Raw genomic sequence first — 70,639 nt, forward strand, 5'->3', positions numbered from 1 at the left:
CTAAACAAATCCATGGTTCTTTTTTGGCAAAATGATCATGATAGCCTTTATATTTCACTTCTATGTGGTTCAGTCTAGTACGTTATATTGATTAGGCCTACTTTGCTATTCTATAAATATATAGGCCTAATAAGTTGTATTATAATATGCTATAATGTATGAAATATATTTATCTAAATGTATCAATTAGTTTCCTGAAGTCATCATTTCAGGGGTTATTTGTGGAGTGTTGTGGGGTGTTGTGTTGTGGAGTGTTGTGTTGTGGGGTGTTGTGTTGTGGAGTGTTGTGTTGTGGAGTGTTGTGGGGTGTTGTGTTGTGGAGTGTTGTGGGGTGTTGTGTTGTGGAGTGTTGTGGGGTGTTGTGTTGTGGGGTGTTGTGTTGTGGAGTGTTGTGGGGTGTTGTGTTGTGGAGTGTAGTGTGTTGTGGAGTGTGTGTTGTGGGGTGTTGTGTTGTGGGGTGTTGTGGAGTGTTGTGTTGTGGAGTGTTGTGGAGTGTAGTGTGTTGTGGAGTGTTGTGTTGTGGAGTGTTGTGGAGTGTAGTGTGTTGTGGAGTGTTGTGTTGTGGGGTGTTGTGTTGTGGGGTGTTGTGGAGTGTTGTGTTGTGGGGTGTTGTGTTGTGGAGTGTTGTGGGGTGTTGTGTTGTGGAGTGTTGTGTTGTGGAGGGTTGTGTTGTGTTGTGGAGTGTTGTGTTGTGGGGTGTTGTGGAGTGTTGTGTTGTGGGGTGTTGTGGAGTGTTGTGGGGTGTTGTGTTGTGGAGTGTTGTGTTGTCGAGTGGAGTGTTGTGTTGTGGAGTGTTGTGTTGTGGAGTGTTGTGGGGTGTTGTGGAGTGTTGTGTTGTGGAGTGTTGTGTTGTGTTGTGGAGTGGAGTGTTGTGGAGTGTGTGTGTTGTGGAGTGTTGTGTTGTGGGGTGTTGTGGAGTGGAGTGTTGTGTTGTGGAGTGTTGTGTTGTGTTGTGGAGTGTTGTGGAGTGTAGTATGTTGTGGAGTGTTGTGGAGTGGAGTGTTGTGGAGTGGAGTGTTTTGGAGTGGAGTGTTGTGTTGTGGAGTGTTTTGTTGTGGAGTGGAGTGTTGTGGAGTGGAGTGTTGTGGAGTGTTGTGGGGTGTTGTGTTGTGGAGTGTTGTGGAGTGGAGTGTTGTGTTGTGGAGTGTTGTGGGGTGTTGTGTTGTGGAGTGGAGTGTGTTGTGGAGTGTTGTGTTGTGGAGTGTTGTGGACTGTAGTGTGTTGTGGAGTGTTGTGTTGTGTTGTGGAGTGTTGTGGAGTGTGTGTGTGTGTTGTGGAGTGTTGTGTGTTGTGGAGTGTAGTGTGTTGTGGAGTGTTGTGTTGTGGAGTGGAGTGTTGTGGAGTGTTGTGTTGTGTTGTTGAGTGTTGTGTTGTGGAGTGTGTGTGTTGTGTTGTGGAGTGTGTGTGTTGTGGAGTGTTGTGTGTTGTGGAGTGTTGTGTTGTGGAGTGTTGTGATGTGTGTTGTGGAGTGTAGTGTGTTGTGGAGTGTGTTGTGGAGTGTGTTGTGGGGTGTTGTGTTGTGGAGTGTTGTGGGGTGTTGTGTTGTGGAGTGTAGTGTGTTGTGGAGTGTGTGTTGTGGGGTGTTGTGTTGTGGGGTGTTGTGAAGTGTTGTGTTGTGGAGTGTTGTGGAGTGTAGTGTGTTGTGGAGTGTTGTGGAGTGTAGTGTGTTGTGTTGTGGGGTGTTGTGTTGTGGGGTGTTGTGGAGTGTTGTGTTGTGGGGTGTTGTGTTGTGGAGTGTTGTGGGGTGTTGTGTTGTGGAGTGTTGTGTTGTGGAGTGTTGTGTTGTGGAGGGTTGTGTTGTGTTGTGGAGTGTTGTGTTGTGGGGTGTTGTGGAGTGTTGTGTTGTGGGGTGTTGTGGGGTGTTGTGTTGTGGAGTGTTGTGTTGTGGGGTGTTGTGTTGTGGAGTGTTGTGGGGTGTTGTGTTGTGGAGTGTTGTGTTGTGGGGTGTTGTGGAGTGTTGTGGGGTGTTGTGATGTGGAGTGGAGTGTTGTGTTGTGGAGTGTTGTGTTGTGGAGTGGAGTGTTGTGTTGTGGAGTGTTGTGTTGTGGGGTGTTGTGGAGTGTTGTGTTGTGTTGTGTTGTGTTGTGTTGTGTTGTGTTGTGTTGTGGAGTGTTGTGTTGTGGAGTGGAGTGGAGTGTTGTGGAGTGTGTGTGTTGTGGAGTGTTGTGTTGTGGGGTGTTGTGGAGTGGAGTGTTGTGTTGTGGAGTGTAGTATGTTGTGGAGTGTTGTGGAGTGGAGTGTTGTGGAGTGGAGTGTTGTGTTGTGGAGTGTTTTGTTGTGGAGTGTTGTGGAGTGGAGTGTTGTGTTGTGGAGTGGAGTGTTGTGGGGTGTTGTGTTGTGGAGTGTTGTGGGGTGTTGTGGAGTGGAGTGTTGTGTTGTGGAGTGTTGTGGGGTGTTGTGGAGTGTTGTGTTGTGGAGTGTTGTGGAGTGTAGTGTGTTGTGGAGTGTTGTGGAGTGTTGTGGACTGTAGTGTGTTGTGGAGTGTTGTGTTGTGGAGTGTTGTGGAGTGTGTGTGTGTTGTGGAGTGTTGTGTGTTGTGGAGTGTAGTGTGTTGTGGAGTGTTGTGTTGTGGAGTGGAGTGTTGTGGAGTGTTGTGTTGTTGAGTGTTGTGTTGTGGAGTGTGTGTGTTGTGTTGTGTTGTGGAGTGTGTGTGTTGTGGAGTGTTGTGTGTTGTGGAGTGTTGTGTTGTGGAGTGTTGTGTTGTGGAGTGTTGTGTGTTGTGGAGTGTAGTGTGTTGTGGAGTGTTGTGTTGTGGAGTGTGTGTGTTGTGTGTTGTGGAGTGTAGTGTGTTGTGGAGTGTTGTGTTGTGGAGTGTTGTGTGTTGTGGAGTGGAGTGTGTTGTGGAGTGTTGTGGAGTGTGTGTGTTGTGGAGTGTGTGTGTGTTGTGGAGTGTTGTGTTGTGGAGTGTTGTGTGTTGTGGAGTGTAGTGTGTTGTGGAGTGTTGTGTTGTGGAGTGTAGTGTGTTGTGGAGTGTAGTGTGTTGTGGAGTGTTGTGGAGTGTGTGTGTGTGTGTGTGTGTGTGTGTGTGTGTGTGTGTGTGTGTGTGTGTGTGTGTGTGTGTGTGTGTGTGTGTGTGTGTGTGTGTGTGTGTGTGTGTGTGTGTTGTGGAGTGTGTGTGTTGTGGAGTGTTGTGTTGTGGAGTGTGTGTGTGTTGTGGAGTGTGTGTGTTGTGGAGTGTTGTGGAGTGTGTGTGTTGTGGAGTGTTGTGGAGTGTAGTGTGTTGTGGAGTGTTGTGTTGTGTTGTTGAGTGTTGTGTTGTGGAGTGTTGTGTGTTGTGGAGTGTAGTGTGTTGTGGAGTGTGTGTGTTGTGGAGTGTGTGTGTTGTGGAGTGTTGTGTGTTGTGGAGTGTTGTGGAGTGTAGTGTGTTGTGGAGTGTTGTGTTGTGGAGTGTAGTGTGTTGTGGAGTGTTGTGGAGTGTGTGTGTTGTGGAGTGTTGTGTGTTGTGGAGTGTAGTGTGTTGTGGAGTGTTGTGTTGTGGAGTGTTGTGGAGTGTGTGTGTTGTGGAGTGTTGTGTTGTGTTGTGTGTTGTGGAGTGTAGTGTGTTGTGGAGTGTTGTGGAGTGTAGTGTGTTGTGGAGTGTTGTGTTGTGGAGTGTGTGTGTGTGTGTGTGTGTGTGTGTGTGTGTGTGTGTGTGTGTGTGTGTGTGTTGTGGAGTGTGTGTGTTGTGGAGTGTTGTGTTGTGGAGTGTGTGTGTGTTGTGGAGTGTTGTGGAGTGTGTGTGTTGTGGAGTGTTGTGGAGTGTAGTGTGTTGTGGAGTGTTGTGTTGTTGAGTGTTGTGTTGTGGAGTGTTGTGGAGTGTGTGTGTGTGTGTGTGTGTGTGTGTGTGTGTGTGTGTGTGTGTGTGTGTGTGTGTGTGTGTGTGTGTGTTGTGTTGTGGAGTGTGTGTGTGTTGTGGAGTGTTGTGTGTGTGTGTGTGTGTGTTGTGGAGTGTTGTGTGTTGTGGAGTGTTGTGTTGTGGAGTGTGTTCTGGAGTGTGTTGTGGAGTGAAGTGTAGTGTGTTGTGGAGTGTTGTGTGTAGTGGAGTGTTGTGGAGTGTGTGTTGTGGAGTGTGTGTGTTGTGGAGTGTTGTGGAGTGTGTGTGTTGTGGAGTGTGTGAGTGTGTGTGTGTGTGTGTGTGTGTGTGTGTGTGTGTGTGTGTGTGTGTGTGTGTGTGTGTGTGTGTGTGTATGTGTGTTGTGGAGTGTGTTGTGGAGTGTTGTGTTGTGGAGTGTGTGTGTGTTCTGAAGTGTGTTGTGGAGTGTTGTGTTGTGTGTGCTTTGTGGAGTGTTGTGGAGTGTTGTGTGTGTGTGTGTTGTGGAGTGTGTTGTGGAGTGTTGTGGAGTGTTGTGTGTTGTGGAGTGTTGTGTTGTGGAGTGTGTGTGTGTTCTGGAGTGTGTTGTGGAGTGTTGTGTTGTGTGTGTGTGTTGTGGAGTGTTGTGTGTTGTGGAGTGTGTTCTGGAGTGTTGTGTGTGTGTTGTGGAGTGTGTGTGTTGTGGAGTGTTGTGGAGTGTTGTGGAGTGTGTTGTGGAGTGTTGTGTTGTGGAGTGTGTGTGTGTGTGTTGTGGAGTGTGTTCTGGAGTGTGTTGTGGAGTGTTGTGTGTAGTGGAGTGTTGTGTGTTGTGGAGTGTGTGTGTTGTGGAGTGTTGTGGAGTGTGTGTGTTGTGGAGTGTGTGTGTGTGTGTGTGTGTGTGTGTGTGTGTGTGTGTGTGTGTGTGTGTGTGTGTGTGTGTGTGTGTGTGTGTTGTGGAGTGTTGTGTTGTGGAGTGTGTGTGTGTTCTGAAGTGTGTTGTGGAGTGTTGTGTTGTGTGTGCTTTGTGGAGTGTTGTGTGTGTGTTGTGGAGTGTTGTGTGTGTGTGTTGTGGAGTGTGTTGTGGAGTGTTGTGTGTTGTGGAGTGTTGTGTTGTGGAGTGTGTGTGTGTTCTGGAGTGTGTTGTGGAGTGTTGTGTTGTGTGTGTGTGTTGTGGAGTGTTGTGTGTTGTGGAGTGTGTTCTGGAGTGTTGTGTGTGTGTTGTGGAGTGTGTGTGTTGTGGAGTGTTGTGGAGTGTTGTGGAGTGTGTTGTGGAGTGTTGTGTTGTGGAGTGTGTGTGTGTGTGTGTGTGTTGTGGAGTGTGTTCTGGAGTGTGTTGTGGAGTGTAGTGTGTTGTGGAGTGTTGTGTGTAGTGGAGTGTTGTGTGTTGTGGAGTGTGTGTGTTGTGGAGTGTTGTGGAGTGTGTGTGTTGTGGAGTGTGTGTGTGTGTGTGTGTGTGTGTGTGTGTGTGTGTGTGTTGTGGAGTGTTGTGTTGTGGAGTGTGTGTGTGTTCTGAAGTGTGTTGTGGAGTGTTGTGTTGTGTGTGCTTTGTGGAGTGTTGTGTGTGTGTGTGTGTGTGTGTGTGTGTGTGTGTGTGTGTGTGTGTGTGTGTGTTGTGGAGTGTTGTGTTGTGGAGTGTGTGTGTGTTGTGGAGTGTTGTGTTGTGGAGTGTGTGTGTGTGTTCTGGAGTGTGTTGTGGAGTGTTGTGTTGTGTGTGTTGTGGAGTGTTGTGTGTTGTGGAGTGTGTTCTGGAGTGTTGTGTGTGTGTTGTGGAGTGTGTGTGTTGTGGAGTGTTGTGTGTTGTGGAGTGTGTTCTGGAGTGTTGTGTGTGTGTTGTGGAGTGTTGTGGTGTGTGTGTGTTGTGGAGTGCGTGTGTTATGGAATGTTGTGTTGTAGAGTGTGTTGTGTTGTGGAGTGTGTGTGTTGTGGAATGTTGTGTTGTAGAGTGTGTGTGTTGTGGAGTGTGTGTGTTGTAGAGTGTGTGTGTTGTGGAGTGTAGTCTAAACTACAGTATTGTACTCTTGTAGAGAGTGTGTGTGTTGTGGAGTGTGTGTGTTCAGTATAAATATATGAAAACTAGTTAGTAATGTAATCTATTCCAACACATTTTAGGTAATATAATGAACATTATAGACATTCTGGGAACCAGAGACAGAAGTGGCAGATATTAAAATGATAAATTAAATTATTTAGTATATCTCTCGCTCACACACACACTCTCTAACAGACAGTGTGTGTAATATAATCAGACTACTTTTTGATTATGGATTCCTTTGACTACTTTTAGCAAACTTATATAGATTTGAACAGGATAATCTACTACTATAGAGACATAAGAATAAGAGAACATAACAATTGTGTTGGAGATGTGTCATCACCTAAATTAAGCGCATTAAACATTACAAGCCGGTGTTTGTGAAGGAACTGCAGGTTTGGAAGTTCATGAAAAGTTAATAAAGCATAAATGTGTACAATTTAAAAATGAAGATATACTGTGCGAGTGTGTGTGTGTTTGTAAGCGTGTGTGTGTGTTTGTAAGCGTGTTTGTAAGTGTGTGTGTGTTTGTAAGTGTGTGAGCGTGTTTGTGAGTAAGCGTGTGTTTTTAAGTGTGTGTTTGTGAGTGTGTTTGTAAGTGTGTGTGTTTGTAAGTGTGTGAGTGTGTTTGTGAGTAAGCGTGTGTTTGTAAGTGTGTGTGTTTGTGAGTGAGTGTGTTTGTGAGTAAGTGCGTGTGTTTGTAAGTGTTTGTAAGTGTGTGTGTGTTTGTGAGTGTTTGTAAGTGTGTGTGTGTGTTTGTGAGTGAGTGTGTTTGTAAGTGTGTGAGTGTGTGCGTGTTTGTGAGTAAGTGTGTGTGTTTGTAAGTGTGTGAGTGTTTGAGTAAGCGTGTGTTTGTAAGTGTGTTTGTGAGTGAGTGTGTTTGTAAGTGTGTGTGAGTGTGTTTGTAAGTGTGTTTGTGAGTAAGCGTGTGTTTGTAAGTGTGTGTGAGTGTTTGTAAGTGTGAGTGTGTTTGTAAGTGTGTTTGTGAGTAAGCGTGTGTGTTTAAGTGTGTTTGTGAGTGAGTTTGTGAGTGTGTTTGTGAGTGAGTGTGTGTGTTTGTGAGTAAGTGTAAGTGTGTTTGTAAGTGTGTTTGTGAGTAAGCGTGTGTGTTTAAGTGTGTGTGTTTGTGAGTGAGTGTTTGTGAGTGAGTGAGTTTGTGAGTAAGTGTGTGTTTGTGAGTAAGTGCGTTTGCTGTGGCCTCTTGTGTAATAAAAAAAAGAATATTTCAAAGAAAAAACTGAGAATGAATTATGAATATTTACTGCTATTTTGTGTACATTAAGTAATAATGTAACCAATAAAAAAGTAACTAGTCTCAATTATGACTATTATAAAATGTAATATTGAACTACAATATAATTTTTATAATCTGATTATGTAATCCAGCTGTTTAACACACATCTTATATGAATCTCACACTTATCGCACTGACGTCCTGTATCCTACAGTCACACTATAAACCCTCAAGATGTTTGAGGTAGAAGTGTAGGCAAACATGTTTCAGATACTGTAGAGCAGAGACTCCAACACTCAGTCGACAGAAGAGTTGTGTTTGATGCGTCTTTAATAGAAAACAGTGAAGCGCTTTTACAAGCTAACACACTTCCAGACAGAGCTAGCGTGTTTAGCTAGTTTTAAATAGCATATTTACAAGCAACAGATTCAGTGTAACAACAGAGAATGATGAGCCCTTGCTGGACGAGAACGGGAGGATGAATCAGTGAAAGAGTTTAACAGTGCAGACGATCTCCAGTGTTCCACACGCCGGATCAGAACCTACTCCTGGGCTTTAGCTTTGCTCCTGCGGTTCTTGGCGGATCGAACTTCCTCCATGAGATCTGTGAGATATTTGATTTCCCGACTGATGGATTCTGCCTTCTCCGCCAGCTCGCGGTTCCTCTTCTCCAGGTCGGCGCACTCGTGGGACAGAACCTCCTGCTCGACCCGCTTCTTCTGCCGGTACCGGGTCGCTGCCGTTTTGTTCTGCTCCATCTTCTTCAGCTTCTTCTCCACCACTTTAGGAGCGCCGGGACCGGCCTTCACTCGGCCTGTGACCACTGGATCCGGGTCGGTTCTGGAGTAGGGTTTGGTTCTGGAGGATCCTGGGGGTTTCGGATCTGGTTGGTGAGTCGGGGATTCGGACACTGAGATTCCACTATCGCTATCGGATGAATCGTCGGCGCTGCTCGCCTCCTCTTTCGGACTCAGAACCACTATGATGTGAGATGGACTCAGACTTAGCATGATCCCGGGAGTCGGAAGCACGGATACTTCACTTCCCAGATCTAACGTGTCGGCGGGATCAGGCTCGGATTTGATCTCGGCGGGTGTTTCCGATGGTTCTGGGATGGGGAGGTCGAGGGTCAGCGGCAGGTCCAGATCTGAGGAGCAGAACGGGAGGGAATCCAGGTCCAGATCCATATCAGTATCCAGACAGGCCAGCAGATCTTCAGGAGAACTGGGCGGCTCGTCTGAGTCACATGACCCGATCAGAGAATCCAGGTCAAAGTCACTCAGGTCTAATTTTTCTGTCATCCAATCCATGCCGGAAAACACATCGCCTGTTGGAGGGAGAGAGAGAAGGAAGAGGGAGAGCGAGAGAGAGAGATTATTTTAATATCATCAGGAGACTACTAGTTTTCAGTAATATTGTGAATTTATTTATATTTTAGTTTAAGTTAAAACTTTAAAAGTTTCTGCCATTTTTATTAGATTTAATAATATGTCTAGTTTTTATGAATTCATATTTCAGTCTTAGTCAAGATAAACTGCATGAAAATCACAAAATCAAATGAGGTGCTTTTTTGCATATTAATGTGATGCATTTTAAAGTTTCCAGTGTGTGTGCGCAGTGAAGTCACCCAGTGTGTTTGTGTGTGCATGTGTGTAGTGATCTTGTCTAGTGTGTGTGCAGTGAAGTCCTCCAGTGTTCATGTGTGTGCGAGGTGAAGTCGTCTACAGTGTGTGTGCAGGAAGCCGTTAGTGAAGCCATCCAATATATGTGTAGTGAAGTTACCCAGTGTGTATTTGTGCGTGCAGTTAAGTCATCCAGAGTGTGTGTGTGTGCGTGCAGTGAAGTCGCCCAGAGTGTGTGTGCGTGCAGTGAAGTCGCCCAGAGTGTGTGTGTGCGTGCGCAGTGAAGTCGCCCAGTGTGTGTGTGAAGTCACCCAGTGTGTGTGTGTGTGTGTGTGTGTGTGTAGTGAAGTCATCACCTTTACTCTGCTCTGGAGTCCAGGAGAGCGCCTGCAGATCTTTACACCCTACAGAAGCGTGAGGAGAGGGAGAGAGGGGCGAGAGACATGAGGAAGAGGAGAGGGGTGAGGAAGACCCCGCAGAGAGAGAGCGCTCCTCGTCTTCGTCCAGCAGGGGCCCGAAGTGGTCAGCCGTCAGAGATGAGGGCCCCAGGATCAGGGCCTCCACGCTCGTCTGAGACATGGCAGATGCTCAGAGTGTGATGATGATGGTGAAGCTGAAGGGGTTCGAGTGAGTGTGTGTGTGTGTACGCTGTGGTTATGCTGTCTACAGCAGCAGAGCTGAGGGTGGAGGACACGAGAGACCTGAAACACAGCAAACATCAGGGCATTAGAGACGCAACCACACACACACACATCTCACTGTAGAGGGAATGAGACACAGACTCCTTCAACATTTCTCACATTATCAGTTTATTCGCTATAGTTTAGAAAATGGTAATACAATATGACAATAACAATAAGGTTTTGTCCGTCCTTCTGTTAGACTGTCTCACACATGAATTATGTTGAATATCTGTCAGCTGTTAAATTTAACTACACAATTAGATAATACCAGTTTAGCTCAACCAATCACCAAGCAGTGCTTCATTTTGTTCACTCTGTGTGTGATGAACATGATCAGGTCAAAGTGTCAGAATCATTATTGCTGGTATTCATTGTATGAAGAATGTTTGGGTATAATATGTCAGTTTATTTTGATTCTTACAAGATGAACTAGTGTCCTCCACACACTAGTAAAAAAAAGATATAAAATATGAAATTTGGTGACTGAATTTTTGGTTTGACTGTATTTGATTTGAGTGTAAATTATGTTTTAAGCTTATAGGCCAAGAACCTTATGAGTATTATAGTGATTTTGAGAATGGACAATATCTGGAGGGAGAAGACCGCATTCACACTATTAATCGTTGTCACAAATAAAGTTCAATGGAAACAGGTTTCCACATGCATCAACTCATAAGAGTTCATTATTTTTTATTTAAACGTTGCATATTTTAATATAGTACTGTGAACTCAGTGGATGAACGCAGGCGTTTCTCAAAGATTAACACCCAAAGACCATGAAAGTTTTTTTTTTTTTAAGTAGAACTGGTTCTCAGTGCCCAACCCTTGCTGGAGGGAAGATTTAACGTGACAAAAACTGGCCATTTATTTCTTAAAGGAAATAAAATGTTCCTAATCTTAACCAGTTGTGATTACCAGCACCATAAACCAGTTTATCCAGTCTCTAAACCGCATGAACCAGTTTATCCAGTCTCTAAACTGCCTTAAGGGATTCAAGCTTAGCCCATTAAAAAACTCCCTACAGCCGACACACACATTTACTGCCAACACACACATCTACTTCCCTAATATTTACCAACCCTAAAATCCTCCTACTTAGAACTATATTTACCACAGTTAGTAAATCGCCTCTAGGCGGGAATTTCCCCGCCCTTCCCTACAACATTTCCTAATATGGTCATAAGAACGGTAAACCCCGCCCCCTGGTTCCTGCAAATGACGTGTCCCTGACGACCTCGCGCCATTTCCAGCACTCACTATGGGGCCGCGGTCACGCGGAAAGAGCGCGCGCGCGCCATTTTGTGGTGCCACGTTGCCGTTAAAAAAGTCCGATTGTTTATTTTATGGATTAGCGCGTGTCAGTCTGTCAAAACAAGACGGACGAATCAAAACAAACAAAGATCGCTCAAAAACAGACTATATAAAGATCGCTCGAAAACAGACTATACTCAGCAACACAGTGTTAAAATCGTCAAACTGGGTTAGTTTAACAAATTCAACAGATTTTCAAAAGTTGGACGAGTTTATGCAAATCCGTATTATTACACCACTACATCAAACGTCAAAAGATGAGATATACTTACGCCATTTTGCCAAAAAGAGCCAGTGCACTTGACCTCTGCACTGCCGGATTTGCCGCCGCGTATGTAGCCGCTGCACGCCGCTAAACTGCCATGATTCCCGCGGGAGAGAGAGCTGTGTGCGGAGAGACTGGAGCGCGAGAGAGAGAAAACGTGGAAGTGGCAGCGCTTCCGGTTATATACTCACACATCACACCCACACTGTGACCTTCCGCCGCACACAATCTCCTCGTGTCACTCCGCCTGTATCTGGATGCTGATTGGTTTATGAGCCTGTACATCTAGCAAACAAATAGTACCTAAATTTTAACGTTCTCTTTTTTTTTCTTTTTTTTTTTGTTAAATTACAGACAAGTACAATGCAACAAAAAACAAGACAAATACAAGGCATTGTAAATACAGTTCAGAATGTATAAAACAAAGAATAACAACAACGACTAAAGTATAAAATGAAAATGTATTATTAACGTTCTCATGGTAGATCATGTCCCTGGTGAAAATAAATAAATGCTAAGTATACTTGCAGCCAGACTAATTGTCAGTATACTTCAAGTGTGTTAATGATTAGTTAACTTGAAGTGTGCTATTTTGAAACAACTAATATTGTACTTATATTTTAGTTGTAATTGAATTGTAGTAAAGCATAACTTCAAGTGTATTTAGTGTACTTTTGTGTACTAAATTGGACCAACTTCAAGTATAGGCCTACTTAGTATAAGTATATGACTGTGAAGGGACTAATTAGCCTACACGCTTAATTAGTGATATTAAAGTGTACTTTATCTGTGTTACAATTACATTACAAATTCATTACGAGTGTCTTCGAAACATACAAGGAATATACCATAAGTGTATTTATATATATTTTTTGCGTTTTTGCCTTTTATGAGGACAGTAGCTAGACATGAAGTGAGAGAGAGAGAGAGAGAGAGTTGAGTGTGTGTCTGTAAATGTGTGTGTGTGTGTGTGTGTGTGTGTGTGTGTGTGTGTGTGTGTGTGTGTGTGTGTCGAAGCTCTCGATGCGCATGTCGGTGCACTTTCACGAGGCTGCCGTGGTGTGATATATAGGCTATTTGAGTAAAAGTTTAGGCTCAATATCTTTGGCTAATTCCAAATACTACAAAGTGCATACTTTGAACAAATTACTATTGTATACTATAATGTATTTTGAAAGTATACTTTCAATGCATTGTTACAATCATTTCCAGCACACAGTTAAAATAGCCTATACTTAAAATATATGTTTAATAAAGTGCAAATAAATACACTTTTAAAAATTAAACAGAATTTTCACTTCAACTATATTTTTCTAAAATATATCTTTAGAAAATATACTAAAGTACTATTTTTTGTTACTTAGTGTGTTAAAGGTTGTATTGTGAAAATAGTTAAAAGCATGATGCTAATATACTTTTAATATATTTAGAGAAAGTAAACATTTTGTTAGTATATTTGCAATGTAATATTGTAAAAAAAAAAAGGAATATATTTCAAATACAATAAAGTATACTTTTTTTCACTAGGGGTGTGATGAGCTCAGAGAGGAAGAAGAAAGGAATCGGGGTTCAATTAAATAGATAATACAAATAAATAACTGATTTTAAAAGTGATTATATATATATATATATATAGCCAAGAGAGGTTGGCAAATAGGTCATTCATACTTTAAATGATTATTCCTGCTCGTATGATCAGATTATTTACTATGAATTGGGGAAAGAATGCATTAAAATACACATGAAATTAAATCAAACAGCAATTCAACTTCAGGAAAAAGTTTGTATTAATATTTGACATATACAGCATAAGAATACACGGCTACACGAGAGTATACATGAGAAAGTGCACGAGACTGCCCTCTAGCCACCATTAATGAAGCAACAATTCGTTCACCATTATACAATATGCAAGATATATATATTTAACACCACACCCATCACTCCTCATATCCCTTCTGACTGTAGTTTATCTCTCATGCCCAACAGCTCTGTCAGACCGGCCTGAATCTGTCCTGCCACCTCACAGATCTGCTGTGCGAATTTGGTCTTTGCCTCTTTCTTGAACTTTTGGGAATCTTTATCAGTGAAGAACAAATCCATGCCGAGTGCGAACCCCTGAATAACACCGGAGGATCTGTTCATCACGCTGAGAGCACCCGACGTCCCGCCTGCGATCTCGACTAGCCTCACGATCTTTGCAGATTTCACCCTCACACCTTTCAGCTTCTCCATCTCTGAGTTGATATTATTCAAGTAAACCTCAATGTCGCACATCTCTTTTTGGTACTCTTTCAAGATGGACTCCACCTTTTTCCGGACCTGATTTGTTTTGACTTTCTTGGTGATGGCGGCCGATGCGCCGGTGACCCCGCCGGCGGCCGCGACCCCGACCCCGAGCGCAGCGACCGCCAGAGACGCGCCCATAGTCGCGGGAGCTAGCAGGACTCCGGCTACGACCGCCGCTCCGCCAACCGCTCCGGTCGTTCCTCCGGTGATCCTGGCGATCTTCACCCCTTTGTGTGTTTTGTCCAGGCTTGCAGCCACGGCCTCCAGCTCAGAGATCTGTCTTTGCAGAGAGCTTGCACAAAACGGCAGACGAGAAACATAGCGCTTAAGAGCCTCTTTAAACCGTTCCTCTCGGTCCATGTCGGCCCTGCAAAGACAAAAGTGCATGAATGAAGCAGGTTCTCGTGCTACTGTTGGATTTAGGGATGCACCGATATGAAAACTTTTTGAACATAAAAGGCTAAACGTTTTTGAAATGTCCAGTGCATGTGTGTGTGAGGTAAAAGGATGCAAGCTGTTGAAGCTCCGCCCCCTGTGCCGGGAGCAGCAGCTCATTTGCATTTAAAGGGACAGACAAAAAAAACGGTGTGTTTTTGCTCACCCTCAAAAAGTGACAATTGTAACATGCTATATAAAAATATCTGTGGGGTATTTTGAGATAAAACTTCACACACACACTCTGGGGACATCAGAGAATTATACCACCCCTTTAATATAACGATAACGGTTACAGTAAAAATGAACATACAGTATATCGGCCGATCGACCGATATGGTGGCTGATATATAGTGCATCCGTAGTTGAAATACATATATATAAAGACTCTAATGATTTACTTTACCTTGAGTCTGAATCTGAAGCCCCTGGTCGATCTGTAGATCCTCCTGACATAAAGAAACACAATTTTCTGTTTCAGTGCCTCATTGACAGAAAGTGTGTTTAACCACAAAATAATTTAGCTTTAACCTTTATAATGTCTGCCGGATAATTAGATTGTAAAATTTTTGAGTTTATTTTACTACAAATTTGATTTATAAAGCACCTTTCCAAACAAATCAATGCAGTTCAAAGTGCTTTACAGGCAAAGAAGAAACAACAGATACAATAGACAAAAAAAAAATTAGACCCATTAAAATACAGGAATAAGAATAAAGTTTATTAGGATTAGCTAAGGCATAAAATAACTAAAAATTAAGAAAAACATTAAAAATATATTTTAAAAATGCATTATAAGATATTACAGGAATATGTTTTATGTTTTATATTGTGCATTAACAAATATTTATTTTTAATTTATGATTTTTAACTTAAACCCATTAATATTTTCAGCACATCTTACTTCCTATTAAAAGTTATTAGGTTATTGGCTAAAAGAAGGCTAAAAAGCATAGTTTTCTATCATAAAGCTCCTACTTAAACAATAAACATTAATACAATTTCAATAAAGGCATTCAAATGTTGCATGAAATATTTTGTGTAGTTTGTCTCTTACTGAAACCGTTCCCCGAGCTTTTGCTGTCCTGATGGAAAGAGAGCAAAGCTTCAGTCAAATCTGAATATCTTTACATGATTCAATACAAAATATAAAATCAAGTGTTGTGTATTATAAAGAAAGCTGCACTAACACACTTTACAGCAAGCTTGAGATGCTAACCCCATAGATTGAAGATTAAGACAGTCAGTATTGTGTGTGTTTGTGGTTATTGGTGGATGATAGATGTTATTCTCTACATTCTTGAGCTGAACTTCAGACGTCGACTTTAAAATCGCCAAAACACATCAGTGACACTTGATCTGATGAATGACGATCAGACAAATACTTTATAATGTATATTTTTATGTCCTTTTATTGAGGTAGAATCATGAAAGTAAATGACCTGCGAGTCCTGAACTCCTGCATATTCCAGCAGAGCGGCCATGAGAAGGACATCGCTCTGTGTTTTGACCTGGAAACACACAATAATGTCATGATTTAACACTGTTTATTTCAAACATCTCAAAGCAGATCCTTTCATTAAAGCTGCTCTGAGCGATGTTGGGTGAAGTCACTTCTTGTTGACGTTCAAAGTATTGTCAAACAAAACGGAGGCTAGCTCGACCCTCCCTCCTCCTCCTCCTCCTCCTCCTCCTCCTCCTCCTCATCCCGGCCCCTCCCCCTCCCTCCCGTGCTTCCTGAAACAGTCATGAACCATTTAGAAAAACCAGACTGGATTTACCCGGTCCGGCAGAAACAGGAGCCTCCTGAGTGTCGGATCGGAAGCCCTTCTGCCGGTGAAGTTCTCGCCACCTTTTGAATGCTTTTCCGATGTAAATCGGGACTTCGCGTGTTCCTTCTCCTTTTCTCTCTTCTTTGTTATTTGTTCATTGGAACGTCGTCTCTTTGGTCGTGTGTCGGCCATATCAACATTTTCAAGAATATACATTTTTAATGTTAGTCGTTGTCGTTGTCTAGGACATCTCTCCTCTAGCTAACTTCCCTCTTCATGCTTCTCTCTCATCCACCCCCCCCCCCCCCCCCCCCCTTGCATGTGCACGCGCACTAACCCCCCCCACCGCCACCCCCAAATCATTCTTGTCGGTGATTGGCTGGAACAGTGTTTGATATGTTTCGTGGTCCAGGCTGGGCCAGTTTGTTTTTCTTGCCGTTTGTGGAGCCTGGGCTGTCTACAGAGATCGCGTTTTTTTACAGTGTGTTCAGAAGACAGGCAGCTAGCGGATAGTGAGGAGATGTTTGTTCTGTTATAGCTGTCGTGGAACTTAAGTTTTCTTTCCATTTTCTACAGAGTTTAGTAGCTTGCATTACCCTGTGTTCACTGAAGTAGTTCTGAGCAGCCAGTGGGTGGCGCCCTCCGCTCTGAAGAGACTCATCCATCCCCATCAACTGCAATGAGAATAATGAACATGTTTACGGCTCTGTCCCAGATGGCACCCTATAAGCACTCGCGGTCTTTCTACGAGTCCGCACTTTTGGGATGTTACGTGGTCCAGGCTGGGCCAGTTTGTTTTTCTTGCCGTTTGTGGAGCCTGGGCTGTCTACAGACACCGCGTTTCATTACAGTGTGTTCAGAGGACAGGCAGCTAGCGGATAGTGAGGAGATGTTTGATGTATGTGACAAAAATGTTTTGGCCTAAAACACGCGTGACATCGCTTAGAGCACCTTTAATGACGCAGGCAACTAATTTAGCTACAGGGTTCGTATACTGTAAAATGAAATTCCAGGACTTTCAAGGAGTTTTCAAGCAATACTTTTTTGGTTTTCAAGGACTTCAATCAGAGATCAAACAATATCTTTATTATCTTTCAAATTCAAAAAGGTTCAAAAAGGTAAATGGACCAAAATAAACCAATAAAAGGTACAAATAAAGTGCAGCGGATGCAATGACTGTGGAAACTTTAACCATTGAAAGGATTCTATGACAAAGATCTCGCTTTCTTTTTTCAAACTGATTTTTCCCCCATGAATATATGATTGATCTGAAGAACAAAAGCTGTATCATATACTTGGATATTTATGAGCAATATCACACTCATAGCCATGCGAAATGGCTCTATATCTATATCAGATGGCCTGCAGCTTCATTATGTGTGAAAAGATCAATAATTTCACATATTGTCTTTCAATAATTCAAGCGCTTTTCAAGAACCTTTTCATTATTATGGCTGTTTTCAAGGGTTTTCCAGGACATACATTTCAAAAAGTCAAATTCAAGCACCTTGTAGGAACCCTGTCGCTATTTGTTCTGTTATAGCTGTCGTGGAATTTAAGTTTTCTTTCCATTTTCTACAGAGTTTAGTAGCTTGCATTACCCTGTGTTCACTGTAGTAGTTCTGAGCAGCCAGTGGGTGGCGCCCTCCGCTCTGAAGAGACTCATCCATCCCCACCAACTGCAATGAGAATAATGAACATGTTTACGGCTCTGTCCCAGATGGCACCCTATAAGCACTCGCGGTCTTCCTACGAGTCCGCACTTTTGGGATGTTACGTGTAATTTAAATGTCCCAATTATCCGTAATTTCGTGATGACGTGTGTTCTACTCGAAGCTGTTCACGCTTGTACTCGAAGCAACCCCGTGATCATGAATGAACTGTATGCACGTACACCATATCAAACACACATATATTGTCGCAGCATTAACACAGTCTGTTTACTGACACCGATATCATGCATACTCTGACTTGTGCAATGTTTGTGAATGTTTGAAGGTATTGTGTATAATGTGTTTAAGATATGTGAGGGTACGATGTGTATTTGCTTGTTATGTGTAGGGGATATGTACAATGTGTTTGGGTGTCATTAGCCGCTAACATTGTTCATTCATCCACAATACACATTTGTTTGATTTGAAATCTTTATTGAACATTGGGTTACACAGTATAACATATATAACTTACCTGCTTGTGAAACACCAGTGACCAAACCTGTATCTTCTTCTTCTTCTTCTTCTGTATTTTTTATTGGCAGTTTGCAGACAATGTGCATTACCGCCATCTACTGGGCTGAGGTGTGATGACCAAACCTGTATCGTTTTAAACATAGACATGTATAGGGATCTCCCAGTCACGTGACCCCTAGCCGCATGTCAGCCATTTTGACGGAATACTATTGCACAAGCGCACATACATGAGAATGCGGATTATCACGTTTTATGGCTGCGAATTGATTAAAATAATGAATAATGGTCACTGTATTAATTATCTTGAGCCTGCTGAAATGTTCCTATAAATATATTTTCTTTCCAACTGTGCAATCTTAATAAATAGGCTAAATATATTTATCCACTAAGCTACAGCAGTCCTATGCTCGTCTTCCCATTAAGTTTTTTTTCTCTTTCTGACATTTCATACCTGTTGTTACATTTTTTTTTATTAAATTGACTATAAAAAGATTGCTTGTGTGTGCTGGTGTTCATTCCAGTCTTTTAAAATAGTTGAATGAATGAATGCTCGCGAGGTGCCTGTAACGATTTTAAATAGGCTAACGTTAGGCTATTTAATCAATAATGTACACAGGGTAGAGGAGAACGACAGTCAACTACTTTGAATATTATAGCATTTTGGACATAAACATGTAAATAGTGAAAAGACTGACACTGAAAAATGACACAGAATGATTAAAATTTAATATTTAAATATTTAATCCAAATAAATAAATGTTCGTGGTTTGCACTGATGTTATTTGTTCTCACACACTTCAGCGTCGCGGTCACTGGCCACTATCTATTATTAGCGCAGGTGTCGTCAGCTAACTCTTCACGTCATGTCATCATAAAAAGAAATATACAAGAGGAAGATAAAATAATTAGGAATCATAGATCCATATGAAGCACCACAAGTTCTTTTTACAGGCATTAAATGTGTAGAAAAACTTCCTGACATTGAGTTCGGTGACATTTACAGCTACCTTATTCACTTCCCATCACGCTACACCGGAGCTTCATTAAAAGCATACAAAAGCTTAGCAGGCTATCGGTATCACGAGTCCGGATGGTTCAGCAACTCTTTGATTTGGACGCCAGCGGGGAAGGATTTTTCAATCATCACCGCAAAGGTTGGTAAATAGATGAATATTTGGCGACGAGCTGTATTATCACCAGCGGTTTAGCATTTTCTATTCCGTCAAGATGGCTGCTCCAAATGGCGTGACGTCACGCGGGACGTCCCTATAGAAAGGCTAGATGGCTCAAGGCGGAGTCAGCTGTGTCGTCACTTGGCGGCCATCTTAGGTCAGGAGACTGCGCTGCTGCTCCCTGCTGCTGTGGACGGAAGGTGAGTGACATACGCCAACTAAAATGCTCGTAACTTGCTGAATTCTTGACGGATTTACAAACGGTTTGGTTTATTACAAACCTTATTAACGTGGCTATGATTTGTGCTGATGCCGTTTGTGGCTATAATTTTTCACAAGTATCCAGTTAAATAGCCGCATCCCTGACGTTTATGACACACCAAGCCGTTTGAAAATCGGTTGAAAATTGAGCAAAATATAGTTATTTCAGCACTACATGCAGAATAGACTTTAATGTTATAACTGGACGAGCGGTCCTGTCCTAAGATGGCCGCCGTGTGACGTCGTCGGGTCCCATTGGCTCTCAGCGCCGGTAAGCTATCTAGCCTTTCTATACATGTCTATGGTTTTAAAAGCAGAGTATTTAAACATGGTGGACATGCTGTTTGATTGGGAGAAACCATGTTGGTGACGTAACTGGGGGTTTCCAATATTCCTGTAAAACAAGGTTTATATTTGTTCATTCATTATTTGTATTGTTTTATTGTGTCATTGTGTAATTTAACCATGGATAGATGTTGTTTTATATGCATAAGGTGATAAGAAGTGCATATGTAAGAAAGTAAAACTTACCTGTTGAATGGTACACTCCAGGGGTGTGGCCTAGACAATAAATGGCTGCCAGAGTTAATACAGAGTGAGTAGAGGGTCATGTTGGTTGTGTGAAGTGGAACCCAACCCAACCCAACCCAACCCAACCTTCCAGAAAGTTTAACCAAACGATACAACGGCTGTTGTGGCTATGTTCCCACAAAAACTTGTAAATATTTATATTATTTTTTCTTCAACAGTTTTTTTTTTGGGGGGGGGGTTTGCTGTTGGATTTGCACTGTCTGCACAATAAATTCACCTCAACTGGGATTTCCTGTTGCATTGGTCTTATCATGCCTCTGATCGTGAGGGCGATCGCTAACAGTTATCAGCGCCTACACTGGGTTGAAAATGCTGGGTTGTTTTAACCCAACTTTGGGTCAGATACGGACAAACCCAAACGTTGGGTTAAAAATGTAATTTAAAAATGTAACCCAATGGCTTGACCCAAGTATGATTTGTCCATACTTGACCCAAAGTTGGGTTAAAACAGCCCAGCATTTTTTAGTGTAAATGAATCTGCAGTGCTCACGTGCAACAAGTAGGAGCTCTCGACAAGTTGTAGTTATGAGTTCTACAAGGACGTGAACGCTTTTTAAAAGTTGGAATCTCGTAATCATGGTAATATGTTATGGTGTGAAATGACGTCCGCTTTCAAGGGCGCAAAAACGCTGTTTGGAAATCACACACAGTGTCAACCTTAACTAAATACACCCGATCAACCCAATCAAGTCCTTTATTTGAAAAGTATGTGTGTTGGAGCAGAGTTGAGTGAGTTTGACATCCATGTTTACAGGAATCCACTCGTCCGACTGGTTCAGCTGGTCCTGATCAATCATCAGTCTGTCACTGATGCAGTCTTTCACTTTCAATATACAATCAAAAGCTTGAACTTTCATAAATATCCTGATAATCAAGAAAGATGAATGATTCTCTCACCATCCGGGGCTCTGGAGCACATTGCCTCGATCGAGGTGCTGGGAAAGGAGGAGCGGAAGGCTGTAGAACAGATCAGAAATCATTCAAAACCACTGAAGAACCTGAACTTCAGGATCTCGGTCAAAGGCACATTGAGCCCGATCAACTAAAGCCCAGATTAGAATGAAGAAACACTGATCAAAGCAGCGTTTCTAACGTCCAAACTCAAGGGAGTGTTTGTTCACTAGTGTGTTTTCTTCTTCTCTTGTAGATTTCAATATTAAGTATTTCAGTGAAAATGAAAAGACGTACGATTAAATGTATTAAAAATGTACTTGAGTATTTTTTTAGTATAATACAAATATACTTTAATGCATTTTTAATACATTCAACAGTTCGTCTTTTTCACCTGGGATATCAATGGCATTTGTAAAATTATAATTTTAAGGATTTAGTTTTTACTCACTTTTAATTTGAATTACATTTTATTAGTTTAACAGCTCGTAAACATAATTCATCACTTTTCTTATTACAAAAAAATTAAATTATTATTAGTATTATGCAATTATTTGAGACATTTCTCCTTGAATAGAACTTTTTTTTTTTTGGCATTAGGAATTCTACAAAATTGATTAAAGAACCCTAGAGTTCCATTTAGAACCCCATTAAACTTTTCCTTTTCTAAGAGTCGGAACACAAACATCAATGCCAGTGGAAACACATGTTTAAATTGTATGAAATACACAGACATTTGTAGGTTTAGAATACCAGCTGAACACTTACGTTTGCCATCTTCTGTAGATGTGTAATGCTCGAGGTCTTGCTTCTGTGTGTCTGCAGTGCGTGAGAGACGAGCTCTTCTACAACAATCTCAGTCATAAGTCATGCAGAATATGTGCCTGTACATTCTCAGTTCAAAATACTTTCACTTACGACAGAAAAAAAGCATTTTCCAACAGCTTTTATCTTCCAAATGTCATGTGTCAATTATTGACTCTATAGTTTAAACTCTTTATACATAAATGAGTCTCTTGAAGATCTAGTGAGGACTGGAGTGCTTTAATGGCATGAGAATGAAAGATTTTATTTGATGCCATAATTCATCCCGGTGATGACGAGCCTCAGACTCTCCTCGATGTCTTCCATCTGGGACTGAGAGTTTCTCAGGATTTTCTCAGTAGTTTAGTGGGTATTGGATCTAATAAACATGTTGTTGGTTTAGATGCAATGATACGTTTATTTAGCTCTTCCTATAGTTGTAAAGCACTGCGATTGTTCTTGAGGGGCGATAATTGAGGCTGAATCATAAAACGCTGTCAAAGGTTGTACATTTACAATTGTATTTCTGATGCATTGGTTTTCTCAGTGGAGAAATTCATAAAGTCATTACTGCTAAACTGTAATGGGATATTCAGTTCTTGGTTTATTGTTAATCTAGCTTCTGTACTAAACAAGAACCTTGGATTGGTTTGGTTATTTTCTATGAGTTTGCGGAGATACTCGGCCCTGCCTTTTTATAACAGGAAATGTTGTCTTTCCACATGATTCTAAAGACCTCTAAATTAGTTTGTTTTTCAAATAAGTATCGTAAGTTACTTTGTTTTCCCATTTATTGACTGGCACTTCTGTTGTGTGTGAACATGATGGTTATTATTAGTTCTAGACTAAATGTGAGCATGCATTTACTCATCTCACTTGCACAGAAACAGGTTCAGTATTCCTCAAAATGAATAACAACAGTCAAATGCAAACTCAGAATAACATGCAAAACTGCAATAATTGAATATGAAATAATACATAGTTTCGACTCCAGAGTCGTCCTTAAGCCAAGGCATAGGTATGTCCCTAAAGTGCTCTCCACTCTGTTTAGAGGTGATTTCACTCTCAGCTCTTCCCTCGTCTGAGGATGAAGGAGATGCGAATTTGCTCTGCCCGGTTAGGGCCATCAGAGCCTATGTGGAGCGTTCTGCCCCGTTCAGACAGTCAGATCAGCTCTTTGTATGTTTTGATGGCCGCTCCAAAGGGCTCATAGTCACAAAGCAGACATTATCACGCTGGATAGTGGACGCTATCTCGCTGGCTTATGAGTCTAAGGGCCTCCAGTGTCCCATAGGCGTCAGAGCTCATTCCACGAGAGGCACGGCCTCATCCATGGTCGAGTGGTATCCCGATTGAAGATATCTGTGCGGCGGCCGGCTGGGCCTCGCTATCCACATTTATGAGATTTTACAAAATTGGAAGTTCCTGCTTAGCAAGCGAAGGTTCTTTCAGTATAATAAGTGTAAGCAGTGATTCAGACAAATTAATTATTAATTATGCAGTGTGAATAGATTTGGTTTTTTTTAAAGCAGCACCAACACTGCAAAAAATGCTTTTCTTATTTAGTATTGATGTCTTGTTTCCAGTCCAAATATCTAAAAATTCTTAAATCAAGATGCATTTACTAAAGTAGCAAAATACCATAAGATATTATGTCTATAAGTGAGTTTTTGCATAAAACAAGCTAAATTATCTACCAATGGGATAAGAAAAACAATTAAGATTATTTTTCTTACCCCATTGGCAGATAATTTTACTTTTTACAAGCAACAACTCTCTTAATTTTTATTTATTTATTGAACAGAGGGCAGAGTTTTACTTTAGCGCTCCTCCTCTCCGTCTCTGCTCATAGCAGACTAATGGTTTGAGGGAGTGGTTCAGCGTAGAGGTCTTCTCGGGTCCTAAAAACTGTACCCGACCCGAATCGACCCGAATCACTACTTACCCGAACCCGACGTGCATAAATTAAATTTTTTTTAAAGAAAAACCCGACCCGAGACAGACCCGATAAAATTAGACCCGAGTCCGACCCGACCTGACGCCATTTCCTTTAGAACCCGACTGGACCCGAACGTAAACGCCATTTACATTGTGCACAGTCTGCAGCCCTGCGTTTCAAATGCACTTAACATAGACGCGCAAGTAGGCCTACGCGCTGAAGTGCTGAATGTCAATCACACATCACTGTAACCCATTACATCCTAGAAAATTTGGCATAATGTTATTTACCGGACCATACGATGATTAACATTAGAACCACCACAGGGTAAAATTTACCGATGGCTGTTTTTCAAATGTAGCCTATAACAGATTTTCAATAAAATATCCAAAGTCTCCCAGTCATTGACTTTTACTAAAATTGTGTTATTTAGCCTACAATCCCATTGTTAAAAAGTTGTTTAGATAAAACCAGATTAAAAACAAGGCATTAGAACCGCCATAGCAGGTCAAATACCATGTAGGCATATGTCTTTATTTTTGCAACTTTTCTTTATTTGAGCGACGTGTCTGCTTACTGTAAACAGTCACACAACGCACATTCAAAATAAGATGTTTTAGCCTACTCATAAATGTTCAAACTTTGGATTAATTATTAAAACAATTTTTTGCAATTTTTATCGTTTATTGTTTGCTGCTATTTATTCAAGTCTCCCCGTTTCCTGAAGAAAATTCCGATCTATGATGTAGCCTAATGAATAATAATTTTTTTCTGATTACCCCAAGTTTATTGGGGTTGTTCTCTTATTCAAATTATAAATTATATAACTAAGCAAATTAATAACTGAGTAAATAAATGCGGAGGCAACCGTGCTTATAGCCCATTGCACGTAGAAGCGCGGATTCGCTCTCTCACTTAGAAAAAGTGAGAGAACGGTGTCATAGAGTTGTTTTAAATAATGCAATTTTGTTAAATGCCCAACATAGTTTGGGTCTTCTCGGGTCCATTTGGAAAAAGCATATTTATTTAAAATTACCGAAGACCCGAGGCCACTAATACCAAACCCGACCCGTGTCCGAGACACTCGTCTGAGTTTTGGACCCGAAACCGCTCGGGTCTCGGGTCGGACCTCGGGTTTTCGGATCCAAGTGGACCCATGAAGACCTCTAGTTCAGCGTTTTCAACCCAAGCCGTCAAACTGACGTCATCAGAGAAGGAACGCCGTTTCAGACCGGAAGTAACTTTTCAGACTTTGATTAAAGATTACCACGGCAAACAAATTTTTTTCTGTGTATTAACTTGCACGGATTAATTGTTCACCACAAGACTAGTAATATGCGCTAACAAAGTAAATAGGGTCAATTTTGATTTCATGTCGACTTTAAGAATTTTCAGATATTTCAACTGGAATCAAGACAAAAATTATAAGTAAGAAAAGCTTTTTTCTTTTCTTTTTTTTTGCCGTGAAAACAGTATTTGGACACTTCAGTCACACTTCAAAAATGTCACTAAAGAAAAAATGTGACAAAAAATGCTCAAACAAAACATTTGATGACAGTAATCTGATAAATCAAGCTCAGAGAGAAGCTCTTGCGTTGTTTGTTTGACATAAACACACTGTACATCTCTTCACCTGACGGCCGTCCAGCAGTGCTGATATGTCTTCATACAGGTGTGGATCCAGAGACGGGTCGGTTCTGACGGGTTCTGATGAAGCAGGACGAGGGGGAATCACTTCATATATTGGAGAAAAGTCACAGGAACGTTTCTCTGAACTGTTTCTTCCTCTTTGATCGGGTTTTCCTGGGACAGGCGGGGGAGGCCTTACCTAATACACATCAACGTTCAAAATCAATAATATATAATATAATCAATGTGACTGAACTGTTGTGATTTTTACTTCTCTTTCTTGACTCATTTTCTGATTAGAATGTTGAATGTTTTACACAAAACTGCAAAATATCTTGCAACGTTGCATTCATTCCGTATCGCATAGCACACACATTTTAAAAGGTTAGACATAGTTGGAATACCGTGTGTTCAAATGTTTGGGTACAGTAAGCTTTGTTTTTTTACTGCAGCATCTTATGCATGATTAGACGCTCTAAAAATGCGGCACTAAAGTCAAAATGATAAAACTTTTTAAAGTCCCCTTGTGGTGATAATCAAGTTTTGAATGTTGTTTATGTGTCTATGTGGAGTTTTTAATATGCTTTAAGATAAACCATGTGTAAATTCATAAGTCGACAGCATTGCTGAGTATTTCCTCCTTAAAACTGCAGTGAACCAAAGACAGTCTCAAAAACACACTTTGAAATCGCTGGTGTTTCTGACGTCACAAACTACCTTGTAACCAATCAGATCAACGTGTGATCGTCAACCAGTGGATCTCTGAGCTGAGGGAGTCAGTGGAGGCCAGGCTTGTGCAAAATTCAGAATTGAATTGAGAATGACTCCTTAATTCCAATTCAATTCTTGAATTTGAATTGAATTTGAATTGATGTCAAAAACAGGATCTAGAATTACAATTCGAATTTGAATTAAAGGAAGCAGAATTGCAATTCAATAAAAATTCAAAGAAATTCATATACGTATTTTAAGTGAAGTGTTTAACAATGAAGCTTTACAGTATATGTCAGATATGATTGCATTATAAATGATATTAGTTTGAACTACTTGTACAGATTACATTAAAAGGATATGTTTTCCCCCAGCAATGAATGTTAAAAGCTCTAGTCACAGAACAAATAATTAAGTTTGATTTATTGTAATTGTAATTTTGTGGAACATGATGGAACATGACTCCATTTCCCAGAATGCTTTACTTTAACCAAGTATTTAAAATGGTTGCTAAACAATTTGAGGTGGACATTTGAAAGCACAATTTGATGGGCAACACTGGACTTTTTAAGTTTCAGAAGTCCCTTACATCTTCACTCTGCACCGGTTGAGAGAATCTTTAGTGTTGCAGGAAAGATATTCAGACCAGAACGGTGCAGACTCAATGAAAAAACATTTGAGGAGCTATGGAGAATTAGATGCAACAGTGTTGCTCAGTAATTTTTTGCATTGGAATAAATGATAACTGCATTTACAACAACTTTGTCTTTGTGTGATTACTTTGAAAAGAAAATTACATTGGAACAAAACTAATTAAACAACATTGAGGGGGTAATTTATTTCAAGAATTTGATCAATATCTATTTTAGAACAAAATGTATGCAGGGTTGAGGAGTAAATAGTTGCGTGAAATGAAATTTCTGTTATTAAATTACAAAATTAATGTAATTGTATTTAGTTGTATTACTGAGGTAAAATGTTTAATTCAATTAGTTACTAATCAACTTAAAATGAAATTGCTTTGCATTGATAAAGTTATTCAAATAAAGTAATCCAAACCACATTTATAATGGGTAACTAATAACAGTAAGCAATAACATTTCCAAAGTAACCTTCCTAACACTGAATGCATGCGAGACTCAACACATTCTTTCTGTTGTGTGACTGTGTGGAATTTCTTTGAATTGCCATGAATTTAATTCCACTTCCTGTCATTCCAATTCCAATTCAATTCAACGTCCTGTGGGGCGGAGTAAATTCAATTCAAATTCAAATTCATGAATTGAATGGAGGCCAATTCTGAAATTCTGAATTTTGCACAAGCCTGGTGGAGGTGGGGCTCATTTGCATATCCATAAAACTGTGTATACTAAATGAGGCAAGGGTGTCAAGTTACATGCAAGATATTTATGTACATATTTAAATATGTAATTTTGGTGATCAAAGATGAGTTTTAAGGGATACAATTACTGACTACGCAGGAGGACAAAAAAAAAAGAAATGCATCATAGAACCCTACAGACCCCAAACCTTTGAACAATAGTTAAATATTGATATTGTGGTGGTAGTGGCGCAATGGATAAGACACATGCCTTTGGTGTGAGAGACCCGGGTTCGAATCCACTGTGAGACACCAATGTGTCCCTGAGCAAGACACTTAACCCCTAGTTGCTCCAGAGGCGTGCGACCTCTGACATATATAGCAATTGTAAGTCGCTTTGGATAGAAGCGTCAGCTAAATGAATAAATGTAAATGTAAATGTAAATAGTGAGCAAGCTTCCAATAGTGAAAAAACTCCAGGGGCCCTATTTTAACGATCTGAAGTATCAAGTATCAAGCGCGAAATGCAAGTAACTTTGTGGGCGGGTCTTGGGCGCTGTTGCTATTATACCGGCAGGATAAATTACTCTGGCGCACAACGCAAATCTTCATTATTCATAGGTGTGGTTTGGGCGTAACGTGAAATAAACCAATCAGAGCGATATCTCACATTCCCTATAAGAGCAGGCGCGCTTGTTCCATGGCGGATTGCTATTATAACCAGGGGGGTAATCCAGCACCCGAAAAAGCATACCATCCCCGGGGGCCGCCATTGACTAACAAGCCATCACCTGCTGTTAGCATTCCATTGACTCCCATTCATTTTGGGGTCACTTTGACAGCGAATAACTTTACATCTGAGGCGTTTAAATACTTTGTCCATTATTTATTTCTAAAGAAACACGACAATGTATAAAAGGCTCCATTACCTTGTATCTTACGTTATGGCCCCGTAGAAGCAGTTTTTGTAAAAATAGACTAACTATTGCGTCATAACCACGCGACTCTCTGGAAATTACCGTATAGACAGGAGGAGAAGCTCACAGTCAATCGGGGGACGTGGAGGCATAAAGTCCGATAAAGTCAAGGGACAAGCCCATAGAGAGTCATAAAGTTGCTCCTGCTCCTAGCTCATGGACAGCTCCTACTCACACTCTCTGTCTCTGCAAGTTTCAGAAGGGAATGATTCAGATTTCTCTTGGCACAGCTACTAGAAGACAGACGGGTTGCTCACGTCACATCTACGTCATCAAGCTCAGTTTAAGTCTGCGCAGTACACTCAGACATCAGGAAGAGAGTGCTTCTTATTTGCTTCACTTTTCTCCGTTGAAGTCTATGGGGTCGCTGTGTCCATTTCTTTTACTGTCTTTGATTATAACGGCGTATTTGCCAGACGCACGCCAGGAGCGGTTCACAGCCGAGGAGACCGACGTTCTCGTCAGGGCCGTAAAACACAGAGAAGTGACATTGGGGATAGAGAAACACACCCAAATTAGCTTCGGTTAAACAGGCGTGTAATAATTTGGGTAAATGTGTAAGCTAGATTTAGATTCTTCGTTCCGAGACACGAAGGTTGAGATCCAAATGCAGCTTTAATGTATGGGGCAATCCAGAATCGTAATCAGATGTACAGGCAAGAGTCATACACAGACAGGCAGTCAAAACAAAGAAACAAACAAAGAAACAAAACAGGCAGGGACCAGAGGCAAGAGAGTAATCCAGGGAACAGGGCACGATATCCAAAACCAAGAGACAAGAAAACCAGGAGAATGCTCATAAATGCAGTGTAACACTTAAACAAGACTTCGCACCGAGTGAATGTGAAAACCAGGTATTTATGGTGTGAGTGAAACAAGGTGATAAGACACAGGTGAATGAGATGATGAGTGCTGATGAGTCCGGGCAGTGAGTTATGGGAAATGTAGTTTGTGAGGAAGTGATCATAGTCTTATGTGGAGTGCCCTCTGGTGGCTCTCAAGGGCACTCCAGCTGGTGACCGTTACAATATGAATGCCTGGCTGAAGAAATGCGACTTTAATCTAGTTTTAAACTGGGAGAGCGAGTCTGAGCAACGAACAGTATCAGGAAGACTATTCCAGAGTTTTGGAGCCAAATGTGATGCTTCTGGTGGTTCTGGATATCCTAGGTATGACCAAAAGCCTTGAATTTAGTGATCTTAAAGAGCGCAATGGATTATAGGGCGATAGAAGATCCGTTAAATAGACTGGAGCTAAGCCGTTTAGGGCTTTATAAGTCAGTAGCAATACCTTGTAATTAATACAGAACTTTTTTACAGGTAACCAATGCAGTGATGATAAAATCGGTGTTATATGATCATATTTTCTTGATCTCGTAAGAACTCTAGCGGCGGCATTTTGGACTAATTGTAGTTTGTTTATTGAGGATGCAGGACAACCAGCTAATAAAGCATTACAGTAATCCAGTCTCGAGGTCATGAATGCATGAACTAACTTTTCTGCATCAGAAACTGATAGCATATTACGTAGCTTAGCAATGTTTCTAAGGTGGAAAAAGGCTGTTTTTGTAACATATGAAATATGATTTTCAAAAGACAGGTTGCAATCGAGTATAACACCCAGGTCTTTTACTGTAGAGGATAAAGTAACAGGACATCCTATGATGTTAAAGTTGTATTGTGCGAGGTTTTGTGGGCAGTTTTTTGAACCGATAAGTATTACCTCTGTCTTGTCTGGATTTAATAAAAGAAAATTACGCGTCATCCAATCTTTTATATCTTTAACACACTCTGTCAATTTGGAAAATGTAACGGTTTCATCCGGCCGTGATGAAATATATATTTGAGTGTCATCAGCATAACAATGGAAACTAATTCCATGTTTCCTTATAATATTTCCAAGTGGTATCATATATATTGAGAATAACAGAGGGCCTAATACAGATCCCTGCAGCACTCCATAGTTTACTGGAGTTATGATCGATTTTTCTCCATTTAAATAGACAAAATGGTAGCGGTCAGATAGGTATGATTTGAACCAGCTTAGTGCTTGTCCTTGAACACCAGTATAATTGTGTAGTCAATCTAAGAGTAATGTGTGATCTATAGTATCGAACGCAGCACTAAGATCAAGTAAAACTAGTACTGAGATACAGCCTTGGTCAGAAGCTAAAAGTAAATCATTTGTGATTTTAACGAGCGCAGTTTCAGTGCTATGATGCGGTCTGAATCCAGACTGAAACTTTTCATTGATATCATTTTGTTGCAAGAAAGAGCTCAGTTGAGCGGACACCACTTTTTCTAATATTTTAAACATAAATGGAAGATTTGAAATGGGTCTATAATTTGCTAGATTATTATGATCTAATTGTGGTTTCTTAATGAGAGGTTTTATAACTGCCAGTTTAAATGTTCTTGGAACATGACCTAAAGATAAAGACGAGTTAATAATATTGAGGAGAGGCTCTTCCACTACAGGTAACACTTCTTTCAGTAGTTTAGTTGGTATAGGATCTAATAAAAATGTTGTTGTTTTAGATGAAGTGATAAGTTCATTTAACTCTTTTTGTTCTATAGTTGTAAAGCACTGTAATTGTTCTTGCGGGGTGATAATTGAAGCTGAATTATAAGGCGCAATTGAAGATTGAACGTTTACAATTGTGGTTCTGATGCTTTCTATTTTCTCAGTGAAGAAGTTCATGAAATCATTACTACTGAACTGTAACGGGATATTTTGTTCGGGTGACGTCTGTTTATTTGTTAGTCTAGCCACGGTGTTAAATAAAAACCTTGGATTGTTTTGGTTGTTTTCTATTAGTTTGCGGAGGTGCTCAGCCCTGGCCGCTTTTAGGGCCTTTTTATAACGTGACATACTGTTTTTCCTCGCGATTCTAAAGACCTCTAAATTAGTTTGTTTCCATTTACGCTCTAAAATACGTGTTTCTCTCTTTAAAACATGCGTAGTATTGTTGTACCATGGTGCTTTATTTTTTCTCTCTGACCTTTTTTAATTTAATAGGTGCAACCACATCCAATGTTCTAGAGAGAATGGTGCTCATAGCGCTAGTTAGTTATTCTAGTTCATCTGTTTGTTTGGGTTCAGGCAGCAGCTGAGACAGATTAGATAAGCAATTTGAGAAATGATCTATGGTGGATGGGAGGATTGTTCTGCCTGGTTGATAACGCGACGCCGCATGACATATTACAGCAGTACGTAATATGCAAGTTACCATGTAGTGATCAGTGACATCATCACTTTGTGGAATGATATCTATATCGGTTGGATCGGTTCCATGTGATATAATTAAATCGAGTGTATGATTAAGACGATGAGTTGGTCCGGTGACGTTTTGCTTGACCCCAAATTTATTTAATAAATCTGTAAACGCAGCCCCTAACGCATCATTTGGATTATCTACGTGTATGTTAAAATCTCCAACAATTAATGCTTTATCGACATTGACTAATAAGTCTGAGAGAAAATCTGCAAACTCTTTTAGGAAATCAGCGTAAGGCCCTGGCGGTCTATATACGGTAGCCAAGGCTAAAGATAATAGGGATGTTTTTCTAACATCTAAGAGCGTAACATTTAGTACAAGTACGTCAAATGAAATAAACGTATAACCCGTTTTCTGAGTAACATTAAGAATATCTCTATAGATGGTTGCAACACCGCCGCCACGACCAATCAGACGGGGCTCATGCTTATAACAGTATCCAGGAGGAGAAGACTCATTAATACCGAAATAATCATTTGGTTTAAGCCAGGTTTCAGTAAGGCAAAGTACATCGAAGCTATTATCTGTGACTATTTCATTTACAATAACTGCCTTAGGTGTGAGTGATCTAATGTTTAGAAGACCTAGCTTTAGAAATTGTTTTTGTTTACTAATAGCAACTGTAACAGAGACAGGGGTGCCACAAAGAGGCCCCAACAGCAGCAGCACCACTGCTCTGTATGTACCGGCAGATGGAGGCGAAAAAAATGAAGTGACGTGATGATGAGGTCAAAAGTTCAGTGTTTAATCCAATAGGTGCAACTGGTATTTACAGTGAAAATACAAAGAAGAGAGAAAAAAAAAACTAATCAAACAAAAATAAATAAAATAAACTGTTTAAAGTTATCTGCACACAAAATTTGGCTATACCAGTAAATCGGCCCAAAAACAGGGCAATAACTCCCCAACACTCACTCTACGAGCCTCCTAATCACACTGAGGCGCCTTCTTAAAAAGGCTAAGCCCCTCCTACTTGGACCAAACCATTTGGTAATTAAAGATAATAAATGACATTTAAAGAAGACAAATCAAGATAGATTTAACAGTAACAAAGAGATAAACAGTTTGAATAATATAAAAATATATAAACATTGAAAACAAAACAACTCAATTAATTATTAATGTTGAACAACGTTTATCAAAGAATCAAAGAGAACTCCAATCTCCCCCTCACACATGACCACAATTAACTGTGCCTACTGGCGGGAAAGAGACATTCAAAATGGTGGCAGTTCCTGTGACCGGGTTTCGTCTGTTTGGTAAAGTAAAATGTTCCTAAACGTAAGTATGACAATTTATTATTATGTAAGAGGTTAATTGAAATCAATAAACATATAACATGGTTACCGGTCTTGTTTGAGTTCTTTACAATATATAAATCAACAACGAGAAATTAATAACTCAGTAAATGAAAAAAAGGGCATGGTGAAGACAGGTACAACACGAAACAATACACAATCAGTGACACACATATATCTGCGTTAACTGGTGTAAAACTGCGCAAAACAGATAGTGTGTTAAGATGTTAGTGTGAAAGTGTCTGTATGTATGCATTTTCTCAGTTCAGTGTCATACTAAGAGTCTTTTCCAAAATAAGAGTCTCTAGTCACAGATCCTCACTATGACAGCAACATTCTCTGTTTTAATAACAATTAGATGTTTCCTAGATCCTGCAGTAGATTTATTATTTGATCTCACTAAACGAGGAATAGACACGGTTTCTATGCAATGTTCTACACTAGTATTTATATCAGTTGAATTGGTGCAGCAGAGACTATGATTTGGACTTTTGGTTACTAGTCAAAGGGTATTTAACATTTTGGAGATGTTATCGGACAGAATATCCGCTCCGAATCTGCTTGGGTGTAAGCCATCAGCACGGAAAAGCCTAGGACGCTCCCAAAACAGATTCCAATTATTTACAAAGAGCAGTTTCTGCTCATTGCACCATGACATTAACCATTCATTTAGCGCAAATAATCTGATAATCTGACCACAGTTCCGACGCGCTCATCACCGTTCAGGATCTCGGGAACGCGAGCAGCGATTTCAGAAACACGAGCACCAGGAAAGCAGTGACTGTGCACCTTACTTTTACCTAACGTAGCGTGTACGTGCCGAACGATGGAATCGCCGATGATCACAGCATCGCGTTCTGTTTCGCGAAGAGGGGAGAAGCGGTTTTGTGTGGATAACTCGAAAACCGGGAGGGTCGGAGAAAGTCTTGGTCTAAACCTGACTCGCGTCTTCCGCTGCGGAACCACCCTGGCTTCGTGGTGGCCTGTTGGAGCCGGAGTGAACGAGACCATGGCTGATCGCGACCGATGCTGAGGAACGCACGGAGTAGACGCGGTCGGAGTCAGTGGGTTAGTAACGTTAAACACTGATTTGTGTGCATCGGCGCGTGATGTTTCAAGAGCCAAACACCGGTCTCTCAGCTCGGCCTGTCTCAAAAAAAGATTGTGGATCTGTTTCTCAACAGCTTCCAGCTCAGACTGCAGTGCGTGCAGCTCAAATGTGTCCTCACCTGCACCAAAAGGTAGACTACTTACATCTGATATATTCGCCATTTTAACAGATGGACAGTGAGTTAGCAACGAAGCTACCAGTGATGCTATCAATATTAATACTAATTTATGACTGAAGTCTTGGATATAATCCGTTTTTTTTTTTTTTTTTGTGGTAGGGGTGTAGAGTAGACGCACGATAGGCGAAAACATTTTTTTGTTTGTAAATGAGTGTGGAGAAGACGCGTTCAGCCGTGATCCACGGACGTAACCTTTAAGAGTATGCAGCGTTGGATCACTAATAGGCTTGAGACGCGTCTGCTCAACAGTCCGCGTTGTAACTATGAGGTTTGAGCAGTAACGTTAGTGCTTCTCAGCGAGGAAAAGTAGAAAATGTTCGTTGTAAGTGTATGTGTATGTAAGTGTATGTGTATGTGCGTTCTGCACACGCTACATTGATTATGGCCAAGCATACGCCCTTAAAATAGTATATGAATAACATGCACAACGCGCCACTGACTTTAGACTAGACTAGGTTTTTCCTGGTCAGAGGCGGAATTGTTTTCTAAACCTGCAAAATAGCACCAGGGAACGTTTGCGCCGGAACACGCCTCCTCTTTGACCTGAACCGCCCCCGGGAGCGCAAGTTCACTCCTTAGTTTAAATAAATGACAACATTAAAATACACATGACATTATATTAATTCAATCAAACACAATTCAACTTTTTATTACTTTTTATTGCTATTACTTTGACACTTTTGCAAAGATACAGCACAAGAATACATGGCTACATATGCAAAATTATAAGAAACTGCACAAGGCCGCCCTCTAGCCACCATTAATGAAGCAACAGTTTGTTGTATAACCATTATACAATAGTTAGTTTATCTTTTATTGTCTCCCTTAGGAGAAATTTGTCTTGGGCAATCGAGAGAGCAGGTCAACTTACAACAGTTCACTATACAGTTACACTCTCAACATAACATGTCAAATGACATACATCAATCATTACACAATACTAATATTACACTATACCTACACTTAAGACATGACACAATACCCAACATATTACCCATCTACCCTCACACAGATACTTTTTTATTATTCAATTATTTAATTGAAAGTGGAATTAGAGAGAATTTATTCAAGTTATAGATTGGTACCCTATATCTCCTGCTTGAGCTCACACTCCTCTACTCCTCTAGTAAGATTATGGCTTGGAGAAAAAAAGGTGCTATATAAATTTAACGAATTAAACACCAATTTAACACCTAATCACAGTATTGTAACACCACTCCTGTCCGGTCACGCTTCATATCCCTTCTGAGAGCAGTTTACTTCTCAGGCCTATCAGCTCTTTCAGACCGGCATTAATCTGTTCTGCCACCTCACAAATCTGCTGGGAAAATTTGGTCCTTGACTCTTTCTTGAGCTTTTGGGAATCTTTTTCACTAAAGAAAATATCCATGCCATGGGCAAAGCCCTGAATCACACCTGAGGATTTGTTCATCACGCTGAGGGTAGCTGATGATTTGCTTGCTATCTCAAATAACTCCACGATCTTTGCAGATTTCAAGTTCACACATTTTAGCGTCAACAGGTCAAATTTTTTGAGGTTCTCCACCTCTCTGTTGATATCTCTTAAGTAAACCTCAATATCCCTCATCACACTTTGGTACTCTTTCAAGATCGATTCCACCTGTTTCCTGACCTGATTTGTTTTGACTTTCTTGGTAATGGCCGCCGAGGCGCCTGTGACCCCGCCGGCGGCCGCGACCCCGACACCAACCGCAGTGACCGCAAGTGACGCACCACAAGTCAAGGGAGCCAGGAGGATCCCGGCCAGGGCTGCCGCTCCGCCCACGGCTCCGGTCGTTTTTCCGGTGATCCTGGCAATTCTCGTCCCTTCCTGCGTCTTGTCCAGGGCTGCAGCCACGGCGTCAAGCTCACATATTTGTCTTTGCAGAGAGCTTGCACAAAATGGCAGTTGAGAAACATAGCACTTAAGAGCTTTCTCAAAACTTTCTCCTCTGTCCATGAAGACCCTGCAAGACAAAAGTGAGTTGCAGCATAAATGAAGCAGGCTCTCGTCCTATTGTTGAAATATATGAAAGGAATAATTGAGGATGGCCAATTGAATTATTAGAAAATAATGCACACCTGAGGTGGTAATGCGGCCACGACATGAAGCGGAGTTACACCAAGGGTGTGCATTATTTTTAATTCAAAGGCCAATTATTCCACTTATACTACGGGTTACCACACCTCAAAAAATTGTTCAGATTATGTATTTCAAGACATTTGTCAGGTTTTTGTCCTTAAAATTGTCTTGCGTGTACGACTCATTTCTTTTGCATCTCATCCGTTGTTAATACAAAAATGTAATTTTAGAGCTAACAGATGTTTGAACCACTAATAGCAGACTAATGCAGTTATTTATGCAGTTATTAGAGAGCGAGAGAGACAGAGACAGAGACAGAGAGAGAGACAGAGAGAGAGAGACAGAGAGACAGATAGAAAGTGTGTGTGTCTCTTAACAGTGTTTGGTAGCAGCATCTCGACTAATAGCGAAACTGAACGTTGCGGTTAGTTGCGATTTATTCTTGGTTGGCAAGCCACCCACGCTCGCTACCTGGATTTTTCTCTGGCTGCCCATCTGTGTCAGTGCTTTCACCTCTCCCCTGGATCAAGTTAAACTCTCCACTCCTGCTAACCCGTCGGACTCGCAGTCGCGTGCATGCACTCACCGCCATGAGGGATACCCAGCTCTGCCTTGGATGCTTCTTCGTCGTAGGCTTACAGTTGCTTCTACCCAAAGCACGGACGAACAGCAAGACTTGGATGTTGGAGTGGGTGAAAGTGTTGTAGCTCTGGGGACCTCCAAGGCTTCTGCTCTTGCTGTACAAGCTCTTAATGTTTCCTCCCTCCTCTCAGCCTACCAGGCTGAGCTGTTGGAGGAAATGAGTAAACATTTGGAGACAGGCTCACCATCGCCTACACTTTGGAAGGAGAGTGTGACTGTGAACGACCTGGACCTTCACAACACCTGTCAGGCTGTCCAAGCTGGCGGACATTCTATGGCCCTGTCTGTTGTGGGGGAACGCGCCCTCTGGCTGAATCTCTCTGGTCTGCCCGACAGTGAGAAAAGTTGCATGGCCCGGAGCCCCGGTGGAACCTGGCGAGGCTCTTTTTGGCCCTGCTGTTGCCCTCATCCAACAACGGTGTGATGATAAAAAGGAGGATGAGGCGTTTATACTGTGCCTGCCTAAGAAAGCCACTCCACATCAGCCCCCCTGACGGCCCCCACAGGGCCCTGCCATGGGACGGCTGTATTATAACACAGCCAGACCCAAGGCTCGCAGCAGGCCACCTAGCCATCTAAGCCCTGGGGTAAGACGTCTTTCCTGCGGCCGACCAACAAGCCCACCAACTCTACCCATTTCGGACAGGAAGAGGAAGAGGCCTACCTGATGTTCAGCTCCAGGGGCTTCTCTGTCCAGGTTTTCGGGCTAGCAGCCCATTGGACACAAGTTTGAGTCTCGTATACAACCCATCGTTCCCTGAAGGAGGGAACGGAGGACGTAGTCCCCTCGCCACTACTGCTGGACCACCGCTGACTCCGGGGGCCGCTCGGCTCCTCAGCGAAAAAGCAACTGATGCGTGCGTCCTCTTCCGTGTTTATACCCGAGCTGCAGGGCGAAGCGTGTAATCACGCACGCCAATGTTGAATTGGCTTGATTAAATAGTAGTACGAAGAAGACAGGCTCCCTAAGCGTGATCCCCATTCAGTCTACGTTTTTTTTTTTTTGCTGTGGTCGGCTGTAAGGACCTTTGAAAAAACGGAAATCATTTGGTGAAGTGATATGGAACTGTAATGCGTTCGAGACCTGACTTGAACAACTTTAGCCATGTGTTTCTCTGAAAATAATTGCACACCTTAGAACGTTCGTCAACCAATCAGAATCAAGCATTCAACAGCCCTGTAGTATATATATATATATATATATATATATATATATATATATATATATATATATATATATTAGTGGTGGGCCGTTATCGGCGTTAACGTGCTGCGTTAACGCGAGACTCTTATCGCGCGATAAAAAAAATATCGCCGTTAATCTATTCTCCAAGTTGGGTTGGGAGATGGCTCTATACTACACAAGCTATGATGACGCAATCTACCCGCGGCCACGAGGTAAACCCGGCTGCAACGCATATTCGTCGTCATCTTAAGTAAACACGGCTGAACGTGAAAGCTGGTGAAAAGGGTACCCCCTAACGTCCATGTGTGACGATTCGGGTTATGGGTAGGTTTAGGTATGCGTTATGGTACCGCTAGGAGGCGCTGCTGGTGCGCTTCTGTCTGCGTCTCATATTGACGTTAAAGGACCTTTTCGTCGTATGTTGACGCATGGTCAAGACGCGTCAGTATATGACGTTTTGGGGTGATACCGGGCTGACTAATCCGTTCTACCACCTCAAATTCAAAACGAAACATGATATCACTGAATACCAGCGCGCGCGTATTATTCCCATTCCAATATATCTTAGTGGTGTAGCACATAATCTCGATTTTAAGAATCATTGTTGTGTTTCTTTTTAACTGAAAAGACATCAGTTAGACAATATTCTAATTTTAAATTTGGGGTTTCATAAGCTCCAAGCCATAATAAACATTAGACCTGCTTAAGTCTCTGCAGCTAGTGTACTTAAATTTTATTTATCTGCAAAATGATGTTGTATACTTACAGTTTTGCACAATATATGTTCTCAAAACTACATACACCCTTTAAAAAAAAAAAACATTTAGCAGTTTAGCATGGGTCTGTGTAATCTGTTCTGAAATGGTTTTATTATAATATACTGTATATCGTTATCGCAAGAGGCTGCAATGTATCACAATATAGATTTTAGGCCATATCGCCCATCCCTAATTGATAGCCTATAGTAGTTGATAATAACATAGGCCCACCTAATGTTGCCTACGGACGGTAACAGTAACCTTTTACAGTCTATGAGTAGAACAGCTTTCTCAAGCAGTTTGTGATGCATTTTGGAAACAGGAGATGAGCCCCTGGTCTAATGCGCCACCTGGCTTGAGAAACCCGTTCTCAAAGACTTACTTTTATAGTCATTATTTGGGTAGCACACATATTCTGAATGCCTTCGGCAGAATTCAAATGAGCCATTTTAATCTAGATTAATCTAGATTAATTTCAAAATTAATCTAGATTAATCTAGATTAAAAAAATTAATCTATGCCCACCTCTAATATATATATATATAGTACAGATAAAGAATCTAAGGATTTACTTTACCGGAAGTCTGAATCGGAAACCCCTGAGCGATCTGTAGATCCTCCTGACATAAAAAATAAATAAAAATTATTCAGTGTCTCAGTGACAAAAAGTGTGGAAATTAAAACAATATATATTTAAAAAGTCAAATTTGACCATTACAGGGAAAAAAGACCAAATAATTCAGGCTTAACATTTATTATTCTAGTGTCTGCTGGATAATTAAGTTAGCATTAGAAGGCTAAAAATAATAATTTCTTATCATAAAGCGTCTACTCAAACAAAGACAAATTCATTAATGTAATTTTAATAAAGGCATTCAAATTAGCATGAAGCATTTTGTGTTTGTCTCTTACTCAAATTGTTCCCCTTCCGTGAGATGTTTCTGTCCTGATGGAAAGAGAGCAAAGCTTCAGTCTTCAGTCTTTGTTATTCAGACACAGCTTTAGTCACACTTACATATATCTGAATGTCTCTACATCCGATACAAAATATCAAATCAAGATGCACAAACACTTTACAGTAGGTTTGAGATGCTAAACAAATAGATGTATGTTGAAGATTAAGACAGTCAGTGGATGATGTTGATAGTTAATATTATTCTCTACAGTTTTGAGGTGAACTTGATCACCAAAACACCAGCTGATTCAAACATGAGAAGTGAATCTTGATCTGATAAATGACGATCAGACATGACTGAATTTAACATATGTTCTTTATAATGTATATTTTATGTCCTTTTATGAGGTTTCTCAGAATTTTAGAATCACTAGAAATGTTTCAGGAAAGTTAAACACCTGCGAGTCCTGAAATCCTCCATGATCCGGCGGAGCTGCCATGAGAATGACTTTCTTCTGTATTTTCACCTGGAAACACACAATAATGTCTTGTTTTAACACTGTGTTTATTTCAAACATGTCAATGACTGTAGTCAACTATTTTCTAGCTATTTATTCCATTATAGCTGTAGCGGAATTAAGTTTTCTTTTCGTTTTCTGCAGAGTTCAGTGGCTTGCATTACCCTGCTGACTGATCCGTGTTCACTGTAGTGGTTCTGAGCAGTCAGTGGGTGGCGCTCTCCGCTCTGAGGAGACTCATCCATCCCCATCAACTGCAATGAGAATAATCAACATTTTTATGTGTGGTAAGACAATGTTGCAAAACATGAGTTTTCTGTGAAGGCCCTTTGTGAAGGGGTTCAGTTGTTCACTTTCTTTTGGAACGAAATTACGTCCCCTTTCCCAAGTGCCCTTCAAGGGTGCAAAAACACCGTTTGGAAATCACACAAAGTTTAGTTTCAACCTTAAATAAATGCACCTGATCCAGCTAATCAAGTCCTTAAGGCTTATTTAAAAACTACAGGTAAGTGTGTTGGAGCAAAGTTGGTTCTACAGGAATCGACTACAGTAGTCAACATTTGAAGTGGATCAAAAAAGTTCAGGTGTTGACTACCGTAGTCTGACTGGTTTCGCTCATTCAGCTGATAAGACTGATCAATCTTGTCACTGCAGTCTTTCACTTTCAATACACAATCATAAGCTTGAAATTTTTTTCTGATAATCAATGTGTAATTTTCAAATCTGAAATTTTCTGATAATCACTAAAGATGAATGATTGTCTCACCTTCTGGGGTCCTGGAGCACATGTCATTACTGGGAAAGGAGGAGCAAAAGGCTGTAGAACAGATCAGAACATTATTCAAGACCGCTGGAAGATCCTGAACTTCAGGGTCTCGGTCAAAGCAGCGTTTCTAACGTCCAAACTCAGGGGAGTGTGTGTAGTTCACATGTGTGTTTATGTTTGGAGTTTTCTTCTTCTCTTTTAGATTTCATTATTAAGCATTTCAGTGAAAATGTTATCATATATGTACTTATGTTATCATTTACATTTCTATAGCCTATATTATCATGGTATTATACCTGTAGAAATATAAATGGTGAAATAAACATATTGTCACGGTCACGTTCGTCAGCCTTCATCTGTGTGTGCACTTCATTCCCCAGAATCCTCCGTGGCGCACACCTGCACTCACTCACGCAATCACCAATCATCATCACCTGCACTCCCTCATTAACCACCCTTTATATTCAGCACTCTCCCTTCACTCCTTGTCTGGTCTCGTCGATGTTCACCTTAATATGACCCACAGACTTCCAATCACTTACCTGGATTCCTACCTGCCATTCATCCTTTCCAATCCGTCCTGCCTGCCATCCTGTTCTGCCTTCAGCCCGACATCATCTACAAAGAGAAAGAAAGACAAAGACTTTACCAATCAGCTAAGCATTCACTGTTATTCTGTGTTGCTGTTACTCACCATCTTCCTGCATCTCCGTTCATTCTGCAATTAAAAGAGTTAAACTTACCATCTTGTCTGCTTCCTCTGTAAACCCTGACAGAAGACCAGACCACACACGTAGTAATATCCAGCTTCAGTGCTCAGGATGTGTTGGAACCTGATCGCGGCGCTGGCTCAGGACAGCCGCGATCTATTTGAGTTCACGATGGGATTTTGTTCTCTGGCGGTTGACTGTGGTCTGAGCGATCAAACTATCATAGCCTGTTACCAGATCGGGGCTCAGTACGTTGACCCACGACCGCTCCCTGATCTTTCAGGGCTAGGCTGGAGAGAGGCGATATCTGTCTGCTGGGACAGCTTTTTCCCAGAGTGTGCATTTTCTTCCAAAACCACTCATCTCGTCAAACCAGTCAAACCCACTCAAACACTAGTCCAGCCCGATCTTCACGACCATCCCGGCCCTCACGTCCAGTCCACTCTTCACGCCAGTTCAACCGAGCTTTTCTCCAGGGATGATGATATCTCCGATCTCCCTCCTCTCATCGGCCCAACTGATCCAGATCCCGCTCATCCTGCCAGCCAGCCAGAGCCAGTCGCCTGCCCGCCAGAGCCAGTCGCCTGTCCGCTAGAGTCTGTGAGTGTCGTTCTCCCCGAGCCAGAGCCAAAGTTCTCAGAGCCCTCTTCGCCGCTGGTTCCGTCCAGCTCAGAGCCCTCTTCACCGCTGGTTCCGTCCAGCTCAGAGCCCTCTTCGCCGCTGGTTCCGTCCAGCTCAGAGCCCTCTTCGCCGCTGGTTCCGTCCAGTTCAGAGCCCCCTTCGCCGCTGGTTCCGTCCAGCTCAGAGCCCCCTTCGCCGCTGGTTCCATCCAGCTCAGAGCCCCCTTTGCCGCTGGTCCTGCCCAGCACAAAGCCTTTGCCGCTGGTCCTGCCCAGCACAAAGCCTTTGCCGCTGGTCCTGCCCAGCACAAAGCCTTTGCCGCTGGTCCTGCCCAGCACAAAGCCTTTGCCGCTGGTCCTGCCCAGCACAAAGCCTTTGCCGCTGGTCCTGCCCAGCACAAAGCCTTTGCCGCTGGTCCTGCCCAGCACAAAGCCTTTGCCGCTGGTCCTGCCCAGCACAAAGCCTTTGCCGCTGGTCCTGCCCAGCACAAAGCCTTTGCCGCTGGTCCTGCCCAGCACAAAGCCTTCGCCGCTGGTCCTGCCCAGCACCGAGCCCTCATCGCTGCCCAGCACCGAGCCCTCTTCGCTGCCCAGCACCGAGCCCTCTTCACGGTCCCCATCAGCCCAATCAGAGACTGTTTTTAGCCATCCTTCTCCTGTACCCGGGACTTTCCCCAAGTATTTTTTGGGGGGGGGGGCCATATGCCTCCGTCCTGGCCACTCGAGGGACCACGGCCACCCGAAGGGTCCTCACCGCCGTGGTCGCCCGAGGGGACCGCACCGCCGTGGCCGCCCGAAGGGTCCTCACCGCCGTGGCCGCCCGAAGGGTCCTCACCGCCGTGGCCGCCCGAAGGGTCCTCACCGCCGTGGCCGCCCGAAGGGTCCTCACCGCCGTGGCCGCCCGAAGGGTCCTCACCGCCGTGGCCACTCAAAGGGTTTGCACTGCCGTGGCCACCTCCTCAGCCAGCTCCACCTAGGTCACCTGAGCCATCCTGGAGTCCGTCTTCCTGTTTATCCTCCAGTCTCGGACTCCAGGATGCCCACCCCCCCTCCCGTACTCTGCCATTTACGGCGCGGGACGTGCCTTGCGGGAGGGGGGAGTAATGTCACGGTCACGTTCGTCAGCCTTCATCTGTGTGTGCACTTCATTCCCCAGAATCCTCCGTGGCGCACACCTGCACTCACTCACGCAATCACCAATCATCTTCACCTGCACTCCCTCATTAACCACCCTTTATATTCAGCACTCTCCCTTCACTCCTTGTCTGGTCTCGTCGATGTTCACCTTAATATGACCCACAGACTTCCGATCACTTACCTGGATTCCTACCTGCCATTCATCCCCTCCAATCCGTCCTGCCTGCCATCCTGTTCTGCCTTCACCCCGACATCATCTACAAAGAGAAAGAAAGACAAAGACTTTACCAATCAGCTAAGCATTCACTGTTATTCTGTGTTGCTGTTACTCACCATCTTCCTGCATCTCCGTTCATCCTGCAATTAAAAGAGTTAAACTTACCATCTTGTCTGCTTCCTCTGTAAACCCTGACACATATAACATGACATGATCTTTTAAGGGTTTCCATCATGGGATCATTTTAAGGATTTTGTTTTTACTCACTTTTACATTTTATTAGTTTAACAGCTCGTAAACAAATTGTGTTTAAATTGTATGAAATACACAGACATTTTTAAGTTGAACACTTACGTTTTCCATCTTCTGTAGATGTGTAATGCTCGAGGTCTTGCTTCTGTGTGTCTGCAGTGCGTGAGAGACGAGATCTTCTACAACAATCTCAGTCATAAGTCATGCAGAATATGTGCCTGTACATTCTCAGTTCAAAATATGATTATAAATTAGCTTGTTTTTCAAATATGTAACGCAAGTTCCCATTTATTGACTGGCACCTCTGTTGTGTGTGCACATGATGGTTATTAGTTCTAGACTAAATGTGAGCATGCATTTACTCATCTCACTTGCACAGAAACAGGTTCAGTATTCCTCAAAATGAATAATAACAGTCAAATGCAAACGTGATTAAACGTAATTAAATGTGAAATAATTAAAATATACTCTATGTATTTATTCTCACTTTATTCTGAATAACATGCAAACCTGCAATAATTGAATTTGAAATAATTCAAATATACTTTATATTTAATCTAACTTTATTAACCAATGTATTTGCTGACATCCATTGACCCAATTCAATAATACGAATGAGCAAAAATCAGATCGGGAGTGACCAAACATCAGCATCCCTGTTTTAGCAAGTTGATATTCTCATTTTATCAACATTTTAAATATGGCACTTATTATGATACAGCTTTGCACTGGCTGTTAGATGATATTTAAAAATCAAATCTAGATTTTTCGACTTTCACGCATTTTGTTGTTATAGACCCAACAGAGAAGTGAAAGCTATATGTCTGAAATCCTACCTGGCAACAGCGCACTTTTGACCTGAAAATCCCCGTCCGATTCCTGACGAGACAAAATCATTCCACATCAAACCTGATCTCAGCATCACTGATGAGGATTTAAGAGAGTGTGGACAACCTTTACCATCAATCTGGAGGATGAGAGAAGATTCCCCTTTGCTGCACAAACAGCCTGAAGATTCACACAAATGAATTATTAATGCAGTGTGATTGAAATAAAATAAAGCAGCCCCCAAAACAGTATTTGGACACTTCAGTCACACTTCAAAAATGTCACTAAAGAAAAAATATGACAAGAAATGCTCAAACAAAACATTTGATGACAGAAATCTGATAAATCAAGCTCAGAGAGAAGCTCTTGCGTTGTTTGTTTGACATAAACACACTGTACATCTCTTCACCTGACGGCTGTCCAGCAGTGCTGAAATGTCTTCATACAGGTGTGGATCCAGAGACGGGTCGGTTCTGACGGGTTCTGATGAAGCAGGACGAGGGGGAATCACTTCATATATTGGAGAAAAGTCACAGGAACGTTTCTCTGAACTGTTTCTTCCTCTTTGATCGGGTTGTTTTGGGACAGGCGGGGGAGGCCTTACCTAATACACATCAACGTTCAAAATCAATAATATATAATATAATCAATGTGACTGAACTGTTGTGATTTTTACTTCTCTTTCTTGACTCATTTTCTGATTAGAATGTTGAATGTTTTACACAAAACTAGATGCAAAATATCTTGCAACGTTGCATTCATTCCGTATCGCATAGCACACACATTTTAAAAGGTTAGACATAGTTGGAATACCGTGTGCTCAAATGTTTGGGTACAGTAAGCTTAGTTTATGTAGCAAGGATATTGATCTAAAGTGACAGTAAACATATACATAAACATAACATTTATAATGTTAGAAATGATTATTTCAAATAAATGCTGCTATTTAGAACTTTCTATCTATCAAAGAATCCTGAGAAATAAAATGCATGACGGTTTCCACAGAAATCTGAAACTGTTCCCAACACTGATAATAATCATAAGTGTTTCTTGAGCATCAAATCATCCTATTAGAATGATTTGTGAAGGATCATGTGACACTGAAGACTGGAGTAATGATGCTGAACATCAGCTTTGATCACAGGAATAAATTACACTTTACTATATATACTATTCTATATAAAATGTGAATATATAGTTTCACAATATTACTGGTTTTACTGTATTTTGTTATTAATTAAATCCAGCCTTTGAGAGCATAAGGATCACTTCATGAAGATCTGCGCTACTTTTCTACCATTTTTCAACTTTACCGTCGCGCTCGCGTCTTTTGCAGCGTCTCATGATTAGACGCTCTAAAAATGTGGCACTAAAGTCAAAATGATAAAACTTTTTAAAGTCCCCTTGTGGTTAAAATCAAGCTTTTAATGTTGTTTATGTGTCTATGTGGTGTGTTTAATATGCTTTAAGACAAAGCATGTGTAAATTCATAAGTCGACACCATTGCTGAGTATTTCCTCCTTAAAACTGCAGTGAACCAAAGACAGTCTCAAAAACACACTTTGAAATCGCTGGTGTTTCTGACGTCACAAACTACCTTGTAACCAATCAGATCAACGTGTGATCATCAACCAGTGGATCTCTGAGCTGAGTGAGTGAGTGGAGGCGGGGCTCATTTGCATATTCATAGAACCGTACATACTAAATGAGGCAAGGGTGTCGAGTTACATTCAAGATATTTTAAGACACGAAGAAGGAAAAAACATTTAAATATGACGAGTTTTAAGGGATAAAATAACCGACTACAGAGATGAAAAAAAAATATGCATCTCTAGAATCTTACAGACCCCAAACCTTTGAACAATAGTTAAGTAGTGAGCAAGCATCCAGTAGTGCACAAACTCCAGACGTGGTAAAGCAGCAAAGCGTGTCATTACAGGTGTGTGTCGGTCCGGCAGAACGGGCTCATATAGAGGAACATCAGTCCGGCATCCATCACAGCGGTTCATCATTCCTCTAGCACACACACATGCAAACACACACTCGACAGCTTTAAAACATTAACAAAGACATCGTCACGGTCTATTTGATCTTCATCTCTAAACACATGAATTTTAAAAGACATCAGTCAGAAAAACATGAAGCTCTACACATAACTAGTGATTAATTTCTAAAATTAAATGCAACTCACATAACAGTTACTTACAGTCAGATCGGGAGTAAAGCTTCTTTATTTCTTAACTAACAAACGTCACTCAGTTATAAGCTTGTCTAAAGGTGCATCTGTGTTTCGGCTCCAGATCTTTCTGATCTCCCACAGGACTCGTCCATCCAGAAACACTTCATTCTTCTGTTCGATGACTGTGAATGTGCTGGTGGGATTCGGGCTCTCAGGCAAACGATTCGTGACTTTAGTTTCACATGATGAACAACAAAATGTGTGTGTTGCATGAAATGGTGATGCATGAAAAGAAACATTCTGTTACATAATCAAAAGTTGTGGAAAAAATTTTCTACAGACGTTCAAAAAAATGTTATTCAATAAAACACAATCTCTGCGATCCAGCTTCGGTCAGAGATCATTCCACATGGACGATCCCGGGATTAATATTACTGCGTTAAAGGTTTGAGAAATATTCCTTCTGGAACTTCTGGAACTCTTCCTCGGTGAAGACGGATTCCTCAGCCGGTTGTTTGGCGGGTCGATCCGGTTGATGACAAGCGCGGCGACTGGGATTATTCTCCACAATCTAAACAAAACATACATTTTTGTATGATCTGAGGAGCAGAACGGGAGGGAATCCAGGTCCAGATCCATGTCAGTATCCAGGCCAGTATCCAGGCCAGCATATCTTCTGGAGAACTGGGCGGCTCGTCTGAGTCACATGACCCGATCAGAGAATCCAGGTCGCAGTCACTCAGGTCTAATTTCTCCGTCATCCAATCCATGCCGGAAAACACATCGCCTGTTGGAGAGAGAGAGAGAGAGAGAGGAGTCTCTCTCTTTTTTCTTCTTTTTTCCCCCTTTTTTTTTTGTTACAGTAAATTACAGACAAGTACAATGCAAGAAAAAACAAGACAAATACAAGGCATTGTAAATACAGTTCAGAATGTATAAAACAAAGAATAACAACAACAACGACTAAAGTATAAAATGAACATGTATTATTAACGTTCTCATGGTAGATCATGTCCCTGGTGAAAATAAATAAATGCTAAGTTTACTTGCAGCCAGACTAATTATCAGTATACTTCAAGTGTGTTAATGATTAGTTAACTTGAAGTGTGCTATTTTGAAACAGCTAATATTGTACTAATATTTTAGTTGTAATTGAATTGTAGGAAATCATAACTTTAAGTGTATTTAGTGTACTTTTGTGTACTAAATTGGACCAACTTTTTTTTATTTATTTTTTTTTATTATTTTTTTTTTAAGTTTATTTGAATAGGGACAAGTATGTTACATAAACTCATGTTACATACTACAACATTTTAGCCGAAGCTAATTCTCAATGTTCGTCCCTAGTGGGCCTTTACATAAAATTAAACAATACATAGTTAAAATAATAATACAGTATAACACAATATAAACGCAACAGACAGTCAGTGGCAGAGCCGCCTTAACCTAATGTTAGGCCCCGGGGCTGAGAGGTTTTGTAGGCCCCCCATCCCCTCGATTTATAGAGTCTCATTTAAAAAAAGTGTAATATCTAGGTAATCTACATCACAAAATGCATTAGTTTCTTTTGAGACCTACAACAGTGAGTTTTCCCTCTTTGAGCCAGAAAACACCATAATATTGTTATTAACATATCACTGAGCCCACTTGAGCATAAACACAAGACACTTTATTTAACAATCACACGCAGCAACTAAATTTCAACTTTATGCAAATGAGAAGCGATTTTTGCGAGCGACAACCAATAGGAAAGAAGCCTTTCAGTGGAGCTCAGCTCCGGTCACCGTCTCGAGTGCAGTGCAGGCAAGACCGAAGAGTTCAAGGGCAATTTCACTGTTTTATATGATTTGACTGTAACTAACCACAAACATGGATATAATAAAATGATGCATGGAAAAGAAACTGTCGACAGTCTCAGTGAGTTTCATTCACACATTTATAGATCGAGTGTTGTAGTTTTACGATGCAAGTTTAGCACTGCTGCAGTTCATTTTACAGTTTCCCCTGCATTATGTTGACTATTAGGGACAAGAAAATGTATTATTTGTCAAATTCGGATGACGTTTTATTAATTTATGACTTTAATTTATAGATTGATCGATCGTTAATCTAGTAAATTATTTAATCCACTGAACACTGCTGTGTGGTAATATAAAAACACTCTCCCGAACAGCATACTGTTTCTTTCGAGCCTAATTCCTAGTCAAATTTAAATAATATAGTTAAAATATGTTTTGTATAGATATGGCCAGACGAGTAGTCTACCAATAACATTAGAGCGACAGCACTACCAACGCCCACAAGTGACTTCACAGTATAGAGACTAGCGACATACAGCGACAAAATCTGACAAGTTACAAAACAATATGACCTTTTCAGCTCATCATGAACCTGAACATGGGAGGCCCCTGAACTTGGGAGGCCCCTGGGCTTCAGCCCAGGTAAGCCCGTGCATTAAGGCGGCCTTGGTCAGTGGTCACATTTCTGACCTCTGATTAAAGAGTCTTTAAGTTTGTGTTTGAAAAGGACCCAGTTTGACTCTCCTTTCAGTTCAGTGGGTAAACAATTCCAGGCTTTAGTGCCTTGTACAGAAAAAGCTGATTGTCCGAATGAAGTATTACATTTCGGGATCTGACAGTTCCCGTTCTGAGCTCCTCTAGTCCTTGAACCCACAGCCCTGAGAGAAACTACGCACTCACTCAAGACCTGTGGGGCTTGCTGATTTAAACATTTATGCATCAGCTTCAACATCGAAAATTTAGTGAAATTTGCAAAAGATAAAATGTTTAAATTCCTCAGACTAACACAATGATGTGACCTAATGGGCTTCCTATCTAGGATTTTAACTGCTCTGTTATAAATCATTTGAAGTGGCTTAACTGTAGTAACAGTAGCCTGTGACCATGAGCAGATGCAGTAACTCATATGCGAGAAGATCATGGCGTGCATGAAAGTGTGAGCAGCATGAGATGGTAGGTAGTCCCTGATCAATCTGAATGTGTAAAGATTTGCTTTGGCTACACGACAGATTTTTTTTATATGACTGTCAAATTTAAGTTGAGAGTCAAGTACAAGGCCCAGGTATTTGACCTCTGAGACCTGCTGGATCTTATGGCCATTAATCGATAAATTTAGTTCTTCTGATATGGACTTGAATCTTGAGGCAAAGCAAACAGACATAGTCTTTTCAACATTCAGTGTCAGACCTGCATTTTGAAACCACACCGCCACAGTTTGCAGGTATTTTGCCAGTTCATCAGAAACTGCATGTACACTTTTCCCTCGCACATAAACCACTGCATCGTCAGCGTACATCTGAAATCCTGCTGTAGGACATGAGTTTGGCAGATCATTAATATACAGTGTAAAAAGCACTGGCCCAAGAATGGACCCTTGCGGTACTCCTGTATTCATTTTTAAAAATGTAGACATTTCATTATTGACCACCACACACTGGTCTCTCAGTTCAAGATATGATTTGAACCACTGTAAAGTTAATGATGTGAAGTTAAAATTAGACAGTTTATGGATAAGAATGTCATGATTTAGAGTATCAAACGCCTTTTTGAGATCCAAAAAGACGGCACCAACGATTTCTCCACTATCTATTGCACGTTTGAGTTGTTCCACAAAAAAGCAATTTGCAGTTTCGGTGGAGTATTGAGGACGGAAGCCAAATTGTAATGGGTGTAAAATGTTATTTGATTGTATAAAAGCCATAAGCTGACCATACACAATTTTTTCTAACACCTTTGAAAATACAGGCAAAATACTTACTGGCCGATAATTGCATGCCTGGTCAGGTGTTCCTGACTTAAATAATGGCATAACTTTTGCCTGTTTCCAAGGTGTGGGGAATTGTCCGCTCTGAATAGACACATTGATCAAGTGTGTCAGCGGCTTTACAAAACTGTTTTTATTTCGTTTCAAAAAAACTGTATTTATGTGAAAAAGATCCTTACTATAGCTGTTATTAAGTGAATTTATTGCTTCAAGCACTTTTGCTTCAGTGGTCTGCTGAAGTGAGAATGAAGAGTGTTGATCTATTGATTGATGTTTAGTGAATTTTAGTTGCTGTTCTGCATTAACTTGTTGCACCAGTTCTTCCACTGACGAAACAAAAAACGTATTAAATTCCAGTGCTATTTGTTTACTGTCCCTAATCTGCCTTCCTCCAATTCTAAGCTCATGAATGGTCTTTGATTTGCCTGACGGTTTCACAATACCATTTATTTGCTGCCACATCATGAGAGGGCTTCCCTTAGCTTCTGTTATTGTTGCAATGTAATACTCCGCTTTTCCTTTTCTTATATTTTTAGTGACTCGATTTCTTAGACTTTTAAAAATGTTTATATCACTACTTAATTTGGTCTTAACAGATTTTTTCAGAGCCAAATCTCTTTCTTTCATTAGTTTTTTCAACTCCTCATTAATCCAGGGTAGTGTTCTCTTTTTCAAATGCTTTTGCTTTTTAAGAAATTTAGAAATGATCCCTTCAACCTTATTCATTACCTCTTTACAGCAGCTATGCACATCATCATTGTCCATAGTTGTACTCCAGTCAAAAGCATTTAATTCATTATCGACAGCAGGAAAATCACGCTTTAGAATGGTTAGTATATTTGATTGTGCTTTGTTTATATTTAGCAGACGTTTTTTTGATAATTTTCGGGCAACGAGAATCATGTTATGATCAGACAAACCAGTTAGTAAATTATATGATTTCCAAATCCGATCATCCTTGTTCGAAAAAATTAGGTCTATTTGTGTCCTAGAAGATTTTGAGATCCTTGTGGCACCCTTGATTATTTGGGTGAAATCAAATTTAGTCATTAAGGTTTTGAGTTTTTTCCTTTTACCAGAATTAGACCAATCTATATTAAAATCACCTAGTACAATAACTTCGGACTTATGGGCCACCAATTTCATCAATTTACTCAACTCATCATAAAATACATCTTTAAAAGAAGGAGGATTATATAAAACCACAATTTTAAAATGCATACTTGGTGATAATGATATTTCAACACAAATATATTCGATATTTAATTCATGATCAAAAGTGACTTCTGTGCATGTCAAATCTCTTAAATAAAGTGCCACTCCTCCTCCTCTTCCAGTTTTCCTATCATTTCTATAACATTTGTAACCTGGAATATCGATTAAACCAGTTTGAATCCCACTATGAAGCCATGTTTCACTCAGGCCTAAAAAGTGTAAATTCGAGTCCATTAACAGCGATTTAACCTCATCATGCTTTGGCAACAGGCTCCTAATGTTCAAATGCGCTCCAAAAATACCCTTAGGTTTACTTTTGCTATCCCATAGAATTTTTGCATGGTTCACCGTGGAAAAAAACTGGTAAGATTCATGTTTACTCACTGCTTTTAAAAATGTATCAGACATCTGTCCTTCATTCCGACAATGATTTCCCAAGTCCTTCTGCACTTGCTTCTCCATGATGTTGGACAATGTTCCACTGTCAAGGCTGGACAACCTTGCCACCGGAACAGGGCACACGCGCAGTAGTAAGTCCTCCTGCGATGAAATTCTCCTCTCCTCTTGCGCTGGAAAGTGTAGCGCCGGTTCAGCCCCGCTCACCGGCACCAGTCCCCCTGCACGCTCCTCTCTGGGCTCCGGGGCGCAACTTCCCTCTGGCAACAACGCACCCATCACGGAAAGGAGAACATCCGCAGCGGTGTTTGAGACGTGGGAAGGTAGCGTACCCAACCGGGCGGTGTCCTTCACCTGTGTCATCTCCACCTCCAGTATGGACCGAGCTGCAATGGCTGCCGATGGCCTTGGCGTCCGCGAGATGTTACCGTGCGCAACAGGACCTGGATTGAGGTGAATTTCACCGGCTAACAGCATTAGCAGACATAGCACTTTAGTAGTTTTTGTCCAATCGGCTAGCATCTTTTTCTTTCGAGTATATGGTATGTCTGGTTTAATGATGCGAACGGTTCTTGCAACCCCGTTGTCTAAAATTGCAGAAAAGATGATAAATTGACCGTGTCCATATCCAAACATGTTTGTACTTTGGAGGTACTGGGATCCTTCAAACGACTCTTCTGCTAAAATGTTCGCTTTGATGTACATTTGCACCGTCGAAAGCAACAACACTCCGCCGCAAAATCCAAATAAAATAAAAACGTTTACCAACTTTGAATGATGATGAGAGGAGTGGCGTTTTCCCTTGCTTAGGAGAGCTTTCTTACGTCTTACGCTCCATTGTGCTTTGGATAGGCATGGCTGTTTTTTCTTCAAGATGTTTAGAAAAGTAGTCACCACCAATACTTTATAAAACAACACGAACAACACGGAGCCCAACAAACCGTAGTGCCATGCATTATTTTGATTTGCACCAACTCCTTCAGTCTGCCAAACCACCTCATACGCCATTTTTCTCATTCATTTTTTTTTCAGCATTTGTCCTACTTCAAGTATAGGCCTACTTAGTATAATTTAAGTATATGCCTGTGAAGGGATTAATTAGCCTACGAGTTTAATTAGTGATATTAAAGTGTACTTTATCTGTGTTACAATTACATTACAAATTCATTACGAGTGTCTTCGAAACATACAAGGAATATACCATAAGTGTATTTATATTTTTTATTAAAAAAATATATATATTTGTGGCATTTTCGCCTTTTATTATGACAGTAGCTAGACAGGAAGTGTGTGTGTGTGTGAGAGAGAGAGAGAGAGAGAGAGAGAGAGAGAGAGAGTGTGTGTGTGTGTGTGAGAGAGAGAGAGAGAGAGAGAGAGAGAGAGAGAGAGAGAGAGTGTGTGTGTGTGTGTGTGTGTGTGTGTGTGTGTGTGTGTGTGTGTGTGTGTGTGTGTGTGTGTGTGTGTGTGTGTGTGTGTGTGTGTGTGTGTGTGAGAGAGAGAGAGAGAGAGAGAGTGTGTGTGTGTGTGTGTGTGAGAGAGAGAGAGAGAGAGAGAGAGAGAGAGAGAGAGAGAGTGTGTGTGTGTGTGTGTGTGTGTGTGTGTGTGTGTGTGTGTGTGTGTGTGTGTGTGTGTGTACCTGTTTTTCTATCCCAGTGGGGACTTCAACCTGAATGCACACAGACTCATGGGGACTCGTGTCACAGTGGGGACCTAAATAGAGGTCCCCATGGGTAAACAAGCTTATAAATCATACAGAATGAGGTTTTTTTGGAAATGTAAAAATGCAGAAAGTGTTCTGTGATGGGTAGGTTTAGGGGTAGGGTTAGTGTATTTTGAAAGTATTCTTTCAATGCATTGTTACAATCATTTCCAGCACACAGTTAAAATAGCCTATACCTAAAATATACTTTTAATAAAGTGCAAATAAATACACTTTTAAAAAGTAAACAGAATTTTCACTTCAATTATATTTTTAGAAAATATATTTTTAGAAAATATACTAAAGTACTATTTTTGTTACTAAGTGTGTTAAAGGTTGTATTGTGGAAATAGGTAAAAGCAGAGGTGGAAGTAACGAATTACAACTACTCACGTTACTGTAATTAAGTAGTTTTTTTGGGTAGGCTACTTGTACTTTTTTGAGTATATTTTTAAATCTGTAATTTTACTTGTACTCAAGTACATATTAAGATAAGTAATCTACTTCGCTACTTGTAAAATCACATTTCGTTACTGAGTAGCCTACAATTTGAATTGATATTCAAATCTTTGAATGGCATTTCGGTAGCCAATAAAAATATTCGATCGTAAACGGACCAATAAAACCCCTGATATTTGGACTGAATGAAAGCCGCCGCAGTCGCAGCAGGTTTTGAAGAGCTGATCATGAAGGAGGCGAGGAGCTCAGAGTGATTAATGGCTGGACTGAAAGTTTGGAACAACAAACTACATAGTAGTACTGTCAAAATATCTATATTTTACCAGCTGCGTGTTCTCATTCTCTCATCTCAACGACAGCGAGTTTGACACACCCGCCTCCTCTCAGCGCGGGATTGCAGGTAACGTTAGGCCTATTACGCATAATTTTATTAATACCTGCAAGTTTCTATGGCATATTTTAATGGCAAATGTCACGAACAATATTATAACGCGAGGGCACATTCATGTAATCGCAGAAAACTGGACGCGAGCTCTCAAATATACGAACGAACTGGACTCGGATATTGAGTGTGCGCTCTCGGACTGTGTGTCATATCATGTGTAATCGCGAATCTCTCCAAGTGGTTCTCACTGCAGACTCAAATGACGTCCAGCTCCAATCTCTCCATGCTCTTGAATTAAACGCTGTCAAAAGTTATGAAAAATCTAGTCTTTTTGCAAATTAAATTCAGTTTGAATTGAAATCAAGCTTCCTTGTGCTGTGTGTGAGCTATTGCAACAGTTCACGTTACCCTATTGTAAAGACAAATACACTGAGTGAGTAAATATTAGATTATTGTAATGGTTATTGATCAATGTTTAAATATGTAAACAAAAGCCTAAATTAAAATCTCACCTTATAAAGTGGACGTGTCTCTTTAGAAGACTTGAATTAAACTTTTCCATTCAAATAGATTACTGTTACAATGAGTGTTGTGCTTTTCAATGCTTGAAAATAATGATTGCCTTGACAAAATGGATGGACAAAAATTTTGATATTAAAATATTTAGTATGTAGTAGTTTTCCCGATGGTATTAAAAATTATAGGCTAGGCCTACTGAATATTGACATATTTCAAGGTGTCATATTGAAGTTAGAAATTCCAGTATCCACTAATTAATGTCCTTTGGCTTTGACAATAAGGTAAAAACGTGTTAAAAGTAGCTATTTTCTACATAAATCTATGATTTTGTTGAATATTTTTATTGGTAATGCATTAACTATCGCCAGCTAAAAAGTAATTAGTAACTAGTACTCTGAGTAGTTTTTGAGAAGAGTAATTTGTACTTTTACTTAATTACTTTTTTGACACCAGTACTTTTACTTGTAATTGAGTATTATTTCAGCAATGTAACGGTACTTGTACTTGAGTACAAATTTTCAGTACTCTTTCCACCTCTGGGTAAAAGCATGATGCTAATATACTTTTAATATATTTAAAGAAAGTAACATTTTTGTTAGTATATTTGCAATGTAATATTGTAAAAAAGGGAATATATTTAAAATACAATAAAGTATACTTTTTTTCACTAGGGGTGCGATGAGCTCAGAGAGGAAGAAGAAAGGAATCGGGGTTAAATTAAATAGATAATACAAATAAATAACTGATTTTAAAAGTGATTATATAAAGCCAAGGTTGGCAAATAGGTCATTCATACTTTAAATGATTATTCCTGCTCGTATGATCAGATTATTTACTATGAATTGGGGAAAGAATGCATTAAAATACACATGAAATTAAATCAAACAGCAATTCAACTTCAGGAAAAAGTTTGTATTAATATTTGACATATACAGCATAAGAATACACGGCTACACGAGAGTATACATGAGAAAGTGCACGAGACTGCCCTCTAGCCACCATTAATGAAGCAACAATTCGTTCACCATTATACAATATGCAAGATATATATATTTAACACCACACCCATCACTCCTCATATCCCTTCTGACTGTAGTTTATCTCTCATGCCCAACAGCTCTGTCAGACCGGCCTGAATCTGTCCTGCCACCTCACAGATCTGCTGTGCGAATTTGGTCTTTGCCTCTTTCTTGAACTTTTGGGAATCTTTATCAGTGAAGAACAAATCCATGCCGAGTGCGAACCCCTGAATAACACCGGAGGATCTGTTCATCAAGCTGAGAGCACCCGACGTCCCGCCTGCGATCTCGACTAGCCTCACGATCTTTGCAGATTTCACCCTCACACCTTCTCCATCTCTGAGTTGATATCTTTCAAGTAAACTTCAATGTCGTTCATCACACTTTGGTACTCTTTCAAGATCGACTCCACCTGATTTGTGACTCTCTCGGTGATGGCGGCCGATGCGCCGGTGACCCTGTCGGCGAGCGCGACCCCGACCCAGAGCAGGGCGAACGCTAGAGACACACCCATAGTCAAAGGAGCTAGCAGGACTCCCGCTACGACCGCCACTACTACCGACATTCCGATGATCTGGTCGATCCATTTGTGTATTTTATCCAGGCTTGCAGCCACGGCCTCCAGCTCAGAGATCTGTCTTTGCAGAGAGTTTGCACAAAATGGCAGACGAGAAACATAGCGCTTAAGAGCCTCTTTAAACCGTTCCTCTCGGTCCATGTCGGCCCTGCAAAGACAAAAGTGAGATAAATGAAGCCTGGATCCTGGAAGCCTGGATCACAAAACCAGTCACGAGTCTGTGGCAATAGCCAACAATACATTGTATGGGTCAAAATGATCGATTTTTCTTTTATGCCAAAAATTATTAGGATATTAAGATCATGTTCCATGGAGATATTTAGTACATTTCCTATCGTAAATATATAAAACATGTATTTTTGTGAGTGAATGCTGCACAAGCGTGAACATATATGGACAACTTTAAAGGAGATTTTCTCAGTGTTTCGATTTTTTGCACCCTCAGATTCCAGATGTTCAAATAGTTGTATCTCGGCCAAATACTGTCCTATCCTAACAAACCATTCATCAATGGAAAGCTTATTTAATCAGCTTTGTATAAATCTCAATTTCAAATTTCAATTTCTTGTGGTCCAGGGTCACATATAAAGAATCGGTAACACTTTCGAATACTGTTCCTTTATTAATGAATAATTACACAGGAACAAATGAGTAACGCACTATTAACTAACAAGAAACTCTGATTAACGAATGAGTTATAGTATTAGCGCTCAGTTGAATGTGGAAGTTCACTAGCTAATCAATAACTATTTTTCATACCTCACTGAAGACTAAGAACTACAGCTTCATAATTAATATTAATAATGCATAATGTATAATATAAGGTAATGGTAACCTATTAGTAATAAATCAAGTGTTACTACATCCTTCTAAAGGAACTACTAATAATTTGGAAGTGAAAAACATAACTCCCTATTGACTGAAGTCATTGTAAGCTTTGAAGGTTTTTTTTAAGGTTTTGGATAGTAATGACTGTTACCCCTAGTAGAAAAAAAGTATACTTTATTGTATTTGAAATATATTCCCTTTTTCAATAGTACATTGCAAATATACTAACAAAAATTGTACTATCTTTAAATATATTAAAAGTATATTAGCATCATGCTTTTACCTATTTTCACAATGCAACTTTTAACACGCTTTAAAATAATTGTACTTTAGTATACTTTCTAAAAATATAATTTAGAAAAATAAACTTCAGAAAATTAAGTGTATTTATTTGCACTTTATTAAAGGAACCGTATGAACGATTGTGGCCAAAACTGGTACTGCAATCACTTTCAAATGACTGTAGAGCGGTGTATCCCCTCCCCCTCCCCCCTGACTCCAGGTTGCCAGATAGGCTGGCATTTTTTATCCGACACGTTTGTAGCTGCAGCTGTGGTAACTAGAGCAGAGCTGGCAACCTGGATGCCGAAACACTACTGACTTCATGATTGGTAGATAGGTGGAGGGTGGAGCTTCAGGCCAAAACACAACATGACAACATCAACATCAGTTGAGGGCTGCAACTTCACTTTTAAATGACAATATCCTGGCCGGACTACTGTTGTCAGTGATATAAGTATTTAAAATGAACATGATTTCTTAATGTCTAGTGACATATCAGGGCCATTTTATGATTAATTGAAATACATTTCTTACATACGATTCCTTTAATAATTAAAAACAAGCATACTTTTAACATATTTCTAAAAAGTGCACTAGAAGTACATTGGCAATAAATATATGCTTAGTTATACTTTTAATAAATATGCTAAACACAAGCATACTTTTAATATATTTCTAACAAGTGCACTATAAGTAGCCTACATTGGCAATAAATATATGCTTAGTTACACTTTTAATAAATATGCTAAACACAAGCATACTTTTAATATATTTCTAAAAAGTGCACTAGAAGTACATTGGTAATAAATATATGCTTAGTTACACTTTTAAGAAATATGCTAAAAACAAGCATACTTTTAATATATTTCTAACAAGTGCACTATAAGTACATTGGCAATAAATATATGCTTAGTTATACTTTTAATAAATATGCTAAACACAAGCATACTTTTAATATATTTCTAAAAAGTACACTATACAAGTACTTTGGGAAAAAATATATGCTTAGTTACATTTTTAAGAAATATGCTAAACACAAGCATACTTTTAGTGAAGTTTTAGTGTATTTTAAGAAAACATACTTATGTTGCTCTTACTTAAAATACATTTTATGAGTACTTCGCAAAATGATTAAGCTTTTAGTGTGTTTAAAATATATGTACTTTATAAACACTTAGGCCTACTGCAACATATTTTAAATATTTATGTATTTATCATTTATAAACTTTTTTTTTACATTTACAATGTACCAACTTATAATGTATTAGAAACATTTGTCAACGATTATTAAGCATTGCAATAAGAATACTTAAAATTAATGTTGTTCACTTTTACTTGTTTGTAGGATACTTGTAAAAGGCTACTTAAAAGGCTGTTGTCCATTAAATGATACGTTTGTACTAGCACTGAAATGGTTGTGATTGGTTCTTATGATATAATGAGCTCGCCTCGCGCCTCACTCAGAGCTTCTGTTTATCGGATATGCTGTGGGTGCGTGTGTATATGTTACTTGAATGTGATTAGATTTAGAAGTCTAAATTTAAACTGTTAAAAAATATATAGAGCGATCGTGTCTCTTTAGAGGACTAGGAGGAAACCACGCGATTCGTATGGATTAGGTGATTTTTTTTGCGATTAACTTTTTGAAACGTGAACAGATTTGGTGAATCGTTTATCGGAGGGATGTAAATCTCTCAGGTTTCATTCAAATATGTCAGTTTTTCTGTTATGAACTGCTCCGAGACACGAAGGTTGAAGATCCAAATGCAGTTTATTAAAGTAAATCAAAATCGTAATCAGAATCCAGGCAAAGGTCATACACAGGCAGGCAATCCAAACAAACAGACAAATCCAGAGGGTGAGGCAGGAACGGGAAAACCAGGACACGGGCAGAGATCAAGAACCAGGAACAAAAACAACAAAGGAAACGCTCAGAAATGCAGTGGAATAACATACAAGACTTGTATGATGAGGTGAACCAGGCTTATATGGGGTGAACTAAACAATATAATGAGACACAGGTGAATGTGATAATCAGGGATGATGAGTCCGGGCAGTGAATTATGGGTAACGTAGTTGTGAGTGAAAAATCATGAAGCGTAGTTAGTTCTGGCAGGTCACGTTAGTCAAGCTCATGTCAGCTGACTATCAGCTGATCCACATCTACCTATAGGAATACGAAGCCTATCACCGTATACATATATAAGCTGCTTCAGTATTATCAGCAACTATCACGTTTCTCAGGAGCGAATTAAATGGCGAAATTCGGCAGGCAAACAACATCATCTCACAAGGAATCATGCAATCAGGAATTTAGCAAGAGGAATTCTTTCCCCACAAGGATTTCACCTCAGATTCATCTTAAACTTGAACACGAGATTTGCCGCATTGATCATAAGTTCCCTGATTTGGAGTGACCTCAGTCTGCATTGCTGCTCGCATCGCTGCATTATTGACACAGGACTCGACGTGATTCATTCTCCATTCATCTCTGAAAGTCTTCACAAAGCTAAGCTAAGTCCTTTTTTGCTCATTGCTAAAATCTATCAGGGTTTTGGCAACATGCTTGTTGCTAATGCTATACGTGTGGCTTGGGCGGGCTAATCTAACTTAGTCGTTTTCATTAAAATGCTCTTGCTAGGCTTACGCGATCATATTGGCTATGTGCGTTACTATGTGTTGTCATTGGCAACTGATCGCGTTGCACAGGCTGTGCTTTTAGCACTATGCAGCACAGATTCAAGCAGCTGCTTGATATGAATTAACAATTCATGGTGCAAACGGAAATATTCTGCTGTGGCACAGCTTTAAAAAAGACAGTAAACAGTCACAATTCAGTTGAGTCACTTTGGACACGCTTGGTCTATCTAGTTCTTGGAAACACGTCGTTCTTAAAGCTACAGTGTATTGTATACCGTGCTTGCATTTGAATGCATTCTTATATTTCTTTTATTTTTAAGAGCTTGCATTTTTATAGGCTGACATTCAACATGGTTCTATAAAAGCTGTGTAACTTATATTAAGTAAAAAAATAAATAAAATAAATAAATAAATAAAAGTTATTGAAACACTGCTTGTTCTAAGGCTGGGCCTATCTAGTGGCTATTTGAAAACTGCTTGCATTAAAAGCTGTTAGTTGCTATTGGGAACATGGTTGTTGAACTTTTAAGGTTATTTAGTCCAGTCGTTATTTGGAACATGGCGTGTTTTAGGCTTATATCTGGTGTCATTGTGTCACATGCTGTGCTAAGCTTATCAGGTATCAGCAATAAGATGTCTTTTCAGCAACACTGCTATAGCGCATACTGTCCTCAGCGCATGCCGTAGTGCTCAAGCGTTGTTTTATGCTTATCTGGTTGTATTGGAAAATGCTCGTTCTTTATTCTATTCGATTATTGCAACGTGCTGCTTTAAAGTTACCACATGCTTGTGGCTAAAGCTATCTAGATATCAGTAACATACTTGGCACACAGTACATTCACCGCAGGGGTCTGGTATTCAACACTAACAACACCATAGTTTGATGGTCCTGTAAAGGAGTGTGAAATCATGGGAGTCGCCATCTTCACCTCCACAGCCAATGGAATCCGTAGGACGGGAGCAGTAATCATGTTCATGAATGAGGAAGCACACTGTATTCATAGCTTAGCTGCGCACTGCATATGACTCGAGCTAGAGGATGTATGCTTCTCCGATCGGACTACACTAGGTTTAATACTAGTCCTATGGTTATACAACATGCTAGTTGTATCAGTTTGGTTGCTGCTAGTCTGAGCTATTGCTGTAGGGTGTATACTTCCCCTGCCAAACTACACTAGTGTTAACAATGGTTCTGTGATTATACAACATGCTTTTGTACCAGTTGTTGTTGCTAGTCTGAGCTATTGCTGTAGGGTGTATGCTTCACCTGCCAAATTACACCAGTTTTAGCAATGGTTCTGCGATTTACACAATATGCTTGTTGTATCAGTTGTTGCTGCTGCTGCTAGGGGTGTAAGCTTCCCCCAATAGATCCCGTACAATGGTTAAATTGGCTACAGCAACACGCTTGTTGCAATGCGTCTTGCTTGCTCCAGTGTGGGGAGATGTTAAAAATCAAATAACAAAAAAAATTTTTTTTTCTTGTTTTCTACAGAAGTAAACTACATCCAAGTATAACAAGGTCATGATGTCATTTACAGTCGTCACTCAACGAAACTGGAACTGGACTGCGGATATACAACAAGCAGCAGCTGATACATTTTTGATATCACAATTTTTACTTTTTCATTTCAGGTGGTATGTCATTCATTGCAATATGCATGTTTACTGCTAAGGATTTCGGGTATTGACAACATGCTTGTTGCTATGGCTTATGCGGGTATTGGCATCATACTCGTTTAGGTCATCCAGGTAAGGCCAACATACTTGTTGCTTAAGGCTTTCCAGTATTGTTGGTAACATGCTGTTGCTCAAGCTTTTCAGGTATTGGCAACATGCTTGTTGCCTTGGCTCACTCCCGTAACTATAAAGCATCCAGATTGCGCTGTCAGTTGGTTTTGGGGGATATTGGCATATGGTTGTGTTTTGGGGGGTTATTGCTGCTCTCCCTGCTCTTATCCATGCTAGGCTGCATGGATGCGCAGGGAGTTCTCGCCCAGAACGGAACCATGCCGCCAATCCAAATTGTATGCTAATTGTCAATCATATATGACGATAGTGGTCCTGACAGAAATCAAGCGTAGCGTTAGTTCTGGCAGGTCACGTTAGTCAAGCTCGCGTCAGCTGACTATCAGCTGATCCACATCTACCTATAGGAATACGACGCCTATCACCGTATACATATATAAGCTGCTTCAGTATTATCAGCAACTATCGCGTTTCTCAGGAGCGAATTACCCTCCTCCATCCCCAGCTCCTCCTCTCGTCAGTCAGGATTTGGCATTCTGATTCCCTTCGAATCAGAATAAATTCTCAAATTATGTCGTACTTTAAAATCTTGAATTAATGATATCTGCAATACATTCATGTTGGTTCTGTTCTGTTTACCCCAAGGGGGGTTATTGGTGCTCTCCCTGCTCTTATCCATGCTAGGCTGCACGGATGCGCAGGGAGTTCTCGCCCAGAACGGAACCATACCGCCAATCCAAATTGTATGCTAATTGTCAATCATATATGACGATAGTGGTCCTGACAGAAATAGTCTGATGTGGAGTGCCCTCAGGTGGCTCTCAAGGGCACTCCAGCTGATGACCTTTACATTTTCTTTCGAAGATGAACGAAAGTCTTAAATGGTTTTTGTAGTGTTCTAGGTATCAATACGAAGCCAGGCCACAGCAGGTGAACGGGTTACATGTTTCTCTTTATTGCTCATTCTCTTAACACACACCTCGTGTTCATCCTTCTTTTTCTACCCATCTTCTATTCGTATTTCCCTCTTAAACCTACTCCCCCCTAGTGATCTCAGTAAGTATTGCACTGAATAACAGGACACCACAGTTTGGAACTACTTAAGCATGAGTGATCATGACAGAATTTAGATTTTTATTTTTGGCAGGGAACTATTTAATAGAAAACGTAGTGTTGTTTTTAATTTTACCCAGCTTCTTCAAGTTTGCATGGCGTGTGACATTTGGAACCTCATTATATTGTGATTCTAGGTAAGATTTGTATTACATTAACTTTACTTGTCTGTGCCTGTCGTATTTTTGGCAAAGTGTAACAGCACTTATTTTTCAGTTCAGCTATATTCAATTTGACCAATCAGAGCCAAGCTTTTCAAGTCGAAGTCGAAGCAGACTCGAAGAGATGAAGATACTGCCCTCAGAAGTTGCTGGTAAGTTTTAGTTGCTGTTTGCATAAATAACAATCATAAAACAATAAAATCCAATCATTTTGGAGGGTCGTAGAAAAATGTATTGCTGGTGAAGGGAGGGTCAAGTCTATTTTGACTGTAGATCTCAAAACTCCTCTGGTATAGCCCCTTAAATAAAACACAAACAGTCCCTTAGGTAGGCTACATTAAACCACATCATGTCATATCGTCAACATGGTACTTATGAAGCAGAATAGTGGGTCATATGTCTAATGCTTTTTGAAAACTTAAGGCTTTCTTCTTCATAAAACGAGTCGGACATCACATTTTTGTATACATTTTTATTTATTTACATTAGTAAGCTACAGGACATCGTCATTCAAAACATGACCTGCGCGAAAGAGAAAAAAAAATGAATGCGTCATTGTACCCCAGTAGTGATGTTACATAATGTACTTGAACTGGTTCCATTTTAGCACAATTTAATATATTAAAATGTAGTGCAAATAGCTTAAAATTGATCTTAAGCATATCTTGAAATACACTTAACTTGAAGTTGTTTCAAAATAATGCATTTAATACACATTTAGTTAGTACAATTTAAATATATTTATTTTTCACCTGGGTATATTGCTTGTATGTTTCGAAGACACTCATAATGAGTTTGTAATGTACTTGTAACACAAATAAAGTACACTTAATATCACTAATCAAGCATGTAATTAGTCCCTACACAGGCATATACTTAATGTATAGGCTACTAAGTATACTTGAAGTTGTTCCAATTCAATACACGAAAGTACACTAAATACACATCAAAGTTATGCTTTGCTACAATTTAATTACTACTAAAATATACTTAGTACAAAATTGATTGTTTCAAAATAGCACACTTCAAGTTAACTAATCATTAACACACTTGAAGTATACTGATAATTAGTCTAGCTGCAAGTATACTTTGTAGCCTATATATCAATTTTTTTCAGCATGCAGGGACTACATCTTTATAAAGGAACTACTAATAATTTGGATCAGTATTCTAAATTGAAAATCATGGGAACACACTAGTAATGACTAAAGTGTTACCAAATCCATCGGAAGGAATTACTATTCAAAATGTTGCAAAAAGCTTACAATGACTTCAGTCAATATTATAGTTATCATGTTTTTTACTTTAGATACTGATCCAAATAATTAGTAGTTCCTTTAGAAGGATGTAGTAACACTTGAGTCATTACTAATGGGTTACCATTACCTTATATTATAAATTATGCATTATTAATATGAATTATGAACCTGTATATAGTAGTTCTCTGGGAGGTTACTGATTAGCTATAGTGAACTTCCACATTCAACTGAGCGCCATTACTTACTTATTCATTAATCAGAGTTAATATTTTGAATGTTAATAGTGTGTTACTCATTTGTTCTATGTAGTTATTCATTAATGAAGGAACATTAAAGTGTTACGAATGATTTACTTTACCTGGAGTCTGAATCTGAACCTGATTGATCTGTAGATCCTGAACCCATCATCATCATCACTGCGTAAGAGACACTATCAATCCAATGGTCTTTTAAAAAGTATTTATTCTTGCAAGAAGGCCCAGTCACCGCACAGAAGTTACGCTGTAGAGTGAGTGACAGCTGTACGTCTGAAGAGCTGGGCCACCTTTATACTAGTCTTAAGGTCCTAATTAGCAGGTTTCCTTTTCCGGTGCACATTCCTAGATAAGGGACCCATTGTTGCATATCCTTCTATTCATCACTAGCTGACACTAGGAACATCAAAAGTAAATACTAGGGTCAAAGGTCCCTTCCCAGTGAGGTGTCTCACTCCTGCACTTCCACAGGTATACAAACAGGGCCGTTGCTAGTGGGGTGAAAGGTGGTGACAATTATAGGGGCCCCCGCTGCCAGGGGGCTCCCCAAAAAATCCAGCAGTTATACTATATAGGCCCCTGTTGTATGAATAATTCTAATATTTATATTAGTTGTATTCCTGAGATTTAAATGAAAATAAAAACCACAAAAACATGCAATTTTGTTAATTATCTATATCTCTAACGATGAATTTCGTGGAAGAGCAGGAGACTGACTGACTGAAAAATGTTGGGGAAAAGAAATCAGGGTAGGCCTACCTGTTATGTTGTCGGCCTGTTTTGATTTCTGTCTTTGTCTGTGTTCTGTCCATTAGTTCAGTTTAGTCTTCCTCCGCCCCTGCCTGTTTGTTTCTATAGTTACTTATTGATTGGTTAGTTCAGTTCAGGTGTGTCTTGTTAATTTGCCTCTTTAGGCTATGTTCACACTTAGCGTCTTTTTTGACAAGAAAAAGTTGACAACGGCGTTTTTTTAGCAAAAAAAAAAACGCTGGCAGCGTTCGGTTACAAATAGCAGCCGAGCGCGTCTTTTGTTGCTATAACAAGAGCTGCAACAGTAGCCTAGTGCTGTGTGATGCAAAAAATGTAGAGAAAGAGAAAGTTGGCTCTTGCGTTGGCTTTTGAAGTTACCGGGGAGGAGAATGTCGGGGTCACAAAGACGTTTGTGGGTGCACGACAGACAGTTGTTCTTGTTGTTATGGAAACGACAGGTCTCGCTACTCGCTTGTCATTGGTCAGCTGTCAAAAAGGCGCTTGACGTAGGGCGTTCTTTTCAGAAAAGTTGAACTTTTTTCAACTTAAAAAGACGCTCTGAGCTGCAGAAAAAGACGCCGGCGGTGGCGTCTAAAAAAGCGCTCAGGACTTTTTGGAAAAAACGGTTCACTCCATAGGGTTATAATGTAGAACAGACGCTGGCAGTTTGAAAAAAGACGCTAAGTGTGAACATAGCCTTAGTTCTGTCTATTTATACCCTGTGTTCTGTCTTGTTCCTTGTCAGTTATTTTACGTGGCAAGTGTAGGTTGTTCTGGTTTTTGTTCTGTGTTTATTTTGTTTAGTCTGTGATTGTTTATTCAATGTTACTGCTGCACTTAGATCCTGCTTCTGCCTCTGCTTCAATCGAAATTGTTACAGATTAACTGACCGGTAAATGGATGTAGCAGCAGTAAAAGGGAGTCTCCATCGGCCACGCCTGATTCTTCTTCCCAGAATGGCCGCCGACACGTCGCCTGAGAGTTCGCCTCCAGCCAAGATGGCCGCCGCCACGCCTGAACCTGAGCCCTCAGCAGAGATGGCCGCCACCACGCCTGAACCTGAGCCCTCAGCAGAGATGGCCGCCACCACGCCTGAACCTGAGCCCTCAGCAGAGATGGCCGCCACCACGCCTGAACCTGAGCCCTCAGCAGAGATGGCCGCCACCACGCCGAACCTGAGCCCTCAGCAGAGATGGCCGCCACCATGCTTCCTGAGCCTCTTTCTGTTCCTGAGACCGCGTCTGTTCCTGAGTCTGAGTCTCTTCAAACCTGAGTGGGCCTCTTATAGGGCCATGGAAGCCGCGCCTCAATGGTTCCCTGAACAGTTGTCTCCGCCCTGGCGGACCTGGGCCTTGGCATGGCGTGGGCGGACCTGGGCCTTGGCATGGCGTGGGCGGACCTGGGCCTTGGCATTGCGTGGGCGGACCTGGGCCTTGGCATGGCGTGGGTGGGGGAAATTGGATCCACTGAAGGCAAGCCTTGAGAACCCAAGTGCAGCTTATTGACAAAATAATCAAAAAACATGAAACAAAAGCATGGCGTGGCATGAAACAAGACATAAAGCTATGAACTAGGGCTGTCACGATGTTAGATTTTTCACACCACGGTTATTGTGGCCAAAAGAATTCACGATATCGATTTATCGCGATATCTATAGAATCTATTTCGGGTAGTTATCAGTCAAATTCATTTTTACTTTGTTTATATAGTTTTTCTTTTTTACCCAACAAACATAAGGATACTGATAGACAAGGCACATGCATTTTTTACTTCTTGCGTACTCAATCTATGGCAAATTCTTGTGAAGGAAGACAAGCATGTGAAGTTTATCTGGTTTCAAACTGAAGCAAAACACTGTCTGAAGGTTTCCTGAAGAACTGAAAAGCTCTTAAACCTATTGTTGCACCGGCGCCAATAAAGTCATGCAGATAGCAGATTTGAATAAAAAAATCAAGTGCAAATACAAATACAAAAATAAGATGAGTAAAGAAAACGGGGTTCTTAATTTTAATAATCACCCTTTATTAATATATGAACACAGAAACCCGTTAACAGTTAATGTCACGTTTCCCATTCCATGACTAGTAAAATAATAGCCGCGTCGCGTCTATGACAACTCGAGGTATCTCTCACGCACGCGCGTCTCAGTTTATGGCCAGCAATATCATTGTTTAAGGACATTATGGAATTGAGATCATGTCTGTACTATGTTATGATTACACTGTACAATTAAATAATAGTTGCTGAGTCTGTGATCTGAACACTTTACCTCAGAGCGTCCGTTAACTGAATGAATTGAGAATATCACCTGAAAATCCGATAACATCAGCAATTTTCATTCAAGCAGCTGATTTCTGTAAATTAATGTAAAATTAAATGTATATTGCAGCACAGGGTGAAATCATTTACGATGATTTGAGACAAATATAATGTAAAGTTAATATAAAAGGATGTAAATGACGCTCTGTGTCGCGGCAGGATTTTGAACATGGTCCTGAGCCGTTGCTGGGCGTCGCAGCCGCCGGTGTGTGTACGTTACACTCATAGAGAATGTGTTCGAATTTTAAAGACGTGGCGCTGCGCTTCTCGTCCGGTGTGCGACCACCTTTAAGGTGCTGTTTTCTTTGAAGCCGAAGAACTCTGTTCTTAACACTGGCAAGCTTACTTTTTTCGGGTGTGGACAGTTCAGGACGAGCGCTGCATCGTCTTCTTATTTGACAGGTGTCAGCGGGTGCAATACTGCCACCTGAGAGGTCAACCAGGTACTGGCGCTGGAGTATTTACGTGTCATGTTATCATAAGAGTCCTATTCATTTTAAACATTGTGGTTATCGCCAATACCGATATATTGTCACACTCTAAATTAACACGATGTCGAAATTTCATGCTTTGAATATCACGATTATCGTCAACACCGGTATATTGCTACACCCCTACTATGAACATAAACTCGCACAACAGTGGTTACAGGAATTAATACTAGACAAAGACACATGACAAACATGAGGGCTTAAATACTCAGACTAAAGACAAGACAAGGGACATCTGTGAACCATGATCAGACAATAAACCAATGACAAGACACATGGCAGGATCACATGACAAACAGGGAATCACATGACAGACATGAAGCATGACAATACACAGAAGCATGACAACAACCCCAAAATCATGACAGGAAGTTAGTCTAAGATAACCCCAAATCAAAACATGTAAGGATACAAGAGGCTACAGAGAGAGCTTTTGACAATCACATCTGGATTTGACACAATACTCGAGAAAGGTCTTGGACATGAACACAAAACAACGATCCAGCAAAGACAAGCGGCAAGGAAGCCCAATATAAAGGGAGTGGAGCAAACGAGGACCAGGTGAACACAATTAGTGATCGAGGACTAGACATGGGCTGCGTTCCAGTCCAAAATTGTCATGCCCTTCACGCGCTAACTTACCTCCGTCTCGTTCACTTGGATGTACGTCATTGCTTACGTTGCACGAGTGCCCCCTACTGGCGGAAACTGCGGTGGGCTGAATTGGAACGTCCTAAGCCCTTGATCACTTGGAATCAGCTATGGAGTTGATTTATTATTTTTTTTAAATTCTCTTTAAGAATTTGTTTAATGCAGCATCCAAATGTTTATAGGTGTGTTTGGGTTGTTTTAAATAAAAAATATATAATTAATATATCATAGAGTTGTTTGTTGTGGTGGTGATTAGACGAGATCTGTGGTGACGCCACAATCGTACTGCATTGTAGGACATATAGGTGCCTGAAGTGTACATATGAAGTAGTCTCGCTCCCTCTGTCAAAATCAAGGGAACGAGGATCTGGAAATTTCCCACGTCAAAATGGCGGCAGGGATTCCCCTGAGGGGAAGTGCTTAGGTAAGTTCGCAAGTGCGTGTCTAAAAGTGGACTGGAAAGCAGCCCCGGAATAAACAAGGGGGCGTGGTAAGGGGAAACTAGAACTCTGGAAGCGTGGGAACAAGGAAAAAAGATGGAAAGATAGGAGTGATTACAGGGGTACAATGGAGGAATTAAAGAAGAATATTACAGTTTTTCTCAGTCGCTTTGGTGCATTTCTCACATCATCATTTACATTTGCACAACAGTTAGTTCAACCTCCACAACATTTAGTCATTTGTGCACATCATAGTAGCAGTTTCTCATTCCTTCCAACAAATTGCAAATGCTTTTGGACATGCATCAATTGCTTTCATACAACTCTCTGCTGTTTTATAACATTATCATTTGCTTATGTCATGTCAGTCAAAATGAACTATACTTGTCAATGCTGAATAGTCATTCCATATAAAACTAATAGTCCTCATTTCATTGCTTGAGTCATTACATACAAAAATGTTGAACTAGTTGTCAAAATCTGTCAAGCAAATTTTACACATTTTTAAAAATCTTTTTTAATCGCCACTCGAGGAGATACTTTCCTCGCTGCATTGCAAGAGATGATATTCACTGTGATGTAGATGAAATTATGTGGCCAGACAGAGAGGAACGTCTGGATGTGCATGAATGATTACAGTACTATATGTATGTTGTATGTTCAGTTCCAATATGTACTGCAATATTGTTTCCAGTTGTGCACAGCTCTACCCAAAGGGACTTTATGTTTGTTGTAAATAAGGGTGTATTTTTGCACAATGCTGTGAACAAATTAGAATTGCAAAGAGCATATGCAGTAAAAATGTGAAACATACATATTCAGTGTCTTGTACTCAGTTACCTCACTAAATACAGTAATGTGTAACTTTACTGTATTTTTCAAATGGCTGTGCAAATAGTATATAGTGCTGTCTTGAGCATTTTCAGGTAGTGTCACCAAGATCTGACTTTTTTTGCATTGGAAAACATTTACAGAGTGAACTGTCATAATGAAAACATGACAAAGCCATTTGACTATCTTGTTCATAAACAATGTCAGGACTTTTCATCTTGATGACACTGACACTTTCATTGATATGAATACTTGCTTTTGAGGAATG

The 70,639-nt window shown here is 40.5% G+C and overlaps 4 protein-coding genes across 11 annotated transcripts; all 4 read right to left on the reverse strand.

Moving 5' to 3' along the window:
* Positions 1-7,346: 7,346 nt before the first annotated feature.
* atf4a (activating transcription factor 4a) lies at positions 7,347-11,082 on the reverse strand. The gene is made up of 3 exons (XM_082190354.1): positions 10,923-11,082; positions 9,013-9,357; positions 7,347-8,361 (listed from the first exon to the last, which is right to left on the reverse strand). The coding sequence occupies exons 2-3, from the start codon at positions 9,233-9,235 to the stop codon at positions 7,577-7,579; spliced, it is 1,008 nt and encodes a 335-aa protein (XP_082046480.1). The 5' UTR covers positions 9,236-9,357; positions 10,923-11,082; the 3' UTR covers positions 7,347-7,576.
* A 1,523-nt stretch (positions 11,083-12,605) lies between these two features.
* LOC309473925 (apolipoprotein L6-like) lies at positions 12,606-22,108 on the reverse strand. 4 transcript variants are annotated; one of them, XM_082136203.1, is made up of 8 exons: positions 21,284-22,106; positions 20,522-20,581; positions 17,013-17,090; positions 16,008-16,085; positions 15,082-15,150; positions 14,697-14,724; positions 14,046-14,088; positions 12,606-13,571 (listed from the first exon to the last, which is right to left on the reverse strand). In XM_082136203.1, exons 1-8 carry the CDS (start codon positions 21,377-21,379, stop codon positions 12,863-12,865), a joined length of 1,161 nt encoding a protein of 386 aa, XP_081992329.1. In that variant the 5' UTR covers positions 21,380-22,106; the 3' UTR covers positions 12,606-12,862. The 4 variants fall into 4 exon arrangements, with proteins under 4 accessions (XP_081992329.1, XP_081992331.1, XP_081992330.1 ...); XM_082136205.1 differs by lacking the exon at positions 17,013-17,090 and having other exon boundaries at positions 21,284-22,108; XM_082136204.1 differs by lacking the exon at positions 16,008-16,085 and having other exon boundaries at positions 21,284-22,107.
* A 2,383-nt stretch (positions 22,109-24,491) lies between these two features.
* Positions 24,492-46,982, reverse strand: LOC309473913 (uncharacterized protein). 5 transcript variants are annotated; one of them, XM_082136178.1, is made up of 13 exons: positions 46,579-46,982; positions 46,310-46,388; positions 44,782-44,976; positions 44,505-44,552; positions 44,381-44,423; positions 43,647-43,723; positions 40,609-40,659; positions 40,007-40,096; positions 39,783-39,851; positions 39,342-39,375; positions 39,007-39,049; positions 35,495-35,727; positions 24,492-25,086 (listed from the first exon to the last, which is right to left on the reverse strand). In XM_082136178.1, the coding sequence occupies exons 2-13, from the start codon at positions 46,382-46,384 to the stop codon at positions 25,013-25,015; spliced, it is 1,032 nt and encodes a 343-aa protein (XP_081992304.1). In that variant the 5' UTR covers positions 46,385-46,388; positions 46,579-46,982; the 3' UTR covers positions 24,492-25,012. The 5 variants fall into 5 exon arrangements, with proteins under 5 accessions (XP_081992304.1, XP_081992303.1, XP_081992300.1 ...); XM_082136177.1 differs by lacking the exon at positions 24,492-25,086 and having other exon boundaries at positions 34,400-35,727; positions 43,647-43,720; XM_082136174.1 differs by lacking the exon at positions 24,492-25,086 and having other exon boundaries at positions 34,400-35,727.
* Positions 46,983-55,825: 8,843 nt separating this feature from the next.
* Positions 55,826-65,130, reverse strand: LOC309473968 (uncharacterized protein). The gene is made up of 2 exons (XM_082136262.1): positions 64,994-65,130; positions 55,826-56,751 (listed from the first exon to the last, which is right to left on the reverse strand). The coding sequence occupies exons 1-2, from the start codon at positions 65,047-65,049 to the stop codon at positions 56,349-56,351; spliced, it is 459 nt and encodes a 152-aa protein (XP_081992388.1). The 5' UTR covers positions 65,050-65,130; the 3' UTR covers positions 55,826-56,348.
* Between the last annotated feature and the right edge of the window lie 5,509 nt (positions 65,131-70,639).

Source organism: Leuciscus leuciscus, assembly GCF_965113295.1.
Source record: "Leuciscus leuciscus genome assembly, chromosome: 14".
Classification (NCBI taxonomy): domain Eukaryota; kingdom Metazoa; phylum Chordata; class Actinopteri; order Cypriniformes; family Leuciscidae; genus Leuciscus; species Leuciscus leuciscus.

What these genes read in the sequence shown, in the direction of transcription:
- atf4a (XM_082190354.1), bottom strand. Translation starts at nt 9,235, where the DNA reads ATGTCTCAGACGAGCGTGGAGGCCCTGATCCTGGGGCCCTCATCTCTG. An exon ending in GACTCCAGAGCAGAGTAAAG is followed by an intron (nt 8,362 to 9,012) that starts GTGATGACTTCA and finishes TCCCTCCAACAG; the next exon opens with GCGATGTGTTTTCCGGCATG.
- LOC309473925 (XM_082136203.1), bottom strand. Translation starts at nt 21,379, where the DNA reads ATGACTGAGATTGTTGTAGAAGAGCTCGTCTCTCACGCACTGCAGACA. An exon ending in ACTACTACAGTGAACACAGG is followed by an intron (nt 16,086 to 17,012) that starts GTAATGCAAGCT and finishes TTCTCATTGCAG; the next exon opens with TTGATGGGGATGGATGAGTC. An exon ending in GCTTCAGATTCAGACTCAAG is followed by an intron (nt 13,572 to 14,045) that starts GTAAAGTAAATC and finishes TTGTCTTTGCAG; the next exon opens with GGCCGACATGGACCGAGAGG.
- LOC309473913 (XM_082136174.1), bottom strand. Translation starts at nt 46,384, where the DNA reads ATGATGAACCGCTGTGATGGATGCCGGACTGATGTTCCTCTATATGAG. An exon ending in CAAAAGTGCGCTGTTGCCAG is followed by an intron (nt 43,724 to 44,380) that starts GTAGGATTTCAG and finishes AGATTGTTGTAG; the next exon opens with AAGATCTCGTCTCTCACGCA. An exon ending in GTTTCCGATTCAGACTTCCG is followed by an intron (nt 35,728 to 39,006) that starts GTAAAGTAAATC and finishes TTTGTCTTGCAG; the next exon opens with GGTCTTCATGGACAGAGGAG.
- LOC309473968 (XM_082136262.1), bottom strand. Translation starts at nt 65,049, where the DNA reads ATGATGATGATGGGTTCAGGATCTACAGATCAATCAGGTTCAGATTCA. An exon ending in GGTTCAGATTCAGACTCCAG is followed by an intron (nt 56,752 to 64,993) that starts GTAAAGTAAATC and finishes TTGTCTTTGCAG; the next exon opens with GGCCGACATGGACCGAGAGG.